The sequence below is a fragment of the Pelodiscus sinensis genome, chromosome 12, assembly GCF_049634645.1.
Source record: "Pelodiscus sinensis isolate JC-2024 chromosome 12, ASM4963464v1, whole genome shotgun sequence".
NCBI classification, from domain to species: domain Eukaryota; kingdom Metazoa; phylum Chordata; order Testudines; family Trionychidae; genus Pelodiscus; species Pelodiscus sinensis.
Window position 1 is genome coordinate 12779937 of NC_134722.1, and position 72089 is coordinate 12852025.

Consider the following 72089-nt stretch of genomic DNA (forward strand, 5'->3'; position numbering starts at 1 on the left):
GTCAAAGGATAAATGGACACAAGTCATATCAGAAATGGAGACACATAATAAACTTGTAGGGAATATTTAAAAGTAACCATTCTTCTACAAAAGAATGTTATCACCCGATTATAGAGAGAGACATATGAACTGGAGTTCGTTTACAAGTTCAACACAATCAACTTAGACTTGAATAAAATCCTTAACTGGTTAATGCACTACGGAGGCAACTTCCCTGCCTTTGATATTCGCATTTCCAAATCACATGCTATGAATGAGACACATCCAGCCTGATTTAATTAGCTTCATCTGGTCCTACAATTGATAGGAAGCTTCTTTTGTTGTTATAGATACCCTGGAATCTACAATTTCCACTCCAACTCATCTGATGAAGTAGGTTTTACTCACAAAAGCTAATACGTTTGTGCCACAGAATTGCTCATTGTTTTTAGAGTTTTAGTTTGTTGGTATACACAGGTGGCAGGAAAAGGCCCAGCCAGACAGGGAAGGCAAGCCCTAGCCCCACCCCTTCTGCCTGAAGCCCTGCCCTGTAGCCAAGTCCCACCCTCCCCCAGCCTGATCCTTCCTGGCCCCATCCCTCTCCTGCAGCCGGGGAGATGGGCTGCCGTGCCACGGACCCCATCTTCCCCTGCGACTGGGAACCGAGCTGCCATACCATGGCCCCAGCCTTCCTCAGTGGTTGGGTATGTAGGCAGTTTTGGGAAGGCTATGCCTTTCCTTGCCTATGTTACCAGCCGCTCACGTGGATATACTGACTCCTTTGGTTCTCTGCTTTGCAAGCTAGAATTATAAATGACTTTTTTCATATTTTGGCACTGTAACATTACACTGGCTGCCTTGATATGTACCAGAAAGATACACCATGCAAGAAAACCTTGAAACAATATGTGGGCAAAGTGTAAGAACTAGTCATATAGTTGTAGGCCAAATGTATGCACTGGTAAACACAACCTTGTCCAGATACAAAATATCTATGACCTCCAGAATATGCTTAGCATGTCAGTCAGAAAGAGCTGTCAAATGATGGTATATAGGCCACATAAGCCCAGAAGTGGGCAAAAGGCATCGCTCATTATTCTCTCAAGGACTCCATGTGCCAGTCTATGCAAACTGATTTGCAATCAATTGCAAGTGATTACACATTGTTTCTCATCGATTGGCACAAGGAATCCTTGAGAGAATAATGAGCTGCAGCTGATGACAATCAGAGACTACTGTCTCGTTGCAAGTTTGATTGCACATCCTTCCACGGATGCAATTGAACACTTACCACCGCAAAGCACAGACAGAAAAAAAAAAAGATAGGGAAAGTGAAATGTTACAGCCCTCCTCAAATCAAATTGACAGGTTGAAAGTTCCTAAATATAACACGGCAAGGACAACCTCTTTGCTTTGGATCAGAAATGAGATCTGCTGGCCCAATTTCAGAAAATAGCTGGGATCACAGGAAAAAGGCTCTGGCCAATTGTCTCCAAAATTTTATACTAATATGATGAGGTCAAAAGATGTCAGGTGGAGGGAAGGCCCCCCTATTGTTTTGGCCTCATTTGTTCATGCAATGATATATACAGGCCCATTGGTGGGTGGGCGGGGGAGGAGGGGGCAAAGACAGCAGTTGCCACAGGCACCAGTGATTCAAAGGGGCCTGCAGAAGCGGCAGCTGGAGCCCTGGACCCTTTAAATCACCACTGGAGCACCACTCTGCATGCTCTGCAAGGCTCCGAAGGCTGGGGGGGCAGTGCAGTGCTCTGGGTAGTGCTCCAAGCTGGCTGTTCTGGCCATGCCCCTTCCGCCCACAGCCCTGCCCCTTCTGGACCATGGAGTTGGGCCCCCACCCATATGTTGCCTGGGGACCTGCAGAAGCTGTCAGCCCTGCTGGATGTATAGCTGATTTTCAAAGAGTGGGTTATGAATTCACATAATAGGTATCATGAAATAGGATCATCCATGGGTCATATCTAGCTTGGGGTAATGCAAGCATGATGAATGAAAATGATAGATTTCTTTCACAGGGATTTTATTATAGTCTTTACACACAAGCCTGGAAAGACAGCCAGGCTCAGCCTGCTCCTCTCCACTCGTTCACGATGGGGAAAAGGTTGGCATGAACTGGTTTGGCATGTGTTTCAGTTTGGAGGTTGAGCAGGAATATGCTTAAGGCAGTAGACTGAGACTAAAGAGAGATGAATTAAATTTTGGAGTTCAACCACAAACTTCCTATGTGACCAAGGACAAACCATTTAATCTCTCTCTTAGTCCCTCATCTAGTAAAACAAGGATAACCACCATCCATTGGATGTTTGTCTGTTTGTCGGTTTAGATTATGCAACAATTTCAGGCATGGATGGTCTCTTCCTGTGTGTTTGTACAATGGATAATATGCTGCTTTTGGCTGGGGACTCTAGGTGCTATGGTTTATGCAAATAAATAAAAACAATGGGGAAGATTCTGAGTAGGTAAAGAAATAATCTTGGGTGGCACATAGATGCTCAGTTTGCCGGCTTTCCCACTCCCAGCTTCCCAACTGACTTTTGAAATGAAATGTGAGTGGTGCCATTTCTGGGCCTGTGTTTTCTAACATATAGAAACCTCCCATTGGGTTCAACAATTCCCTCATTAGTAAACCATAGTGAGGTGACTCCAGAACTGACCATATACATGCCAACCAGGTTAACAAGAACAAAATATAGGCCCACCTCTAGTTCCCTACAAGTTTTTTGTTTAAAGCCCTTCTCTTAACTGCATAGCAGCTTTAAAACAACACATGCTTCTGCAGCTGTGCAGAAGTCATGAGTATTGGTGCAAGGTTTCCTGCAATTCATCATTCCAGAGTCTAGGCTACTACATTGCATTTGTTTTCTTTTCTCCTGTCCCCTCCCTGTACCCAAAAAAAGAGTTTCTAGGGATTGCTCTCCACCTGACTTTAACAGTTCTATGCTTAAACCTAGTGTGACTGGAACCCATGAGTGTTTTGCTATTGGCTACAATGGGCCAGGATTTGGACCTCTAATCACCAGTTCATGATGATGTGTAGGTGGTTCTTGTTGCCTTTGTGATGAATCCAGAGGAGCTGGAAGAGGAGAAGGCTTGGCCATCCTCTGAGGACCAGTTTAGGGTTCATCCCTACAGCATGTTCTCTTATGATTTGTCCAGTCCAGCTTTGGCTCTCTCAGGCAATAGAGCTTTGTCTTCTCCCTTTGGGAGCTCATTCCAAAAAGTACAATACACCAAAAGGTGCAAAATGTTGCCTTTGAAGCAATGTGGTCTAGTGGCTAGCCCACTTAACTGGAGTCTATCAACCAGGTTCTGATCCTAGCTCTGATGCCATGTGACCTTGGTTGCGCACTTCGCCTTGATTCTGGGGTCCTTTACCTCAGGAAGTAGAGACTCATTGTTTTGGCTCCACAGGTCCTGCGTTCAATTCCTGTTGCCAGCAAGCCACCCAGGGTATATGTACACAGCAGTGTTATTTCAGAATTCCGAAATGCATAGTCTGTGTCTATACTACAAGCAGTTATTTTGACATAATGTCAAAATAATATCCAGCTGGAGGACTTCTTTCTCTGACTCCTATAACCCTAATTTTATAATGAGTAAGGGAAATCTGAGGAAGAGTGCTCTTCCTCAGACTTCCTGCTGTGTAGACAGCACCAAAAGCCAAAATAAGCTATTTCAACTTAAGCTATGCAACTGATGTAGCTCAAGTTGCATAGCTTATTTCGGCTTTAGCCCTGTGTAAAAGCAGGCTCTTTGCTGGCCAGGCCTCGTGCGTATAGCCTCCCTAGCTAAAGGTCACACCCCCCCCTTGGTGGAAAAACTCTACGCTATGACACGTAAAAATCAGAACTGATATGTAAATTACACCCTGGCTGTGCCATACTTTGCACTGCAAAAAGAGAAAAACAGGAAAACCGCCTCACGCCTCCCCCCACATTCCATCATGTATTGGATGGGGTTTCCCCGCCTATCACAAAAAAAGAGCACGAAAGCACTCTCTATAAATCAGTTCCCCGACCCATACCAAATTGAAGGTTCCCGAACGAGGATTGGAAGGCAGAATACGAGCCAGGTCCCAGGACTGATCACCTGAAGACCCCCTCCCGCTCACAGAACCAAACGAATTCCCTGTAGAGCGTAACGTATGCCGAACATGATGTTGTTGCTGTCATGCTTTGTGTGTTTGTTAAATGTAAGTACTGTTATTTAAATTTATTTAGAGGTATTGTTAAGTAGTAGAGTTAATGATTAGCCTCATGAGTAACACTTTGATAACCATTGATAGTCCCTGGACCCTTGTTAACAACTATTGGGATTTAGAAAAAGCCCAGGGAATCCTTCTTTACTGTATTGCATTTTGACTATTGTTCATGCTAATAGTTATCTGGCACCCATGTATGTAAGAAATTGATAAAACAACAAGTTACAACTGGAAGCACTTCAATAAAGATTTAAAACGATATCCACTTAAAGCTTGTTTATTTCTACACCTCCCTGAGACCTGCCACATTCTCGAACCGACCAACCTCCATTTCAGACATCACCCTGCTGTGTAGAAGTGCCCCCCTAGGTACTGTTGTCTTGCAATGTCACTACTAATGTTGGAGGTAAGACTGGATCATCTAACGATCTCTTCTGGAACTGTTATCACTCAGTGTTGAGAAAGCTCTAAGATGGCAGCTACAGAGCAGCAGTGGCCTCAGTTCACTGCAAATTTAATTTAACAGGAAACTCTGGCCTGCTCCAAGTGCTCTCCTGAAAAGGGCCACTTACTGTTTCTGCCTTTTCCCATACTTGGCAGTAAGCACAGCTATCAATGAAGAACCATTACACTTTTTAAAAGAGGTGTATTTCAACAAATGACACTAAACATGACTTAGTCCTCTCCTTCACGGAGAAATGGTGAGTAGAATTTTACTGGTTTGTAAGTACAGCATGCAGTGTACTTGGATTCCAAACTGTAAATCAATAGCTGTATCTGAAAGGTGACATTTCAACAACGGTGGCATGCTGGAGCCTGACAGTATCTTTTTCTTTCTTTCGGTAGTATCAGGTTATAAATGTCTTAAATAAATGATGACCACACTTCCTATAACACAAGAGGTGTGCGTGCACGCCTGCGCACATGTACACCAGCAATACATAGGCCTCAATGATTCAGAAGCCAAATTAGAGCACCATAATACCCAAAAGAGCCACAGTAGCATCAACTCATTACTTCAGTGAATAGATCTCATTCTATATATTTCTGTCCCTCTAGAGGTCCATCTGGGGTTCTGTTTGTCCTCTTAAACAGTAAGAGCTAGCTAGTGCTACCAAATTTGGTATGCAGCTTCCTCCTATCATAACTGAAAGTAAGGTTGGGGTTTGGTGGTGCCAGAACAAAGGGGTTTGCCTGGAATTTTACTGTTTTTCATAAAATGCAAAAGGAGGGGTCTGGCAGGAGGGAGTTATACCTCAGAATGACCACAGAGGGGCAGCAAGGAGCCAAAGATGGGGACCAGAACAACTATAACCTCATTGGGCCAGCAGGGGGGCAAGGGTGGAGAAAGGGACAGCTATCTACTATGTATTTCAGAGAGTTTGTCTGTTTGTGTGTCTGTTAGTCTGTGTCTGTCTGTCCCCCAACTGGAGGTCGTGCACCCTGGTGCTTCTCATATGGCTCCAAGCTGCTGCCATGAGAGAGGGCTGGGATTGTCCTCTCTCCTCAGGATCCCCAGTCCCACCCAAGAACAACGATTTAAATGAAGTTTTATTTTTCTTATTTGAGTTAAGGACCTGAATCTTAAGGATAGATAATCGCAACAAAATGACTGACCCAGTCTTATTATTTTATCACCTACAATTGTTCAATGAAATAAAAGCATTATGCCTGGTTAATAACTTTGGTTAATAATGAAATCACACAGTGTTTTAATATCAGGTGCTACAGACAGCCACAAGATACACATTAAAGAGCCACTTGCAATGGTCAAGCATCAGTCTGAGTATCACTGGTGTTTTTACCCCCTAACCCAAATGCATAGCATATATATGTAGATAAGAGCAAAGACACTAAGCACAATGAGCATTGAACCTCTACAAACTTATCAAGCATTGCCCTGAGGTAAATGCAGTGAAGGAGCAGTATGAGGTTTAATTAGGGATTGGTACACCATAGCTTTAAATTATGAGCTTCTAAGATACAGCTTTATGTCAGTTCCACAGTGGCAAAAGGATGGGCAAAGAGATGTTGAAGAATCAAAAGCTCTAGGACAAGAAGGTGACTGACAGGAGAAAGGGTCTTCTGGAAGGAGAAGGTGAAACAAGAGGAGGGGAAAATTGGAAGAGAAGAAGTAGAAGCAGAGAGAAGGGAGCATGAAGGAAACAGGGTTCTAGGTAGAGGGGAAAAGGCTGCAGGAGAGGGTCAGCCCCACACTTCAGCAAAAATAATTAGAAGAGAATGGGTCAGAATCTATGGAGAAAGAGCTCTTCTTGTTTCTCTAACCCCTCGTTCTACTTCCAACTGTGATGCGTACGGAAGGTTTGAGCCCTTAACCCTCGATGACTTCTCAAGGTCCCTTCCAGTTCTATGAGATGGTATATCTCCATATAAATTAATGTTTATTGAGCCAAGCGATACACTCAACTGTCAGGAAACAGCATGCTTAATAAATTACTCATGCAAAGATGTGCAAGCAATGACAAACAGTTACTGTAATTGAATGTGCAAATGAGGCATTCAATTGCATGCACATTTTTGCGTGCACAATTAGACAAGCATTTTCTGATGTCTATTTATATATCGTGGCAAAGTTCTGGCCATGCCCCATTGGTCTCGTGCTCCTGGCAGATAATATTAGCCTCAGAGACTTGCTGTGGTTCAATACACAACCCCTTTTTCTTTACAGGAAGCAGGGTCCTCATCTTAGTGATCCATACTCATTACAGGCTAGTCCATAGTTTTGGGGTGAAACCCCCTGATAGTCCTGGTCTGCTTTCTTGAGACAGGCTCTGTGTTGGCATGGGGGAAGTCTTGGGGGGAACCCAGGCCCACCCACTACTCTGGGTTCCAACCGAATGACCATAAAGTAGCAGCATCAGTCAAGGTTGTTTTTCCTTCTGTCTTGGCAGCTTTTTTCATGGGCCACTTTCCCGAATAACCCTTCCGAAATGTCTCCCTCTGGTACCTATTATCAGCTTTCAGGTCACTCACCCCGGCTGTGTCTACACTGGGCCACTTATTCCGGAAAATCAGCCGCTTTTCCGGAATAAGCTGCGAGCTGTCTACACTGGCCCTTGAATTTCCAGAAAAGCAACGATGCTCTACTGTACAAAATCAGCCGCTATTCTGGAAAAACTATTCTGCTCCCGCTCGGGCATAAGTCCTTATTCCGGAAAAGGGCCAGTGTAAACAGCCCAGTAGTCTTTTCCGCAAAAAAGCCCCGATCGCGAAAATGGCGATCGGGGCTCTTTTCCGGAAAAGCGCGTCTACATTGGCCACAGACGCTTTTCCGGGAAAAGGGCTTTTCTGGAAAAGCAGCCTGCCAATGTAGATGCTCCTTTTCCGGAAAAACTGAAAACGGAATAGTATTCCGTTTTAAGCAGTTCCGGAAATTCATGCCAGTGTAGACATAGCCCCCTTCTTCTTGTTCCTCCCATTTCTCCTTCCGGTCCATCACTCTTTGTCTTCCCCCTCTCCTTACCTAGGGGAGGCCTTTTAAAGCAACTCCACTGGCTGTAATTGGCTGCAGGTGTTGAGTGACTCTGCCTGAGAGAGCAATTGGTTAATTAGTACCAGGTGTTTTTCTGCCTTCATTGTATTGCAGCAGGCTCTAGTAGTTTACTCTGGAAAGAGAAAACCACTTATCCAGTGCCCTGTATACCTGCTTTCCACCAGAGTGTGGCAAGCTGCTGGCTTAGGTCTGTCATGTGTGTGTGTGTGTGTATATGTATGTATGTATAAACACACAGAAAGTTGAAGAAAAAAGAATATTTAGGGGATATAAAGCAATGTGCATTTTTAAAGTTATTTAAAAACATCAGCTGATTAATCTTCAAGGTACATTTGTGTGGTAGCTTAATAAGTGAGTCTGGATTTCATGGCTTGATAACAGAGATTTTGTGTAAATGGATTGAAAATTAAATAAATAAGAAATATATAAAAGAGAAATTAAATGAGTTAGGGAAGAACTCTAATATTTTACATTGCCTACAAACAAGATATTCTGGAAACTAAGGGATTGTGGTTTATTAATCTACAGTAATAGGTTTCGAAAGAAGGAAAGTTGTGTTTATGCAGGACCACTGATGGCCCAGTTCCCCCTGGGCCTGGCAATTTAAAAGGACCCAAGACTCCAGGCTGCCACTGCTGCTCCAATAGCAACAGCTGGAGCCCTGGGTTCTTTAAATCATCACTGAAGCCCCATGTGGAATGATCCAGGTGGCTGTGAGGACTGGCTGGGGGAGGCACAGCTGGGTCCAGGCAGCACTGAGAGCTGGCTGCTCCTAGTCCCGCCCCTTCCGCCCAAGGCCCCACCCCCTCTTGTGGCCTGGAGCTGATCCCAGCCTCACATTGCTGAGGGTCCAGCAAAGTCTGTCACCAGCTCTGTGTTACTGACTTTGGCTTCATAGATGTTGAAGCATCTTTTTAGTTTAGTCATAGCCCAACAATTCACAAGCACCCACAGAGCAGAGATGGGAAACCAAGAACAATGAGTGGGCCGCAAGAACAGTCAGTGGGCCATGCAAGCCTATGGCCCACTGGGGTTCCACCTGTAGCCCTGTGGCCTCTCTGTCTGCTGCTCTCCCCCACATGCCTCTCACACACCAGGGCATGGGAGCCCTGTGCTTACCTGCTTCTTCCCCTCCCTCCCAGCACTTTTGGAGCATGTGAAACTCCTGAGTCACACTCCATCCCTGTTCTTTCCCCTCCCTCCCAGAGCTGGAACACCACAAACAGCTGATTCATGGCATTCTTGCTGGGGAGGAGGGGATTTTCGCAGCTCCTCAAAGTGCTGGGAGGGAGAGGGAGGCATAGGAAGTGCAGGGTTCCAGTGCCCCAGTGCATGAAGTGCGTGAGGGAGGGGAGCAGCCAGGGGCTCCACGGGCTGCAGGTGGAACCCCAGTGGGACATATGGGGCCCAGGGGCTGCAGATTGCCCCCACTGCCATAGAGAGAAGAAGCCATCTTATGAAGAGGAGGCTCATTTTAGTTTTACCAGCATATTTAAAGAATCTCTTTTAGCAGACCATGAGGAAGCTAGAAAAGTGATTTCATGCAATGGAATGGTTGACGTTATCAGCTGGGTAATATTCAATAATTCTGCTTGAAAATAGAACATCATCACCTTACCAATAAGTGTAAAAATCCTGAACAGATAGTTGATGGCCCAATCTTGAGTAATGAAAAGTAATTAACTTGTATCTAATTCCAGATTCTGGCATCTATCACTCTAGTCTTTCTCAGCAGTTCTTGTTGGCAATGCAGAAAGAAGATGCTGCCCAGACTGCCTCTGCTGGGAAAGCTTTGTGCTATACAAGAAGGGCTTATGTTTGGCAAAAGTAAACTTACAGTCTTCAGGGAACATTTAGAACAGGTTTGTGGTGTGCCCCGCATGCCCAGACAAGAGAATAAGAAAGCATCCCTTATGCTCACATGAAGGCATAGGCTACACTCTAGTGAAGCAAATACCCTCAGTGAACTGATATCCTTCTCCTGAGATAGATGGATGGGGATTATTCAAGGCCACAGAGGGTGTGTCTACACAGCAAAATTATTTCAGAATAACGGTCATTATTCCGAAATAACTATGTGAGCGTCTACACAGCAATTCCATTATTTCAAAATAATTTTGAAATAACGGACGGCTTATTCTGACTTTTGTAAACCTCATTCTACAAAGAATAACGCCTGTTCCGAAATAGCTATTTCAAAATAAGGCATGTGCAGATGCTCCCCTTCTGCTATTTCGAAATAGTCCCTCGCCATTCTAAGTTATTCCTCCTGGGGCTCTAAACTGAGATAGCACATCTACATTAGGGAAGCCTGCCTCTGACTAATTTTGAGGCTTCCCTTCAGTGTAGACAAGCTATTTTGAATAAGCTATTTTGGAATAACTATTCCAGAATAGCATAATCTGAAATAACTGTGCAGTGTAGACACAGCCAGAGTGATCAAAGCTTTGATTTTGATCCCTCCCCTAATATTCCATTGGGCACAGCTGGTGCCAGGTAAAGGGTTGATACAAATTGTTCCTCCCATCCAGGTGCCATTCTGAATCATATTTCTGTCCCTGGTCCACTCCAGGGGCAGGGCCACTACACCTACCCTCAGTCTAGACCTCAAATTTGAAAAAGAAAGGCGAGGGAAGAATTAGGAAATCCGTATAGGACCAGAACTCAAGGATTTTAGAATCCTAAAGTACTCAGATCTAGAATCCACACAGCTCAGAATGCAACAGCTTGACTTCATAGGCAGGATTCTTTAGTTTTCAGATAAAATCAATATTACTAAATATACCTTGGCAAGAAGTTCCATGTTATAGTTGACTGTATTGATTTTCATATTCTTTTTTTTTAAATCTTTTTACAGCTTTTAAAGAAAAGCGTGGGACAGGCAGGCACATTGAGGTAATGAGAAATAGTATGAGTGGGTCCTTTAACCTCTCAGTTACTGGTTTAAATCAAAGTGAACTGACTCAGTGTGATCAAAACTATTTTGTTAGACATGTGTTGAATTCCACTTTGTTTAAATGCAGCAGGCACAAGGAGCAGCTATAAGCATCCGGGAAGGCATACAGATTTCAGCTACATATGTTGATTTTCTTTTGTTGTTTGGAAACACAATCACCTCTTCCCCGCTAGTGGCTGAGTAAGGCATAGAGGTGGAAAAGAACCCACCCATAGCCTACATAAAGACTTCCTTTGTGCCTGAGTCACCAAAAGCCACCAGGCAACCATCTTGAATCAGTTATTTGTAATTATTTGTGAGTTATTTAGCATCATAGCAGTCCATCATGCCTTATAGGGAGATTAAATGACATGCTTCTTTGCCCCCGACAGGGTGCGTCTACACAGCACCTTAAACTCGAAATAAGATACGTAATTTGTGCTATGCAAATTGCATATCTTATTTTGAATCTATTTTGAAATAGTTTATTTTGCAGTTTGGTGCATCTACCCATCACTAAATTGCAAAATAGTGTACTATTTTGAGCCATACCTTAACCCTCGTGCAATGAGGTTTATCAGGATGGCAAAATATTCTAAAAATATTTTGAAATACCAGGCGGCTTGTGTAGACACGGGGTAGCTATTTCGGGATACCCATTCAGTGTAGATGTACCCAAAGAGCTTACAGTCTAGGTAAAGCAAGACAGACCCAGTGTAACAAAGGAAAAGATGGCGTTAGAGAAGTACATGTCTCAACAAACAGGTCAAGAATACAAGGACCATGGTACATGACCTAAAGGTTGTCTCTCCCTTCAGGGTGATGTTGATGAAACACTAAGAAATGCCACAGTATCACTGCATGTGCTATAAATCTGCATGAACATAAGGAATAAGCACAGTATAAAAAGCAATCAGGATGATACAATTTAAAAGGCCTAAAATTGCACTCACAAATTGTTGTTGCTGTTGTAAATGTCCCTGCACTGCATTTTCTCTTGGATGGGTGTATATATACATATCAAAGAAATTAAGAAAGTACCTTTTCCATATTCGGCTTTGATGGTGTCACTATAGAATGACACATTTTAGTTAAAATCATTAGCGAATAAATATTGTTGCAGGCATCACATAGCAAGCTGATGTATAATCTTTGCATAGTAAAAGAATTCATAACTGATACACACTGTAGCACATGGGTTCCATATAAATAAGTAGGTCAGTGTTAAACTAAAGGGAAAGAGGCCAGAAAAAGAAAAGATTCAGCCACCAGAGAGAGCATGGGATGTGTCATGATCTTATATTAAATTTTGAGCTGTTCAGATTGCAACTTCTATACAGAAGTGATCTGTGATAAGTTACAAGGATGTGATCTGGCACTCAGAGATAGGTCAGAGCAATTAGTCTACACAAAGACAGGTATATGGACAACCTCTTATCTATAGATGGGGGGGATTATATAAATGCTATTGACAGTATAAGTGTATTTAGTTTCAGAGCAGAGTGATCATTAGAATTCTTGCATATTCATCAGAGTCTCCTGGGAAGGGTGACACTTAGAATCTTAGTTGCAATTATTTGTTTTGGAAATTAAGTTATGTGTTAAAGAACACAGGCACCCCGGGACTTCTGGCTCATACAGCTAATTAGGCTTCACTAAACCAAGGGAATAAGTGATTCAAGTGAAACTGAGATGGGAGATTCTGATTCACAACCCTTCTCTACTGACTGCAATAAACAAGGTCTTGAAAGATCTTCTATATTATCAACAGGGTATCAAGGTGCACTGATATTCCTAGTCTATGTATAGTGATTAGGGCTGGTTGGAAAACAACAATTAGGTTTTGAAATGTGTTTTTATTGTGATGTGGAACAAAACAGAAACCCATTAAATTTTTTGTGGCAAAAAAAAAGTGAGAGAGCTGCCTTTCAAAACAGGGACTTGAGTCTGGTCTCTCCCTGCATCTACACTGCACTGTAACTCAAAATAAGATACGCAATTTGAGCTCGCAAATTGCATATCTTATTTCAATGCTATTTCAAAAGAGCTTATTTCATCATTTGGCGCAGTCTACACAGCACCAAATTTTGAAATGAAGCGCTATTCCAAAATGTTCTTTACTCCTCATAGAATGAGGTTTATATGGATGTTGGAATAGTGAGCCTGAAATAACTGTGAAGATGTGGGATAGCTATTTCGGGTATCCTGAAATAATGTTGCAATGTAGATGTAGCTTCAGAGTTCCTTATTTCTCTGACTATTCTATATGGCTCACTCTTCTTCCTTGTCCTAACCTTCACAAAATTCCTGTCTATACTTCAGAAACCTTCCTGTAGAAACCAAGATGTGTTTGGCAAAAACATTTTGGTTCCAACAAAAGAGATTTTTTTCTTTTGCTGTAAAATAATTTAGTCAATAATTATTTTACCACTTTATCAGTGGTATTGACCTTGTGGCTTCAGAAGACCAATGACCAAAACAGAAATAACCAAAAGTCAGAGAAATTCTAGTGTTTTTATGGCTCTAGTTACTATGGTGAAGTGTATTATGCTAACCTGGCTAAGCTCCATATCGGCAATATAAAGATGCCTACTGACTGGAACAGGAGAGTCCCTCCAACCAGACGCTTCAGAGAGCACCTTTACTGTGTGTGAGATACATAATTCTGAGTACCTCATGACAGGGAGCAGGTCTGTCTTTACCTTCCTGATGTCTTGATTGAATCAATGGGCACAGCAGTTGATCCTCTGAAGAACTTGGCAATGGAAGCTTTCAGGGTACATCTGCACAGCAGGGCTTAACTCTAAATAAGCAACACAAATTGAGCTATGTCAATTGAGTAGCTTATTTCAAAATAGCTTATTTCAAAATTGGGAGCATCTACACAGCACTTATTTTGAAATAGAGAACTCTTCCTCCAACTTCCCTTATTCCCTGTTCAATGAGGGTTACAGGAATCAGAGTAAGAAGTCCTCCGGCTGGACATTATTTCAACATTATGTTGAAATAACTGCTTGTGTATAGACACACACTTTGTTATTTCAATGTAACGTCAGTTATTCCAAAATAATGGTGCTATGTAGACATACCCTCAGTCTTTGACTGTAGGAAAGTGGGTAATGGAAGTTGTGGAAATCATGAAATTTGTGTTGCCATCCTTCATAGTGAAATTTGTACTCTGCATGTTTAGAGAACTTAGGTCTTTCCCTTATTTTTGCACCTGTGCACCTCATGAGAATTATGTTGTAAACACACTGAATTTTTATTCCACACATTAAAGATGTAGCTCACACATCCATTAACAAGCTTGCATATGCCACATGACTTGCATTATACAGCCATGAAATAGAATTTGTGTTGTCGCTTACATCTCATGCACATTGTAGAACTTGTGCTTTTGGGCATGTTCTCTCCATCTAGCTATCTGTCTAATGTATTTACTTTTTACCTATCACTGTGGTATCTATGTACCACTGAAGGTGTCCTGAGTGTCCTGGCACTAGTATATGCCATGGAATTCTTACTCTCGTAGTACAATTTGTTGGAGAAGAGAATAAGGGAAGGAAATGATTTGTGTGTGTGATGGAGTTGGTGTGGTGTAGATTGTTCAGAAATTTCATTTTCTGTTGTCCAGATTTGCATGTTTTCCATTTCTCAGTCATCACACTTTACTGAAGCAGTATCTAGGTCACTAAGAAGGGTCTTCATTATTTCTTCATTTCCTCTTAACTTCAGCAGGTGACATGTGAGGAATGTTTTTGTTTGTTTTGCACAGCCACAGGTCTGGGAGTCAGGGGGATCTAGATTTTTTGCCAGAAATGTCCGGCACGATAGGACTCAGTTGGCCTGGCTGTGTTAGTTGCCATACCCATAAAATTCAGCAGGAGATATTGAAACTTCCCATCCTTGGTTAAGCACTTCCAGGCCACCAGGAGACAAGCTCAATGTGAGTGCCTGGTTTTGGTTTTTAACCATGTTGGCATTTTTCTAGAAGTAGCACATTCAATTTGTAAATCAAGGGCCAGGCTCCAGATCATAACTAGCGAGAGCTGAAGTAAAACTTTTGGACAGCTGTTCCAAATCACTCATCTGAAACATGCGGACATTCTCACCCTACCATGTGTTTTCTGGAGCTCACAGATAATGCCTGTGATTCAGTGGAATAATGTTCAACATGATACCACACTAAGCCTAGCCTTCCTGGGGTTAAAATAAGTTATTTGTCAGCTCAGAAAATGTAAATAATACATTTTGTTTCAGTGTAACATTTTTACATGTGTGTTTCCTAAGAAGACAGTGAATTCCTTTTACACAGAGAGAATGCAAGTTCTAGTAAACATTTTCTATAGTGAGTAGCTAAGTTTTTCCTGCAGAAAACCTCCTCAAGAATATGAGATTATACACTGGTCTTATTACATGCGGCACTTACTTTCCATTGTACATCGTCAACCCACATTATTATAAACCCTGAAACCAGTGTTTTCCCTCTTGAAGGGGGTGTTTGCAGAAGATTATGATTATAACCATGTTTTAATATGTAACCTTTTATTGTAAACAATTCGCTCACAATACATCTATCTTTTGTTTGCCACAAAGTTATACATTATATCTGAATTAATGATTGACTTGGCTGCATGGTAATTTATTGCTTTCAGTTTATGTAGGTACAACACGATCATTCAGTTTTCTATAGATTTTTTTCAATGTAACCTAATTATAAAAACCCTCCGCCCTCTAAAAATGTTATTTGCTTCTGGCTTTCCTATACATGTTTGGATGAAAGACATGAGCAAAATTGAATAATGACTAGCACTTGGCCTTCTTAACCGCACATTATGCTGCTCTGCAATTTGTATTTTTCCTTACATATTCATTGTTTTCATACTACATTCTGAAACCTTTCCTTCCCTGTTGTGTGCAGTATTTTCTGATCTCAGTGTGCAGAGATTTATGTGCATAATCCCCAGGAACTTGAATGTGAATCCAGCCTCACAGAGACACATATCTGGCTAGACCATGGCTTAAAGATGGGGTGAAGAATACTGCATTGGTTACTAAGGCCTTTTCTCCACTCACAGGAGGATCAGCGCTCCAGAAATCGATCTTCTGGGGTTTGATTTAGCAGAGCTAGTAAAGACCTGCTAAATTGAATGCTGAGGGCACCCCCATCAATCATGGTACTCCTTGTTGTCGCAAGGAGTAAAGGAAGTCGACCTCCCGCTGTGGAGCCGAAATCAGTGCTAGGTATGTCGACTTCACTATGCAATTCATGTAGCTAAAGTTGAGTATTTTGCATGGATTTTTTTCTGCCAGTATCGACCTGGCCCCAGGGCTCTGGTGCACAGGAATAAGAAGATGCACTGTGCCCATATGCTTTGCCTGAAGCAAGTGGGTGGGGGGAGAGGGTGGAGTCAAGGTAGTGCATCAGCCAGCACAGCTGAGCTGACACAGGGATGGGATATTTACTACTGCTTGGAAGAAGGGTGGGAATAGTGACTGCCCTTTCCTGGGATAGGCATGCTACCAGCCACTCTTTGCATCATGTTGTGTCCTTGTCGCACAATCCAGCCCACTGAGAAAAAAAAACCAGAGTTCCCTCTGTATGCAACAAATTTTCTGCTTCTACATATTGAAAAGCCTATTGGAATAATGAAGAGCACAAGTATTATGCAAATTTATTCTGTTGTAATATAGTGAAAAACCCCAGAAAGGGAATGGTGACAATAGTGATTTTTCCATCAGAATTAAGACTGGCCCAGCCATATAAGAGAACTAGGTTTTAAGGGGCGCCAAATTTGATGGAAGTAATTTTTTTCTCTATTTGAAAAAATATGAATATGTTATCTCTTATAAATGAGATTATCCAATATTGTACTTGTACAACAGTGCATCATGTCCAACGTTGAGTTATATTATTAATTTCACATTGTGGAGCACAGCTGTGTATATAAAACCAGTTCAAATGGGTCTCAGCATAGCTTTGAAAGAGCACCACCCGCGTTTGCTGCCTGGGAGCGGGGTCTGGCAACTGAGTCATTCTCAAGAGCCCAGTGTTAACCAATCACACAGTTGAGTCAGTGTTGCTTGCCACTTAGTGAAGGGTGGTCAGCAACTCGCAACAGCTGTTCTGCCGTATTACGAGCTATGATCCCCAAAACGCTGTGCCCACGAAGAATTTGTATTGTGTTGGTTTTGCAAAAATTGGTAAGAGATCTTAACAAGATTGAAAAAAGGAGAATCAGAAGTTCTGAGAGACTTGTGAGACTGGCCACCATCTTGATAGAACATGAAATCGCTTCAGAACTGTGTGTCAAACAACTTATTGCCCAATTTGCAAAATCAAAATCATGAAAAGCAAAGTTCTAAATGTTTACACAAATTGATACCCTAGTGCACAAAGGTTACAACCCAAAACCAGCTTCATTCAGTATCAAGGAATAAAGGTTTTCATAGCTTCCCATAGGACTTTAGAAGGAAGACAGATGCGACTAGAAATGTAACTGTTTATAGTGCTGACCAGAAACACTGTGTACAACTCAAAATGGTTAAAACTTTAAAGTATCAGCTATTGGGCGGTTTACCCTGTCCAATATAACTGTGTTAGGATTATTGAAAAGAAGAAACAATCAATAAAAATACTTATTTTTATTTTTCCATTGTTCATTTTGAACACCAAGCAAATAAAGATAAAATTTCATTCGAGACTTCTCACTTGTTTCTATCTTGAATGGGGGGCGGTAGGGATGATAAGTCATAGTTCGCCTAGAGTACCAAAAGCCTTTGGGCTGGCCCTGATCAGAATGAGAAATTGTTCTGAATAAGAAATGGAAAGTGATAGCAAATAATGACATCGGCACATTTTTCTATCTTCTGTATATATTCATGTCCCTGAGAAGCATTGCATATAGTAGTTTGTGGAAAACTAGAACTGCTGGTTGCAGAATTATGCAGCTGAGAGGCAAAGAAAGCTACAGAGATGTGCTTTTCACTCCTGTTGACAGAGGCCAGTCATAACACTCAGCAGCTATCACAGCTCTGAATTTGTGCCTCGAGTTGTCAATCGAAGCAGTAGCAGCAAAATGATAATAAATTGACTTAGTGCCCGAGCGTACTTACCCTCTGTAACAGTGAAGTCACTGCACCTTCAAAGCCTCTAGACTAGCCTTGCATTTAGAGCCCTGGAAACCAAGCAGCTAGATGTGCATCTTAATCATGCCAAATCAGGAAGAAAAGAAATGCTGGGTGAAATCCTGTCTCCACTGGAATAAATGGCAAAATTCCCATTGACATTAATATGCTCAGACTTTCAACCCCTCACCACATCTCTCCTCCGAATTTAGTCCCCCTTCTTTACACATGCTCTAAAAGTAAGGCAGTAAAAGTTTAAGAAATCGGTGCTGTTTCATTGTGTTATCTGGGCAAACATAAAGTGAACATAAAGTGAACCTGTACTGTGGCAGGAATCCTTCATACAAATATTTGGTCAGTTATAGAGGTGAACATACAGCTGTCACCACCAGGCATTAGAGCAGGCCAATTTTTCAAAAGTTTCCTGTATCATTTTTCATGTGGAGATTTGCACAAGCATGAATCTGTATTTGCACACTCAGTCCCATACACGAGTATTACTGTGGTCCCTATTTGTACATATGCAAAACAACAGATTCTTTTTACCACTGTATCCTTTCAAAAGTTTCTCCTATTCTAGTGTATTATAATGGACTTTAAAATGCCCCCACTTTCCTTGCCAAATAAAGTATGTCGCTTTTGCTAACCAAAGCCAGATTACTCAGTGGTGTATGAAGAAGGAGTAACATCATGGAGTTACAATTGAGAGAGAGAAGTTAGAGCGAGGTGCCAAATAACAGCAATCTATCCAGGAGTGGCATTGATGTGCTCATGGAAATATGTGACATTTCCATATCCAGGAATTTTACACTAAAACAAGAACTTCTAAGACATCTCACATCAGAGAGGAGACCTTCAACACAGTAACAAGAACTGAGAGAGCAGGATTGCTGTGTTTTAGCTGCTTTGGTCTCTATGTGAGCAGCCTGTCCAGGGATATCCTTAGGATTTATGGGACCATACATAATACGATTAAATTGGTGTCCAACAGCAGCCTAGGGGAGAATGACGATTTTTTTAGGGATATGATTTTATAAGCTTCAGCAACACAGTAATGAAATATTTTAAAGCAACTTTTTAACGACGGTCCTGTAGACTAAGACAGCAAATTCAGTAACTGGCAGTATATGTCTGGGGTTTGCAAATGCCTATAAAATGTCTTTTTCGCAGGTTGGATGCTCTGCTAACAGGTCTGGCAGGCTTTTTCACTTTTAAGTTAACTAGACCCTCCCATAGGAAACAGAGCCATACAACAGGGACAGGAAGAGGTAGGTGAGTGGACATTAAAAGCCCCTGTTTTTTGGGTGTCCTAAGCAGCTGTATATTCTGCATATGGGCAAGGATGGCTCTGATGATGTCTCAAGAGATTGCTGGTACTTTGAGCTCAAGACACCATTAGGACTACCTTCCTTCCAGTATTTCAACATTTCCAATGCCAGTGGCACCAGTAAGTGCAGGCTTCATAATAGTGAGAAGTTAAGACTAAATATGGGGCAGAGAATTTTTGCAAGAATTTTTGCAATTCCAAAAAAATTTCCATCCCAAATAAGGATGAAGATTCAAAACCTTAATCTTTGTGAACTGAAAAAAAAAAGGTTTGATCCGTTGAAACATTTTGATTTTTCCCCCTCTTTTTAAATCATAGTTGATGGTAAAATAAACTTACAATTAGAAATGAAAAAAAAAATTATTTCAAAAATGTCAAAACAAGACACCTGGATGATTTCTAAACGTTTTTTAAAAATCAAAATGAGAAAGTTTGTCAAATCCACTAATCATTTTCCCTGAACAGTTTCAACAAAGTAGTATATTCCGATGGGAAAAAAATATTTTTGTTGAAAATATTCCTGGCCAATTCTAGTCAAAATGCTCCATACAATTTTTGTTTGAGTTTTTAGTGGGCAGTTCAGCTTTTCATTTTATAAATCTAAGTCAGTTCCCATCTTGGATGTATTATGTCTTTTATATGGATAAACAGCTTTCTGAGTAGCTGGTAAGTTTTCTGTTAGATGGCCAATCTAGATAAAAACTTGCATAAAAACTCAGAGCAACCTGAAATTGGAAATTTGTATCTTGTGGAGGAAGGGGGGAAGTGTACAGTACATTCTATAAGCAAGTTGTGTCCCTTGCTTCTTTAGTTCTATTTATCATTTCAGCACCTGCAGTGATATCAGTAAAATGGCATCAGTTATATCAAGCATTAAATAATGTTATTTCCATATCAAAGAGTGTTGAACACGGGGAGACAATCACCCTTTCAGTTAGTTTCTAATAGAAATTCTGAAATAAATACTCTCTAAATACAGTCATTAACCACTGAGCAATGTTTAGATGTTTAGTGCCTGGAAAACTAATGATGTATCTGATCATTTTGATGCATGGGAAGGGGTGCAATTGGAAGACTGAAGCAGTAAACTGAGGCCTTAGGCCAACAATCAGAGCTACACAAGTGCAAAGTCCACCTATACAGCAGCAATTATAGTATAGAGGCCTATGATTGTAACCTCCTTGGGGGCAGGAACCATATCTTCATGTGTGTTTTTAGAACAGCTTACAAAAGGGGGCCCTCGCCCTGCCTGGGGCCTCAGGCACTACAATAGGGTGACGTAATGTTATCAGAAGAGTCACAACTAGATTTAAAGGTGGATAGATCCAGATCCTACTAGCTGGTGTTTCAGGCAAGTTGCTGAATACTATTAGTTCCCAATGAATCAAAAAACAGGACTATGTAGCACTTTAAAGACTAACAAGATGGTTTATTAGGTGATGAGCTTTCCTAATAAACAATCTTGTTAGTCTTTAAAGTGCTACATAGTCCTGGTTTTTGTTTCAGCTAGAATAGACTAACACGGCTTCATCTCTATTACTATTCCCAATGAATGTTATGGAAGTTGAGAGCACTTAGCCTCTCACAGAAGGACCTGAGCTCATTGCAGGATGAGAGCCTCACACAAGATTTTCAAAACCAGATGCCCAAAGCTAGACTACTAACTATGTAGTTGCCTGATCTTCCAAAGTGTTGAGTTCACAATGCCTCCAGTGGGAGCTGCTGGGTGTCTGACACTTCTGAAAATGTCATCAGTTGAAAATATTATAATAGAGTGAAATAACAATGCATTGCATTCTAAGAGATATGGCCATAACTTTGTGATAGGGTTTCATATTCAACTTTCTTTTTCTTTTTCTTTTAAAGAACCTAAATACAGACTTAGGAGTTTAACTCATGCTCACATTTTTTTAAATCTTGGCCTGAATTGCTACATACGTTTCTTTCTATGTGTGGAGATACAGACACACAATTTCCCAAAAGGCTTGATTCTGTAAGGTGCTAATAATCAGCTTCAACTCTTATTCATCCCTTTGCTCTAATATTTGGAAGAGAGCTGAAATCAGTGGGAGTGGAGGAGAGTCAGCTTTTTATCTGATCGATCATGGCATAAATCCCATAAATGGGACATTTGGAGATGTAAGGTCTATTTCATATACCACATGCTGGATAGTAACATGAAAGGAATCCACGCTTATAAAACTAAACTGGCTTTGTATTGAGACATGCTGCAACTGCAGAGACCATTCTAGCCAAGTGCCGAGACGGACTTCCTGGCACTTCCTCAAAATGTATCCCTCCTGCAAGCTTTGTACCTCCTGCCAAGTTCCATACAGGTTGCTACACTATCTATTCTACTGCTCCAATGAAAAGAATTCCAGTTTAATATGGATGCAAAGGCCCTTTGTCTTCAGCTGCAGAGATATTTGCCGTGAAAAGGGCTAACATTATGATTCCGATTCTCCATTGCATCCCTCCAGTTTTACGCTTGCATCGCTCTGTTGAAATCAGTTATGTTAGTGTAAAGCTGGAGGTGGAGTTAAAGCAAGGAATCAAGCCCTCAATGTGTGAGTTTCTTTAGCCCCAATACACCTAACGGGATCATTTTAACGTCATCACTTCAAAGAAGAGCATGTGTTCACAGCTAATTGTTATCATTTTTAATAGAAAAATTGCTCCATCTTTTAAAACATCAGCTGGGTTTGAGGCCCTGTCATAAACCTCTCTTAAAATGTAAGACTTACTCATATTCGTTTCCTGAAGGGTCCAGCTTTGCTAGTCATAATGAGATTAAACCCATTCTAACGTCATCCACCCGGAAAAGGCTTCTTAGAAATCACACTCTTCCCATACCCTGTGAACATTTCATGATGGTGGCTTTGAGTCATTTTTGTGGATCTTTGTATGGCACCTGTAGACTTTCTTACTGTGTTTTGAGCCTGATCTAGCTCTATTTAAACCAATGAGAGTTTATTCACTGACTTCAAAGAAAGGAAGATAGGGCCCTTAATAAGGAGCATTCATTTTGGGAAAAATATATTCTCTTTGCAAGCGTGTACATGTTTCTAGTCTTACAGCTTTGCTGAAGGGGATTACAGGCTATACACTGTGTCTATGAGTCAGACCGATGAATCAGAGTTTTTCCTAGTTTTCAAACTGTGGTTTTCTTTGTAATAAAGGATACATTGTCCTTTCACAGCCAAAACTACACAGTCACATCACTTTCACAGACTGACTAAAAGAAGAGGATATCCATGGACTTTTTATCTCATGAAAATCAAAAAGGCAATGCTGGAACCACATTTTTTGCCTGAATTGGCTACTTTAAAACAGACAGGGTGATTAACGTGACAGGTTTAATTTTCATTCAATGGATGCAAAATCCAAAACCAAACATGCAGCTAGGTAGATGTACAGAAAATTGATTTCTCGGTCACTCCGTCCACCTTTGAGCTCTGAAAACCATTATATTAAAAAAAGCAAAATAAACATGTGTCCACTCTGATTCATGGGTTAGTGGTGTATGTCATCATTTGAAAAGATTATAATGGAGTGGAATAACAATGTAATGCCTTCTAAGAGACATGGCCATAACTTTGCAGTATGGCTGAGGTTTCATTTCCAACTTTCTTTTTTAAAAAAATAACTCTTTAGGCCTTTTTAAAATGAAAATGGTCTTGAAAACATAAAGTGATGGATATACAGGCAGTCCCCGGGTTACGTACAAGATAGGGACTGTAGGTTTGTTCTTAAGTTGAATTTGTATGTAAGTCAGAACTGGCGTTCAGATTCAGCCGCTGCTGAAACTGATCAGTTTCAACAGCGGCTGAATCTGGACACCAGTTCTGACTTACATACAGATTCAACTTAAGAACCCCAGGCTCCGCGGCTTTGCTCTGCTTTGCTCCCCATCCCCCTGGTCTGCAGACCAGGGGGACGGGGAGCAAAGCAGAGCAAAGCTGCGGAGCACGCGGGCAGCGGACAGCCCAGACGTGTCTGGGCTGTCCGCTGCCCCCGTGTTCCACCGCTTTGCTCCCCGTCCCCCTGGTCTGTAGACCAGGGGGACGGGGAGCAAAGCAGAGCAAAGCCGCGGAGCACGCGGGCAGCGGACAGCCCAGACGTGTCTGGGCTGTCCGCTGCCCCCGTGTTCCACCGCTTTGCTTCCTCTCCCTGGTCTGCTGGAGACCAGGGAGAGGGAGGGACCCGTTCGTAACTGCGGATCCGACGTAAGTCGGATCCGCGTAACTCGGGGACTGCCTGTATAAGGTTTTTGGGTCAAGTCCTTTCCTGGTGTAAATCAATCAAGCACCCCTGAAGTTAATACAACAATGCTGATTAACATCTAATCCGTTATCCAACCATGCCCATTAGTGAAATAGTCTCCCAGGAGAAGGGATGGAAGCCCCATTTCATGGGGCACATTGAAAATGAATCTGGATGCAATACTGTCAAATGCACAAAAGCCATCAGCAGGGAGATGGGCTTGAGGAATGTAAAGGCCCTTACCATTGCTGGATGCTGTGATATGTTGAGAGGAGTTGTTTGCAACACAAAATTAGTTTAGCACCAGCTAAGAAAAAAAATGCCAATTGCCATGATTATTAGTGAGAAAAAAAGACCAGAAATAGAAGAGAGAAATCTCTGAAAAGATTGTAGAACAACAGTTTTTTGGGTGTTTGATTTACTATTCAAGTGTGCACAGCTGCTGCTAGCAGGGAAAAATCCCGGCAATGTGCCAAGTAGGAGCGACAAGGGTAGAACAGCAATAAGAGAGAGAAAGATTGTTTGCAGACTTGGCTATTAAACTGACTTAGAAATAGTTCCCTTCATTCTTCCCTGCATAAAATAGTTGTCTATTTTGGATGGAGTGCCACAAACGTACAGAGATGGCACTGAAATGTTGATTCTATCGCATAGTAATTGCAGGCTTGGGATCCACCCCTTGTTGTTCCGCAGCTCCAGTCCAGTTTTCCTCTTAAGCAATATTAGCCGCATTAGCAGCATCCCTATTTGCAGTTTATTTCTCTCTCTCTCATCTTTCAAACAATAAGCCTGAGTGGGAGATATTTAATTATTCATTTTATTGGGACTGTAGCTGTCAACACTGGCTGTCCAGAGCGGCTTAGGCTTTTTCAGTGATGCGACTGAAGCAGAAAATAGGTAGATGCGGAAAATGCCACCTGCTGGGAATGGTTCCAATACAAAACAGGGATGCTTGACAAAATTGGTCACAGCAGACCCTTCCCCACTTCTTTTCAACAGACTGAAGGATGTTTCCCTTTGGACCCAGGGATTTTTTTCATCATTCATGCAGATACTGATTGGCTTGGTCACGATAGCATTGATCAGCTTTCTTAGGATGGCAGTCCTGTAATATGTCCGTTTATTCTGCTGCTCCTGCAACTGGACAGCAAACAGTGCTGCTACTTACTCTATTCTGTCTCCCTAGCAACTTTTATTTTTGCATGGGTTTAAGCTTTCAGCAGAACTAGATTCATCTGCAGAGCAACAAGAGCCTGGATCAGACACTCAGCCGATGGAGCGGGGCCAATTTTCATCAGTTCAGAATCAGGCCTGCTATCCCCAAATTGTGTACTGATTAATGCTCAGCCAGAGAGAAGGACTGGATCTGGATTACAGGTTTGGATTACTTTGTTTATGAGGTGCTCTTGTTTTGGTGATTAATGTCTCAGCATTAAACAAGCGTGGCTTCAAATCTGGCTTTGAAACATGGCTCTAGAAATGCTGCCAGCTAATGTTCCTTCTCAGTCCAGTGACTCCCTTTTTATGGGAAGTCTGAATGCTATAACTTTTACAAGAGCCCCTACTTGTCCCTATTTGCAAACAAAATTTCTATTTGTTCCAGGTTCCAGAGAGGTGAATGCGCCAGCTCAAATACTAAACAATTTTCATCAAGAAAGAATCATGATCAACATGGTCTTTTCAAGTGAGTAAATGAATTCCATGGAGACACTCTGAGTGCAACTTTTTGCTCTTCCACAACTCCGTTGGAAACTGGATTCCAATTAGATGGAACTACTTTAGCCTAAATGTGTTAGTGTCCATTTTTATTTTCTGATACAGTTCAATCAAGTTTCTTTTTTACCTTTATATCAGTAATTAAGTTGGCTATGTGTATAACTAATATTACTATCACAGTTTCAAATTTTTGAGTGAGAACAGTCATACAGAGGGGCTGTGTCTACACTGGCACCCTTTTCCATAAAAGGGATGCTAATGAGACACTTTGGAATTGCAAATGCTGTGGAGGATTTAAATATCCCCCGCGGCATTTGCATGAACATGGTTGCTGCTTTTTTCCGGCTCGGGGTTTTGCCGGAGAAAAGCGCCAGTCTAGAATTTTCGGAAGAATTTTCGGAAGTGCCTCAGGCTCACATCAATGTGATCAATGATTTCAATGGGAGTTACCGGCCTACATAACCTTGAGGGCATAAGTGACTCAGAAACATGAATCTCATTGACTTCTGAAAATTTTACGAAGCCTCTTTCTATTGTATGGCCATAATCACCTAACGTAAAAAATTTAAGACTTGGGTATAATTTTCAATATCACCAATTGGACTTATGAAAATTGGACAGGCTTCTAAGACACTTATGCACCTCTGAAAAATGTACCCTAAACCTCTAGGTTTGCAGCACTCTATTTTGATTTCAGGCTTGTATTTTATCATCCTTACAACTGTACTGCTGCATGATTAAAAAATAACAAAATGTTGATTTGAGGGCTGTACTGAGATGGTCATATTGGCTCCAGAAATGAGTGAAGGGACCTAAAGATTTATCTCTAGGAGATTTGGGTTTATTCCAGCCCAACGATCAAAAATATTGACTGTTCAGAGCTCAAATGAGTTAGTGGATCTCAATCCAATTCCTCATGGACAAATGTCCGCAACATAAAATATCTGACAAGTTGGGCACCGCTGTTAGAACTCTGAGCAGATACGCAACAAGAAATGAATGAGCATGAAAAGTGAAATATCTTTCCAACCCTCCAGGTGGGCTTTCCTCAACATGGTTGATGCACATTGATTGGATCCGTGTGGGGATGTCTACACTGCTGCTTCCTATGCTGTTATTGTTCAGTGGATAAACAGAGGATTTTAGGCTTGTGGTCGCTGGAGCACCTCTCACAAGTGCTCAAATTGTCCACTTCTCTGTGAACCCAATTCTTTTGGGCTCTGTCCAAGTCGGACATGATTCTTGGGAAAGAGGAACTGCCTAAGACCTTGTGCACTGTCCAGTCATCGATGATTTGAAAGCTTTGCTAACCAAAAACTGCAGCATTCTTCTGCAACTGTGATTGCAGTGTTCTTATTCCAAGCCTTTACTATACTTTGCACCATTAATTTAAATAAAGTCAAATTTCTCTGGCAACTAAGCCATAACTGAATGCTTTTACATAGTCCTTGCCAACCTTCTGATGGCAAAAGCTTATATCTCATGCCTTGTCTGGACCATTACACTATATCATGGGTAGCTGAAGTTGATATGGCTTAACATTTGTAGTGCCCTGAGTGAACTCCATTTCTTGTCTCCATGACCAGATCGACTGTATTATGCTTTTCTGAACTTAATTATGTTCCCTACTAGTGGAGCAGCCTATTGTACCCTTTAAGATCTAAAGTATCCAAAAGGGTGTTATAAGGAGAAGGGTGAAAATTGTTCTCCTTGGTCTCTGAGGATAGGACAAGAAGCAATGGGCTTACATTGCAGCAAGGTAAGTTTAGGTTGGACATCAGGAAAAAACTTTCTGCCTGTCAAGGTAGTTAAACACTGGAATAAATTGCTTAGGAAGGTTGTAGGAGTAGGCTAGACAGACACCTCTCAGGGATGATTTAGACCAGGGGAGGCCAGCTTTTAAAGGGGAAGTATCTTTTTTTTTTTTTTGCTCAACAACTCTGGCTGGTGGGGAGCTCTTCTTTTTTTTTTTCCTCTCTCAACAATTTCTGCTGCTGTTTCGGTTCTCTTCGTTTAATGTGTTAGCCACCCCTGATCTAGACAGTGCTGGGTCCTGCTGTGAGGGCAGGAAACTGGACTCAATGACCTCTTGAGTTCCCTTCCTGTTCTAGTGTTCTATGATTCCATGAAGATAACTTATAGTGAGAATGTTTGTGAGCCTGGCTTGCCAGCTCCCCAGAACTGAGGATGTCAGAGACCTATTAGCTCCTTTAATCACTTCTTCTACCAATATGGCATTGTTCAACACAACATGTTGTAGAATGCTTGGTCTGTCCAGTTTTAAATGACCCATGTAATGACATTTCTGTCACTTCCCTCTGGAGAATATTTCACAAAGTATTATTGTTTACTATTAGGAAATTTTCCTGATGGTCCTCCAAACTATCCCTTAGATTAATTTTATCCTAATATTGTTAATTACTATATGCCTCTTTCTCTTTTGTGTAAATTTTCATGCAGTTATAACCTTAACCTTTCTTCATCATTTGGACAATTTACACATATGAATGCATACCCAGGGTATGTACCCATTTAGACATTTACCATCTTTTTTTTTAGTTCCCTCAAATTTATTTCTGGTTTTGAGCAGCACAGAACCATACCAAGTATATTAGATCCAACAACTAGCAGATATATAACACCTGTCCCGTGATAAAATGTCTCCAAAGCTCAAAACCACATTACTGTAATAAGGTACATATTCACAGACACCATTCCTTCTTCCAGAAGCATAATTTTCTACAAAATGTTTAATAAGTGAATGCAAGCTATAAGACTTATTGCAGGTCAAGTTTACTAAAAGGGACATTATTGGCAACCCAAAGTAGTTCAAACATTCATGATGCAAACAAAGACTTTCCATATCACATTAGCTTTGCTAGCCACCCAAAGATTTTTAGGGATCTCAAGCTTGCATGCTTATTTGGAGGTTTACAATTTCTGTTGACTTTATTTGGAGCGTTATTATCTTAATTAATTAACTACATAGCAATTCTATTGGGTTTGATCGACTTTCTGATACAAGATGACCCACGGGAAGATAAAAGCAAGTGATTTTGATTTTATATTTGTGATAAAACAAAAAATCCTAATGTAGACTTAGGCTTTGGGCACATTTTCCTTCTGGTTTCATCCTGTAATTGTTTTCTATTTGTGTGGATGGCCCACAAAGTTCTATCCAGAGTTCTTGTCCATGTCAATTCAAAGATGCTAACAGCTGAGGTGACTAGCCAATTTGAATGAGCATTTCTGACATTGGAGAATGTATTGAATAGAAGCTCTGCATCAGATTAAATGCAATCCCAGTTCACAGATACACTTTTTGTTTGTCTTCCTTTATGATTTACTCCACCTAAAAGTGATGCTTGTTCTAGTCTGGAATAGTCTGCAAAAGGAAATGAGATATACAGACAATTGCCATGTTGCTGATATACAAAGAGAAATGATATGCTGTTCACATATGTAATTTTCTAATGTCGGAAGTCACTTTCTCAAAAGTTATACGCCTACCTCATTTACATGTTTGTAGATGGTTACAGACACTAATGAACTTTGGTGTAATTCTGCTGGGGTCTGGAAAATGAATTGACCTTATTTCATGTATAGTCATGAAATACGTGACTTCATCAGAACATGGTAACACTGACAAGCAAAGTATCTGTTGAGGCGTGATTCAATAATATTGTGTATTTCATTCTTTTCCTACTTTATATACCCTTTGTATAATTACTTTTACATTCACATCTCTGAAAATTTCTTTAAAATAATAATAGATGAATTTTTTGTATTAAGATATTACCTAGCTTCATTGGGACTCTCTGGTCCAGCAACAATTGTGGTCTTACTGGACCACAGATGTTACAGGGCCAGAGTGTGTCAGTTCAGAGAGGTTCAACTTGTACTAATGTTATTGGGGGGGAAACATTGTTTTATCTCTCAACATTTTTTGTGTTGCTTTTTCTTGCATTTACATTAATAAAATACCCCAAATGCCTGCATACAAATGCAACAAGTGTAATAAGTCCAGTTTAGTGCTATTGTATCATTTTATTAAACCTCACTAAACAACTCACTCAACTGATTTCACGTCTTGGGATACTCAGCTTCTTCAGTTCAGTCAACCACTCTCAAATATTCCAGAAAGCTCTTTAGGGTTTCCCTCTGAAATCTGTCCAGTATTGCACAACCCCTCTGCTCCATTTCCCCTCAGGGACACAAACCACATGGAACACCACAAGTTTTCTGAGCTGCTTCTTTCTCGAACCCTCATGCCCCAGATCCCCATTCTAGAATCCCAAGAATCCTTCTCCATACAAAATGCAGGACAATGTAGCACTTTAAAGACTAACAAGATGGTTTATTAGATGATGAGCTTTCGTGGGCCAGACCCACTTCCTCAGATCAAATAGTGGAAGAAAATAGTCACAACCATATATACCAAAGGATACAATTAAAAAAAATGAACAAATATGAAAAGGACAAATCACATTATATCATCAATTCACAGACACTTACCTTCCTTCCTTCCCTCCCCCCCCCCCGCATCCCCCTCCTGTTCTGCAATGTGATTTGTCCTTTTCATATTTGTTCATTTTTTTTAATTGTATCCTTTGGTATATATGGTTGTGACTACTTTCTTCCACTATTTGATCTGAGGAAGTGGGTCTGGCCCACGAAAGCTCATCATCTAATAAACCATCTTGTTAGTCTTTAAAGTGCTACATTGTCCTGCATTTTGCTTCAGCTACCCCAGACTAACACGGCTACATTTCTATCACTCTTCTCCATACATACACCCTTATATATTTCCCTTCTCCCATTGAACTTTGCACCTCCAAGCCCGCATTAGCTCTGAAACCTCTTCCCTCCCCACCTTAAATATCTCCCCTCTCCCACTGAGCCTCAACAGCACTCAATCGTCCAGGGTCCACTCTTCTTTCCCTCCTTAGGGTATGTTTACACTAGCCACCCTAGTTCGAACTAGGGTGGCTAATGTAGTCATTCGAACTTGCAAATGAAGCCCGGGATTAAAATATCCCTGGCTTTATTTGCATGTTCTCGGGTGCCGCCATTTTTAAATGCCCGGTAGTTCAAACTCCGTGCCCGCAGCTACACGCGGCATGGGCTAGGTAGTTCGAACTAAAGCCCCTAATTCAGACTACCATTACTCCTCATTGCAAGTTCAAATGACTACATTAGCCACCCTATTTCGAACTAGAGTGGCTAGTGTAAACATACCCTTACATATTCTTCCTCTCTGTCTGGGGCTGCTCATGAGAAGGATTGGGTAGTGCCTTTAGGAGGTGGGAGGCCGTTGGGGAGGGGTTGCAGAGCTATTTGTGTTGCAACATGATCCCTGGAGTCAGTGCTACTCAGGTTCAATCTAGTCACCCTGATGGCAGGAAGAGGGCCACGTTTGAGTGAGCGGGGCTGTGACCCACGAGCAAGGTCACAATGACCAAAGAGGACAGCAGGGCCCAGTCCAGAAAGACAGGAACTATCGATGCAGGGCGAGTTGTTCATTTGGTGTTGTTTTTATGTTTCCATTTTATGCTGTAGCCAAAATACATGGGGGTCTACACCTAGCAAGATCTAGATTAAATGGGGTTGCTGGTTCATCAGATGTAGAAATGGGGGCCCAGTCTCCCATCTAATCACAGGAAAGTAAATCTTCCCTTATAATTTTTGCACACACTGAAAGTTGGAAATAAGGTGACTCCAAACAGCTAGAGCATCACAGAAATTGATAATATATTGGTCAACTGCTGCCCAGATTTACATCTGCAGGAGCTAGGAGCAAATATTTGGTTGTGGAGTTTTCCAGATGCAGCAGAGAGCTCAACTCTTTCCGAATGAAAGCAGCCTCTGCTGTGTTTAGCTGATCTTCCCAAGCACCTGATGTAGGCTCAGCCGATAATTGAGAACACTGATGGGAAACGTGACCTTTTCCAACCCAAAAAATACTGGCTACATCTACACTGGCATGATTTTCCGAAAATGCTTTTAACGGAAAAGTTTTCCGTTAAAAGCATTTTCGGAAAAGCATGTCTAGATTGGCAGGATGCTTTTCCGTGGCCAATCTAGACGCAGTTTTGCGCAAGAGGGCTTTTGCCCGAACGGGAGCAGCACAGTATTTCCACAAGAACGCTGACGATCTTACATGAGATCGTCAGTGTTCTTGCAGAAATTCAAACAGCCAGTGTAGATAGCTGGCAAGTTTTTCCGCAAAATCAAAAACGTGCCAGTCTAGACACAGCCACTGTGAACAACCCTTTGAAAATGCCCATGGCTACCCAGGCAGAGCAATTGTTTGCAATAAGTTTTTCTTTGGATGGGTCAGGCGTTCATAATGTCCACTGGTTATGTATGTAGGTGAAAACTGATCCAAGGATGGTTTCAAGCCCTGTTGTGTTTTGAGGGAAACATTTTGCACAGCACACCCTTGGGGACACCTTTATTCCCCACACGCACTGCTGCGACAGGTTGCTTGTAAATGCCATGGAATTAATGAACTATACTCACCAACACGCAGCCACATCTACTTGGCTGCAACTCAGATGCAGAAACTTCCACATAAAATCGGCAGGATAGTCTGGTTCAAGAAACCCCTCCAATAAACGCCATTAATCTCCTTCTAGCTATATTTTGTAAACACAAAGACATGGCCAATGGTCCCACTGAAAGCACATTTCCCAGTAATGAGGGAAATGGTATTTACAGGAAGGATTTAAACATTTCTTTAGTACCAGAGCCTGTGTTATTGTATGTCCTATATGAACCCCCTAATGCAAGGATGACTAATGTATCCATCTAATTAAATTTTTACAGCATTCCAGTGCTTGAGTGTCAAATGTTTGTTTCCAGTTTGCCTCCTCATAACACTGTCAAATAAACTCCCCCCTATTTTTATTTAGTGTCTGCCCATCACGTTCCAATGCCATGCAAACACAAGGCATTTTAGTTCATGAGGACCCTGCAAGCATATTTTTTACCTTCCCTCATCACGTTAGCTTTTATTTTGCAATACTAGATTTATTTGCCTACTATTTTATAAAATAGCCTTCCTTATTACATGCATCTTGGGAAACAATAATTAGAACTCTCAGTTAGAGGACAGCTGAAAATGAAATGAACAATACACAATTTGCTTCATTTGCACTTTTCCCTCTAGAAAGGTGATAGTTTCCTACAATTCAGATAGGTGGTTGAAGACAATTTGGGGGAAATGTACAACAGGAAAAAATAAGCTTTAAGCTTCTAACAAACAGGACCTTCCTGGAGCCAGGTGAAAAGGTCCAAGAGGCATCTGTAGGTTATGTCACCCTGAATCACAAAGGTTTATAGGCTTGGGGATAGAGCAAGATTCCTCCAAGAAATCATACATCAGTAGGAAAATAAAGACAAGGTATAATTCAGTCCATTTTAATCTACCTTTTACAATGCAGGTAGGTCATCATGAGATCACCAGGAATCCCTTCGTAAGCACTAAGTTGTTGTCTTTAATTAGTCTGCAAGTTACAGTTTAAACGCAGTGCGCCCCTGCCATCTACAAGATAGGATCCTAATAAATGATTTCTCAAGCCTAATATTCTATACTGTGGCCTTCCGGAATAATCACAGAAAAAATCTTTTTACAATGTGGTAGATGCAAACAGGGGTATTCAGAGCGCAATCTATTAGCGGCTGATAGACATTTCTCCTTCCCCCCTCCCCCCCGCTTATTACTAAAAAGATTCTAAGAACCAATCTTTTCTCAATATTTTCAGTAACAGAGTTGTGCCAAGCCCACTAGCAACCTCCTAGCTAGAGGTCTATTAGCATTTGCAAGATAAGACTTTGCTTTCAGGAGTTTATAACTCAACCATAAATGATAGCGTTAGGATAGGAGGTCTTGGCCCACTCACAATTTCCACTAATGAATAGAACAAACTGAAAGATAGAAAGGCCACTTTTTCAGTGGGAACACATGGGTTGTTCTTTCTACTTGAGAAAGTAGTTTGGGTTTGTTAAGGATGTGGGCTTGATCATCACTTTGTATGGTTTACAGCAGGCTTGATGGGGCTTTGTTTTGTTTTTTGAGGGTTGGGAGGATTTGGAATAAACTAGTAAAATGGTGGGTTTTTAATAACCAGCAGGCAGCATGAAGTCAAGTCAATCTGTGTGTATCTTGGGGCAATGCAGAGGAAGAAATGAAAGCAGTGATTGCCAGGTAGCTTATTAAAATAATCAAGGAGATGGTGACAGATCAGTAACTTCATCAAAAAGATCTATACCTAAGTCAAATCAAAGGATTTGTGTCATTGCAATAGGTGGGTGCTGTGCCTCTTGAAGTACCCATCAACAGCTTGCCATACTGGGTTCGTAATAATAATGTTAAAATTGAGTTAACTAGTTAATTCTGCAAACAACCTTTTTTTCCCTTTTTGTTTTTCCCCAATCTCTTTCCCTTGGCACATTTCCTATTTCTCAAGCAGCAGCTGTGCACAGTTGAATAGTAAATCAAACACCCTAAAAACTGTTGTTTTAATACAATGCCTAAGATTTCCCAATTCTTTTTTTTTCCCCTCTCCTTATTTTTCTTGATAACCACTCTGGCTTATCTTTGTCTGAAAGTAAAATAACTAATTCTGGCAACCAAAGCCTGACCCATGTCTTTCTGTGGAAATTAGTGGGTAAGTGAGTGGGTGAGAAGCAAATAATCCACAAGCCGTTTAGAAAAGTCAACATTAAAAGCTTGCTGTATTAACAACCATTAAATACATTTTAAAAAGATTTCAGTGGCAAATGACTTTTCTTATCAAACTCGCATGTGGCAGACGCTCTTTCTTTCCTCCTAATGGTGGTAGTGACAAGTCTTTGAAGAAATCAATTTTAAGCTTCCCCACAGCTTCCATTTCTTGCCCTCCAGCGGCACACCATCTCGAAGTGCCAAATTCCCTTCATGTTTTCCGGTGGTCACTGCTGGTGTGAGGCACATTCTGGAAGAAGGTTCTCCATATTATAGGGACCCTCCCGCGAAGCCTCAGCCACCCAGCTGACAGCCTTCATGTCCCTTTTTAGTCAGTACGCAGCCTTTCCATGCCACAGTTTCAGAGGCAGCAGAGGCAGCTTCACAGAGACAGAAAAGGTGGATGATTCCCTCTTGGCAACACTGGAAGGCTTTGAAGCCGACAATTCACAGTTATCAAGAGCTCGATCTGCCTAAGAAGCTATTGAACTTGCATTATCTCTCTGCAGCTAAGCTTGTATTAGCCTGGGATGCTCCATTGACAGCACTCTCTGATTACCAACAGGACTCCTTTTTTATCTGAGCTGCAGCCTGCAACTGGCCAACAGTGAACTCCTATGGCAGTAAAACACCATCTGCAATGAGTTAGAATGAAATTTGTTTTGATTACACTTACAATGTGCAAATTGCAAGTTCACTGGCAGCAAAGTGAGCAAATGTCTTCACTTCAGGAGAGTCTATCATGGTTCCTGATCCTCTGAAAGAAACTTCATCCCAACATCATCAAAGGGGAAGGAAGAACACAGGGACAGGGGTATATGCAATCACATCACATTGTGTATGCAGCCTTTTCAAATAAGCCACAAAGAGCACTAGCCAAATCTTGACGGCGCTATCCACCCAGCTGAGCTAATAACATTGCTATTGTGACACACATACCGACAAAAACCAGGAAATGCAAAGATAAGACAGACACCACGTCCTTGATGCCAGTCATTGTGAGAAAAAGGTCTGACAATATGAGCGAAAGAGGAAATATCAGCCCTGCCTGTGAGTTTCACAGATTTTGTTGATGCTGTCCGGGTGTCAGGACATGTGCATGCAGACTAAGTGCAATACCATATATGGTCCTGGGTGCTATTTGGTTGCATTCAACAAGGGAAAAAAGGAACACTACAAGAAAAAGATTTCCAAGGATGGCTGTCAGACTCTTGTAAAGCCTTTTCACTCTCCTTTGGGAAAGACATAAATACCTTTGCTTTCTCCTGTAAGGCAGCCTCAGAGAGTTTCCTCCTGAATTGGGTTTGCCCTACTGGAAAATAAGGCAGGGGTCAATCCAGGATCCCTGCAGATCCCCCAGTATCCATAAGCAGCCAGAGCATGGCAATCCTGTATGGAGTTCCTATCATCCTTCTGTGTCTTCACCTCTCCTGTTCCTTGGCTGACCCTGAGACCTCCTCTCCCTTAGCAGGGGGACTTCCTGTTTTGGAGGTAGGGGAGACATGGAAGTGTAATATAGACTTGGACCCGTGCACCACCTTCTATTCCCAGAGAGCTGTCTGGAGAAAACCCTGCATTTCCTCCCCTTTCCATGCATGGAAGGTCATGGGGAGGGAGTCAGCCCAGTCCTCATTTAGGACTACTTAAGGTTATGTCTTCACTAAACGGTAGTGCCAACTGCAGCACCATGATCCATCTTCTGGACTTCAATTTAGCAAGTCTAGTTAAGACTCGCTAAATCAAACTCAGAGAGTGCCCCCATCAGTAGCCAGTACCTGCTTCTGCAAGAAGTAAGAGAAGCTGACTCAAGCATTTGCTCCCATCAGCCTCCCACTGCGGAGACAGAGGGGAAACTTGAAATAAGGTATGTCAACTCCAGCTATGAAATTAACATAGCTGAAGTTGCAAATCTTGATTTGACCTTCCCTTTTAGTGAAGGCCTGTCTTTAGTATGTAAACAGGCTTTTACAAGGCTTATTATTCAAATTATCCAGTATCATTTGGTACGCACATGCTATGTAGTTTGCAATGTAACTTACACCTTTTATCCAAAAAACTGAAATTGCTGCTTTGGAACCATTATGCTCTAACAGGTAAATAAATATTTGGGCATGTGGACTCATTTGAAAACATGAATTAATTTCTGATAGATTGCAATGGTAAATATAAGCCGCAGGCACTTGTCAAAAATGCTTTTTTTGGACCCGGTACACCTTGGCTGGCAGTCAGGTTCCCAGACATGTGCACTAAGCAAACAGACCAGATTCCTTTGCAGAATACAGGGCACAAGCACTGAACATGTGTTGCTTCTTCAAAATCAGCCTCTCTCTTTCCTCTTCTTTTCTTTCACTTCAAACATGCTTTTCTAAGTGAGGAGCTAGAGACCTGCAAATTCTGGGCTTAAAAAATGACTTTTGAGTGAAACACAAAGCGTGTAAAACCCAGAATTCCTGGAAGCTCAGGCTCTGAATTCTTTCTCTAACTGGAATCAATCAGAGTTCAGCCCCTGACTTCAATGGGGCCAGGATTCAGCCCTTAGAACAAATTCATTCGCCCCATCCTCCCCTCAGAATTGGGTGGTAAAAATAATCCTTTCTAGGCTATGATTTTTTGAGCCAACCCTCAGGTGAAAGCAAACTTTCAAGAGGAAGAGAGTCTTGAGGACAGAACAGGGTTGGCTGGGTAGTCCCACTGGTTGTGCAGTTATCTGCTCTGTCGAGAGAGGATTTCAAAGAAAGATAAACCCAAGCGACTGAAGATAGGGCTCCTAATTAGAAATGGCCTGATTTTCAGAGGTACCGAGCACTCTTGGCAGCCATTGGTTTTCCTGACAGGAGGGGATGCTCAGCCGTGCTGAAAATCAAACCTCTTCAATGTTGAATTTTGGAGTCTAACTTTAAGAACCCAGAAGCTTCAGGGAGTAGCTGAGTAGGTCTGTACAGGATAAACTTTAAAAACAACAAATGGTCTGAAGATGGTATCATAAGCTTTCCTGGGCACAGCCCACTTCTTCAGATGACCGGAGTTGTGAGTTTAGGATGTACAGAGCCAAAATAAACAGGGGAGAAGGGAGAGGAGGGAAGTAAAAAAATGGAAGGGGGTAGGAAACAAGGAGCAGAGGGTATGAAAATATCAAGGGGAAAACCAAATAGGCAGAACTGGTAATCTATAAGCACCTAAAGATTGGATAGTTAAAAGAAGCAGATAAGGATCAGAGGATAGCGATTAGAAATTGTCCAAGACACGGATGGCAGCGAGGTAGCTCACACCTAGGCATTTTCCCTTGCCTGTCCTTCATGCCTTTGAAAACCCACCCTTCCCCTTGTTTGAAAATGCTGGCCCCATACGCCAGCGCTGTCAAGCCAATATTTTTCACCAGTGCTAAAATTCACTAGAAAGAATCTACTTACAAATGAATAAACGAAGGGGATTATGCATGGATTTGTATGCATGGATTCATCAGCATTGTCTCGCACAGAACAACTGCAGCATATTGAATCTTAAATTGGAGAATCATTTTGCAATGCCGTACTGTATATTTTAGTCCCATCTCTTTGTATCTTTATCAGAAGCCCTGACATGTCACCACTCATCTCTTCCCTTGAAGGAGTGAAATTTGCTTGATGGAAAGTGTTGAGGCAAACTTTATAAGTGATCCTGCTGGCACGACTCTGGCCCCTCACAGGAAATATATCTGAATGTTTGCCCTCTGAGGAAGGTGAAGGGATGTATTTTGTGTTCAGAATATTTCAACGTGGGCTTAATCTGCTTTCTTCTGCTCTGGTGGGCTGAGTCATTTTGGGGTTTCAGGGAGATGATATGCCACAGTCACTGGATATACAATGATAATCAATATGTTGTTTTTCAGATTTTGAAAGGCGCCAAACACTCATTAACTCTTTTGCAAATCTCCCATGTCCCTACTTTTGTGAAGGGCTCTTTGGAATCTTAAAAACCAAAACCAAAACAAACAAAAACAAAAAAACCCAAAAAACAAAAAAAACCACACTACACCAATCTTTTCTCCCCTGCAGTATTTCTTGTGAGGAGGATGACAGAGCCCTTCTTTCCCGTCATCCCCTTCCCCCCACCCCCACCCTTTGCTATCAGCTGGCTAATCTGCCTGACACACAGCTGCAAGAGATGAAAACTGTACTGTTGATAGATGAAACTTTGGATAAGATTACATGGTTTTGAATATCTTGATGACATATTTGTCTGAAAAGTCTTTTAGAGGACAGCCTAATATAAATGCACGGAAATGTTTCTAATGACAAGCATTTGTCTATGTACTTAGTTTGAAAGATGAACATTAACGTTTTCCTCGGATGTCATTTGCATTTGTATGTGGAGACAAACTTTTCAATAATCACTTCTTCAAGCGGAGAAGAGTTAACTATTCATTCAAATAGACAGGGCCAATTTTTTCTCTGGTGTAATTCTATGAGCTTTGGTTAGGGGTAGCATTAGTGCCAACTTGTATGTAACAGTATCAAAAGGCATATGCTGCCATGTAAGGCCAAGGTTGGCGACAGACTTCGCCAGGCCCTGGGCAACGTGTTGGGTGGGAGCATGGCTCTGAGCCCATTCAGAAGGGGAGAGCCTCTAGCAGAAGGGGAAGTGCTAAGAGTAGCCAGCCCTCAGCATGTTCCGAACTGCTGTGCATGGGGCTCCAGTGGCAATTTAAAGGCCCTGGGGCTCATTTGCAATGAAGATGGGCGCACAGCTAGTTTGTTAATGACTACTGAAAGGGAAAAAAAAAAGGTCTGGGCAAGCCCATCTTTCCTCTATTGTGCTGAAGATTCGTCGGGTACGTCTAGACTGGCATGATTTTCCGCAAATGCTTTTAACGGAAAAGTTTTTCTGTTAAAAGCATTTGCAGAAAAGAGCATCTAGATTGGCACGGATGCTTTTCCGCAAAAGCACTTTTTAGGGAAAAGCGTCCATGCCAATCTAGACGCAGTTTTGCGCAAGAAAGCCCCGATTGCCATTTTCGCCATCGGGGCTTTTTTGCGCAAAACAATACCGCGTTGTCTACACTGGCCCTCTTGCGCAAATGCTTTTGCCTGAACGGGAGCAGCATAGGGTTTCCACAAGAACACTGACAATCTTACATGAGATCGTCAGCGTTCTTGCAGAAATTCAAGCAGCCAGTGTAGACAGCTGGCAAGTTTTTCTGCACTGCTTTTGCGGAAAAACTTGCCAGTCTAGATGCAGCCATTTTGTTTTATACTTTTGCATCACCAAATAGTGTGCAGGACACTTCCCTAGACAAATAGAAAGGCATAGAAAATAATTTTTAAAAACTCCTCACTTAGGAGCCTAAGTCCCCTTTTCAAAGGTGGCTTAGGCATTCAGGGCTAGATTTTAAGAGAATTTAGGTACTTAGGGTACATCAACACTTGCTCCCTAGTTCAAACTAGGGATGCAAATGTAGGCAACCAAAATTGCTAATGAAGTGGGGATTTAAATATCCTGCACTCCATTAGCATGATCTCACCAGCGCATTACTCCGCTCAACAGCTGTTTCGAAAGTCAAAGTGCACGCTGGGATGCATTAGTTTAAACCAAACCCCTTGGTTCGAACTAACATTACTCCTCAAAAAGGGGTTTGGCTATCAAGGGGTTTGGTTCGAACTAACGCGTTCCAGCATGCACTTTCCCTTTCAATACAGCTGTTGATCAGAGTAACGCGCCGGCAAGATCATGCTAATGAAGCATGGATATTTAAATCCCCACTTCATTAGCAATTTCAGTCACCTACGTTTGCATCCCTAGTTCAAAGTGGGGAGCAAGTGTAGACGTACCCGTACAGATGAAGATATGTTCCTAGTGGGAGACAGGTGCATAAATGCCTTTGTGGGTCTGGGCCCTAAGCACTTTTGAAAATCCCACCCTGTGCCCATCTGTGTATTTAGGCTTCTAGGTACCTTTACAAATCTGGCTGTAAATCACTTTTGAAAATGAGTCTTTGGCTCCACATACAGCTTTGGGGTCTTAGACTGTAAACTCTGGTTCAAAGACATTGAGTAAAATTTTCATAAGCACCTAATTCATTTAAGAGTCTGTGGAAGCAGATCCCTGTTCTAGGCACTGGAACTGCAGATGGTGCAGGGGTCCATCCACACAAGCTCATTTCCAGGACCAGGACCTAAATTTAGTTATATTTGAGGAGTAAGGCAACTGAACAGCGTGGAGGGGCTCAAGTGAGGGAGTCATTGTACTAAAATATTGGAGTCTCTCAGTCTGGGCATATGTACCTCTGGAGGGTTCATCCAAAAGAAATTGAGAAAGAGAGGAAAAGACAGGGGGGTAGGTCTATACAGGGGGAAATGCTGAACTAAGATACGCAACTCCACCTATGTAAATAGTATAGATGGAGTTAATATACCTTAGTTCGATTTATCACGGCGACCCCACTATGGGAGGTCAATGGGAGAAACTCTCCTTGACTCCCCTTACTCTTCTCGGTCTGGTGGAGTATCGATTTATTAGGTCTTTACTAGATCCACTAAATTGTCCCCGAGGAGATCAATCTTTGCAGCCGTTGATCTCCCGGTATGTGTAGACAAATCTAGAGAGAGAGAGAGAGAGAGAGAGAGAGAGAGACTCACTCATTTTATTCAAATGATTAAGAGCTCTCTGCATGGAAGCAATGAGACTCAGCTGACCACAAACAACAGGAAAGCTGTGGCACAGTTGACCCAGCACTAAGAGCTCCGTTGGGCACAGATCCTGAAGCACATCTTGGCCGCTCATGGAAGTCCCCACGACTCTGACTTTCCCTCCCACTGCCCTGTGTTCCTCTGTGCTGCAGAAAGACGTTACACATTCTTCTGTGTGGCACTGTAGATTGTACTGATTAGAAACAGGAAACCTTTTAATGTTCTTCACTGGGGGGAAGGGAGCAACATTGCATATATAATAGGACAGCAATAGGTATAGCACTTGGCTGGTAAACGTGTCCATTTACTTAGCTCATATTCATGAATTAAATGTTTTTCCACTGGTGTTTCACAATGATTAGGCATAGCAGAGCTGTTTAAGTCTGACGTTTCCTTATTGCTTGGGTTTATGTCCAAAACACTGCATTATTTTGTTGCTCTTTTTAATTTCTGGGTTATTTTAATCACAGCACTGTATTGCACTTGGTGTTATTTGGCAATGCTTTTGATATCTCTTCTTTTTGCTTCATCTCCACCTCAGAACGCTATCTCTGAAGCCCTGCATCAGCACTTTTCCCCCCTTTCGGAATATTTTGACATCTTGATGTCTTCTCCATAGACTTGCACTGACACAGTGTTAAGAACTTTGTGATGACACTACATCCCATGTAGAATGGCCTTGTCACAAACGATATGATGAAATATCACCACTTCAAGGACTGGCCTGCCCTGTTACATAAAATGTGTGTGTTTGTGTGTGTGTGTGTGTTTATTTTTATGCGTGTATCACATGGCAAAAATGAAACTAGGTCTAAACTACTGCATGGTATTTGATGCTATAACTAAAAATAAATGTAATGGGCCGACGTCCTCCATGGTGTTACTCATTTGAAGTGGAGATGTAAAATCCCACATAATTGGTTAACTGGTTAAATATTAGGTGAACCTAACATTTAAATGGTTAACTGACTAAGTGGGATCCTGGGCAGCCTTGAGCTCATGGGGCTCCCACTCCCAGCGGGGCTGGCTGCCAACTCCCACTCCTAACAGCAGATGCATGGGGCTAGGTGCTGGCCCCGGGCCCCAGCAGTGCAGGATGGGCTGTTGACTGATGATCTCAAGGAACTGGTTACCCATTCACATCCTTGAATTGTCAGTGCAGTGGCACAACAAAGGAATTTGGCCAACCAGATTTATAATCTCTGACCTGGGTTTTATCCAGCTCGATAGCATGTCTACACCAACATTGGAAGTTTACAATTTACTAAACTTAAAACCAGGATTACTAATGAATAAGTCAGTGGAGTATGATAATAATGGCCTCTGCTTGAAGAACTGACACTCACCTTTCTTGCCATAGGCAGGACCATTCATAAGCAAATGCTTAATAGCAAACATGTGTTCACCCCCATTGTTTTCAATGGGACTGAAGTGTGCCCTTTAAGTTAATCACACATTAGAAGCACTATCCTCAATAGGTATCCTTTTGTAAATGAAGCCTAAAATTGTTTAAGAACAGGACCTTCAATATTGAAATACAACTCAGGTATGCCTTTTAAGAAAATATTTTAATAGTAACCACATTTACTACAAACAGTTCCCTTGAGTACCCATGCTAAATGATGCTTATCAGATTTTAAAATATGAGCATAAAATTGGTATTTCATACAAAATTCTTCACTGATTGAGAATTCCCCAGGAAGTAGGAGGGAACCAATCTATTCCCTTTCTTTCAATGTTGCGTCTGTTCAGTGTGCTAAGTATACTAAAAAGTATCACCCTTTCAAAAATGGCGGCATAAACTATTCCAATGCAACTAATTTCTACTGACAAGTACTCTGATGCTTAGTGGGCTTTTGTCAGAATTTGTTAATGAAGGCCTCGTTGCTAGTGTATAGCAACAATTGGTTTAGTAGCAACAAGTGATTTGTAGTTGCTTTAAATAAAAGAAATCCAAAATAGATGTTATAGATTAATTTGACTTTTTGCCACTTTCTCTTGCTCATGAAAGACTTCAGCTACTACAAAATATAGATCGTGAAAATACAATGGGTCAAATGCTGCTATCAAGGCAAAAGAATGATTTGCCCCATTAATATTTGGCACAGTCATTTTTTTGAATGAGAGGTACAAACCAACAAGTTAATACAGATAATATGATACTACTGATAAGTATGATGACCAAAACCATTTGTCTAAGAACCCAGAACAGATGATTTTGTACCTAATTTTCTGAAAACAAATAGTGGTATAGGCAGACATGCATTTTGAATTTGCACAGACATAAAATTAATGGGCTAAATTAAGCCCGACTTTAACTGCAAGAAAGTCCAATGAGGTTTCAGTTTCTACATGATTCTCCTATACGCCTACCTTGCACACCTTGCCTGGAGTCTAAAAATCTTGTGTTCTTCCTGCCTGTCATAGCATCATGCAATTAAATTTTAATTGGCAACAGTGTTATTCTATAGGCAGAAGAAAACCCACTGTACTCTGGTGGTGAAAATGTGGTGTGTTCAGGAAAGGGAACAGATATGAATCAAAGACCCATGGAACAAGATGATATCATTTTTACCTCGATGCTTTTTTTGACCTCTAACAACATAAACTAACTTTTCATAAGTCATAAGTTACTATTTATTATTTATATTGCAATGGTCCATTGTGGAGCAGGGAACTCACTAGTAGCTGCTGTCAAACACAAAACAAAAAGATTGTCCTTGCTCCAAAGATCTTCAATCCAAGCACCAGTGTTGTTGACGCAGCTATTCCAAATGCACTACTGATGAAGTTACTTGTGCAACTTCAGAATCAGACCTGCAGTAGGAATGAGTTTCCATTTGCATTTATTAATTTTTCAGTTAGGAAACATAAAATGTAGTCAACTTTTCCACCCAAAGAATTTCACATTATATATTTATTGCAAATGACTAACATAAGTTCTGTACATGATAAAATGGGTGAACTTTTACCCTTCCGATTGCAAGTTGTCCATGACATCCTGAGAAATCATTGACTTCTCAGCTATTGACATGCGGAGTGAGTGGGGGGAAAGGGGGACATCATCTTGCAGGAAATGCTGAGTCAGAGATTTCTTAAGAAAATCAACTTTCCGAGTGGAGGAAGAGAGATTCATTATTTGCTCATCTTGGTGAAATCTAATTGTAATATTTATATTCTGTATTAATTTGATTCAGTAAAGATTTCTGACATGGGCAAAGAAGCCAATTGCAATAATTTGTTCTGAAGTTTTTATTATTATTGTGTTTTGAATTCAGGTATTAAAATAATATCAAGCTTGCAGACATTTTTCTCTACTTACATTTAAGGGTAACTGCTAAAAACATAATGGGTAAAACTCTAGCCCCAATGGAAATCAATGACAAAACTATTGACTTCAGGAGGGGGTCAGGATTTCACCCACTAGACATAGGGCAGGTCCTTTGCTGGTGTATATTGCTGGAGATCAGTTGCAATAGCCAATTTCTACCAGCTTTCACCCATAATTTGTACTGTTTAAAGTCACATGACCTGTGTGTGTGTTTGCATAAAGCAACTGCTGTACATTAAAATACAAATTGAACAAGCCTCCTTAAAGAACAGACTGGTAATGCCAGTGGCTCTGTCTTAAGTATTTGAAAATTTAGAGGAAAAATACACTATTAGCAGTCCTTCTTATTTTTATGGCAATAGCACACAATAAACATTTCTTTTTTGATTAAGGGATTGGAAAAGAACTGAATTATAAACAGTATTAAAATGAGAGGGAATTTGTATCCTGTGCTCTAACGGCCTGAGTTTATATGACCTTAAACAAACAGTCTGAAGAAGTCACATCAGCAGCTGTACACATTCCACATTACTGAGGAATTAAAGTAAGCAGCTTTAATATCTGTGAAACGGCACAGGACTGAAAGAGAATCATTCCAATTTATGAACGTTGTATCTGATTTATTGGTGCAAGTCTAGCAATTTCAGAACCACCAATTGCTTTAAGACCACCTCCAAAGTGTTTTTTATTACTTACAGTAAATGTGCTAACATAATGTTTTAATTAAAACATTTAAAGTGCATCAAACAAATTTATAGATGCTGCCAGAAAAAAAAGAAGAAATTCTGCTCTTTGCAAAATCTCCTGATGTACGCTCCATGTTGTGACCCTGTTAAGACTGCTCTTAAACATTTCAGCTGGTGTTAATAAATTAGCAAAGACCTCCTTCCCCCACCCCATATCATATGTAGTGCATAAAGTAAGAGCTTGTGGAAAGCTATTCAGTGATCAAACATTTGTGAATACAGCATTTATTGTTGATCTTTGCACGAGGCTGATATGAAAATGATATAAAAGTCCCAAGAGCACTTAATTATTATATTGAAATGAAAAGTGTATTTCCGTGAGTCAGAGAAGAGTTTCCGTTTAAAAATAAAAGCCAATATTAGCCCTATCAAAACTTGTATAATCAGTGTGCAGTTGTATTTGCAACTGAAGCTGGTTTTCATTAAAAACCCTTTTGCCTTCTGCACTGTGGTCTCAGGACTGACCCTGGCTACGGAATTTCTGCAACCCTCTCTGAAAAAAGAAAAGTTCACCCTGCTACCCAACTGAGTTGACATCTCCTGAAAAGACACACTCAAGTTCTGGGTCTTTCCAGCTTTGTGCTTGCAGAGATGAAGAAGGGGGAGAGATTTGCTCCTGGCAGAGGAAACAAGGGGCCTCCATCATCACCTTTTCCATCTCTGATCATTCACTCACTGCACAGTTTGACCCCAAAGCACCAACGCACAGTGATTCAGCACAGAAGGCAGCTGTGTAGAGTCAGACATGGATTTGTGATTCACAATACAAGAAATGAGACAGAAGGGCTGTGTCTACACTGAGCCATTTATTCCGGAAAAGCAGCCGCTTTTCCGGAATAAGCTGCGAGCTGTCTACACTGGCCCCTTGAATTTCCGGAAAAGCAGTGATGATTTACTGTAAGAAATCAGCTGCTTTTCCAGAAAAACTATGCTGCTTCCGCTTGGGCAAAAGTCCTTTTTCCGGAAAACTGTTCCGGAAAAGGGCCAGTGTAGACAGCACAGTAGTCTTTTCCGGAAAAAAGCCCCGATCGCGAAAATGACAATCGGGGCTTTTTTCCGGAAAAGCGCGTCTACATTGGCCACAGATGCTTTTCCGGAAAAGCATCCTGCCAATGTAGACACTCTTTTTCCGGAAATACTTATAACGGAAAACTGTTCCATTTTAAGCATTTCCGGAAAAGGTGCCAATGTAGACACAGCCAAGGGGTTTGGAGAAACAGTATTTTGACTTTGTGGTACAACATTCATTATAGAGGCTAATAATCCATCCCAGGTTTGTTTATTTTCCTACATATCATATCTTACATATAGGCATGTTTGTGTATGCCCTAAGAGAAAACAGAACCATATGATAGCACCATATAGTGTCAATCCAAATAGCTTTATGGACCTTGGGACTTATACTGGTTTGGGGTCATAACAACTCCCTCTGATATCCATGCTGCCCCTAACAAGGTGATATACAAAATGTGTATGTGAGTGTGTGTCTGTACGTGTGCAAATTCCATAACATAAGAACTAGGGGTCACCAAATGAAATTAATAGGTAGCAGGTTTAAAACAAAGGAAAGGAAGTATTACCTCATGCAACACACAGTCAACCCGTGGAACACCTTGCCAGTTGATATTGTGAAGTCCAAGACTATAATATGATTAAAAAAAGAGCTAGATACCTTCATGGAGGATAAGTTTATCAATGCTATTAGCCAGGATGGGTAGGGATGGTGTTCCTAGCCTTTGTTTGTCAGAGGCTGGGAATGGGTAACAGGGTGGGATCACTTGATGATTGCCTGTTCTGTTCATTCCCTCTGGAGGCATCTAGCACTGACCACTGCAAAAAGACAGGACACTGTGCTAAATGGACCTTTGGTATAACTTAGTATGGCCGTTCTTATGTTCAAATCCATCACTGAAATTGCCCCACCTTTAGTCTGAAGCACAGGTACTGTCAATGGCAAACTTTTAGGAGAGAAAGTATAAAAGAATATTATATCCAATTAAATCTGCAATGGGAATTTAGGCAAGAAGAATGTGAACTGGAAACTGGCAGGAATACAGTAAAACCAGTGTTATCCGGCATGCTCGGGGATTAGGGCATTCCAGTTATTTAAAAATTCCGGTTATCGGAGGGTCCCATCAATCTAGGAAAAACCAGTGGACAATAATAGTAAAACTCAAGTTTTGAATATTGGTAGTTTTGTAGTGTGAGACATTTGGTCTCACATTTCTATTTTGAGTTAAAGATGATTAGTACTTCTTAAATAAAAAAATGTTAAGCCAATCATGGTAAACCAAGCCAGGTCTGTGTGCCTGAAGATGTTAGAGTATTGTGGCTGGGGGCAAAGTTTTCTGGTTAACAGGGTGCTGGATAACAAAGCTTTCACTGTACTTAGGATATCTTTAGTTTTTCAATAAAATAAAATAAAATAAAATAAAATACCATTCTTCCATCACAAGAGATCAGGGCACAGGTTTTACATTTCATCCCAAAACTGGCCACTTTGGCAACTCAGTGGCCCCAGTGCCACATTGGGGCGGCTGGTTTAATATTGATTGAGAGACTTGATCACCACCTTCAAGCATCAGGTCCTAAACCTGTGTGGTCTCCCAGCGACATCCTGATTATCCATTTCAGCCCTCTTTACCATGTTGGCAGGGACAGGGAATCATCTTTGTTTTATGTCTGTACAGCACCTCGCACAATGGAAAGCTATATCAACTAATACAACTAATGAAAATAATTATGGTTGGCGGCAGGTAACACAGTGAGGGGACCAAGGTCTTCAGTATTTTCCAGGGGAAAAAAAGGGGGCGCTACAAAGGAAGTAGCACCACCCACTTCCTTCACAGAAATCCCTGTGGATGATTCACTAATGACCTAATTTCCAAAGCAAATGTACATACATGATAACTTGTACACGTAATCTCCATGCACACTACCATCTGTACATGCAAATAAAGTATTTGCATATGAAACCAGCTCGTGAATAACTGGTCACTGAAATGCACAAATACCTCACGTGCACATCCAATCGTGGCATACAAGCAAAAACACCCCCAAAAAACTGTACACCATTTGCAGAATCACCATTTGAAAATCTGGCCTTCAGTGTTGCAATCTGTTATACCTCGGAGTGTTTTCTCTTCTGAAAAACGCATTCCTAGTCCAAGCCCATAATATCCTGAAGGTTTACAGGCTTCTGGACAGCTAATTCTCTATCTCTGAAGTGAATCACCACAGTCTTGATGCAGCATTCTGTCAAGGATCAGGGCCTGCAGTAAAATCAGTCTCCTGGCAACCCAACAAGCACAGCTGACCTGTAGCAAGCCACCGGACTGCCTGGACCACCTGGCTGTGTCCAGACTCAGGGGTTTTTTCGGGAAAAGTAGCCTTTTCCCAAAAAAACTTCCCCTGCGTCCAGACTCAAGCCGCGTTCTTTCGAAATTATTTCGAAAGAACGCGGCTTTTCTTTCGATGGCGGTAAACTTCAATTTACGAGGAAGAACGCCTTCTTTCGAAAGTTCCTCTTTCGAAAGAAGGCGTTCTTCAATGTAAAGAGGCCGTCTTCGAAAGAGAGCATCCAGACTTGCTGGGTGCTCTCTTTCGAAAAAAGCAGATTTCTCTTTCGAAAGATCCGCCTGCAGTCTAGACGCGATCTTTCGAAAGAGGCTCTTTCGAAAGATGCTTTCGAAAGAGCCTCTTTCGAAAGAAGCCTGCAGTCTAGACATAGCCCCTGACTGGGCAGGAAGGGCAGCTGGCTGACTTTAAAGCCTAACAGCAGTAGTAGCAACTGAGTGTGTATCTTGTTGAAAGCTGTACTTGTCCTCATTCAAGTCCCTGCTCCATCCTGTCCCCCTTTACCTACTGACTGACCTGGCTCTGGCATTTGGCTCCTGCCTATCTGGAATTTTTCCTTGGCCCAGACTCTAGCTGATGACTGATTAACCCTCCAGCTCTGGGAGCTGGCTCCTGTCTCTCTGACAGTGACCTTTGGCTCATTCTTGGTCTCTGCCCACATTAGGCTCAACTCCAACTAGTAGTCTGAACTCTTTCTATAACCACTAGACAAGATTCCCCACGGCCTGGTCTCTGACACTTTCATTGCATGCTGTCCTCTGCTCAGAACTGACAGTGATTCGAATGGCTTTAGTGCAGGGGTCTCAAACGCTCCAGCCCAGGAGTACAGTTGGGCCGGGGGGAGCTGTCCATTACCGTACCCCAAGCCCTGCCCCTTCCCAACAACAGTCTGCCCTCCCCTATATGGCATGCTGTCCCCGAGGACACAGCTTTGGGGATTATCGGTAGGGGGCCTGTCATGGGGGGACAGTAGCTGTTGTCGGGGGGAGGGGGGCCATGCTCCAGGCGGCAGCAGGAGCTGTGGAGAAGTGGAGCAAATATGCCCAAGTGTGTTTAATTTCTCCACTGCCACCAAACGGAGCGTAAGCGAGCCCAACCGTTGTTGACATCTTGCGCCAGGCCCCCTGGTGATCCCTGAAGCCACATCTGCGGAGTACAGGGTGCTATGGGGGGAGAGAAGGTGATGTGATGTCGGAAAGGGGTGAGATTTGGGGACCAGTAACCAGGACTTGTGGGCCAGATTGTGCTATTGCTCCAACCAGAGATGGCCCTCGGGCCTAGCATTTGAGGGTACATCCAGACTGCAGAGGTTTTCTGGGATACCTCCAGTATCGCAGAAAAGCTCTGCCACACCCAAGGAAAACATCTCCTCTTCCAAACATTTTTTCGGAAGAGCAGATGGGTTTATTCAGCGTCCCTGCAAACCTCTTTTTATGAGGAAGAAGGGATGTTCTGAAAAAGGTTATTTTCCTGACATTTGGTCCAGCGTAGACAGGCCAAATGTCGGAAAAGCCTCTTCCATAAGAACAGCCATACTGGGTCAGATCAAAGGTTAATCTAGCCCAGTATCCTGTCTGTTGACAGCGGCCAACACCAGGTGCCCCAGAGAGGGTGGACCAAAGACAATGATCAAGCGATTTGTCTCCTGCCATCCCTCTCCAGCCCCTGACAAACAGAGGCCAAGGACACCATTTTATCCCCTGGCTAATAGCCTTTTATGGACTTAACCTCCATGAAACTATCTAGCTTCTCTTTAAACTCTATTAGGGTCTGTCTACACTGCCACCCTAGTTCGAACTAGGGTGGTTAATGTAGGCAACCGAAGTTGCAAATGAAGCCCGGGATTTGAATTTCCCGGGCTTCATTTGCATCTTGCTGGGCGCCGCCATTTTTAAATGTCCGCTAGTTCGGACTCCGTGCCCGCGGCTACACACGGCACGGACTAGGTAGTTCGGATTAGGCTTCCTATTCTGAACTACCGTTACTCCTTGTGGAACGAGGTGTACCGGTAGTTCGGAATAGGAAGCCTAATCCGAACTACCTAGTTCATGCCGTGTGTAGCCGCGGGCACGGAGTCCGAACTAGCGGACATTTAAAAATGGCGGCGCCCAGCAAGATGCAATGAAGCCTGGGAAATTCAAATCCCGGGCTTCATTTGCAACTTCGGTTGCCTGCATTAGCCACCCTAGTTCGAACTAGGGTGGTAGAGTAGACATACCCTTATAGTCCTAGCCTTCACAGCCTCCTCTGGCAAGGAGTTCCACAGGTTGACTACACGCTGTGTAAAGAAGAACTTTCTTTTATTAGTTTTAAACCTGCTACCCATTAATTTCATTTGGTGTCCTCTAGTTCTTCTATTATGGGAACTAATAAATAACTTTTCTTTATCTGCCCTCTCCACACCACTCATTATACCTCTATCATATCCCCCTCAAAAAAAGAAGCAGAAAAAAATACGCAAATTGAGGTTCGCAATTTGCCTATCTTTTTCCAGAAGAACTGTGTAGTCTAGACATAGCCTGACACCCCTGCTTTTGTGAAGCTGTGTCTAGACTACACAGTTCTTCTGGAAAAAGATATGCAAATTGCAAGCCGCAATTTGCATATCTTTTTCCGCTTCTTTTTTCAGAAGAGGCTTTTCTGATATTAGGCCTATCTATACTGTGCCAAATGTTGGGGAAGAACCCTTCTTCGGAACATCCCTTCTTCCTTGTAAAATGAGGTTTACAGGGATGCCGAAAAAACATGTTTGCTCTTCCAAAAAAAAGTTTTTGGAAGAGCAGATGCATTCCTTGAACGTGGCAGAGTTTTTCCGGGATACCAGAGGTATCCCGGAAAAACTCTGCAGTCTCAGGGTACATCTGGACTTTACTGGAAATGTCATTTGATTACTGAGAGGGGAAACAGTCAGGAAGAACCTCGCAGTAACATTAGGCTGCTCACCTCCTGACGTGACCAGAAATAATTATTTTGCTCTGAAAACTGTCCCTTCTAGTTCTGGATGCAGCAACGGCATAAAGGGAGACTGCAGAAAGGGACGAAGAGTCCTGTGGCACCTTATAGACTAACTGAAGTGTAGGAGCATAAGCTTTCGTGGGCAAAGACCCACTTCGTCAGATGCATGAAAGGGAGCGGATATTCCAAAGGGAGCTAGGCCTGCTTCAGCTCAAGGCTTCTGCTAGCAAACTGGCAGCTACAGTCCCTGGAGGCAGAAAGTCCCAGTGTGACGGGAAAGGAAAGTCTGGAGGAGAAGGAAACACCTACAATTGCCCCGCACTGGGAGGGAAGGTACAGGCACGCAGCAAGGAGATGTGGGAAGAGCTCCTATCTACCTCCACCTGAGACTCCTCCAGCAGGAATCTCACTCAGAGGCTCCCGTAACAGGAGCCCTGATGCTGGGAGGCATGAACAACACTGCCTGCTTGCCCTGAGGGTAAAACTCCTCCCCAACTGAGGCAAAAGGGCACTTACTGGAACAGGGAGCTGATTAGTGAATCTGACCCCGTGTGAATCAGAGAAGACCAGAATGATCTCCAGTGGAGGCAACCTTAACGTAGCTTGTACTTGCTCAGGAGGACCACTGTGGGCAGCTGCCCCAGGTCCCGGTGATTAAGACTGTAGGGATCCTGGCTACTACTGTGGCAGCAGCATTGGCCAGAGCCCTGAGCCCTTTTAAATCATCGGAAGAGCCCCGCACAGCGTGGTTCGGGCGGTGCTGAGGGCTGGGTGGAGGATGCTAATCCCTCAGCCCAGCCACTTTTGTCCGAGCCACTGTCTCTTCCAGGGGAGAGGGGGGACCCAGAGCCAAGTCTCCCCATCATGCCCAGAGTCCAGCCAAATCTGTTGCCAGATCTCTGTGACTTTAGTCCCCAGCACCTGGAAGCTGTCTCCCACCTGAGTGGCTGGGAACTTCAGGGCCCTGACCTCCCAGCTGCAGAGGTCTTGCACAAAAAGGACTTATTCCTTGTAGAAAGAGGAATACCTACACCAGAAAAACCCCCGGTGTTTCATTTTACTTGCGCAAAAATGCGCTTGAAATGTGGACACTGCCAGTTTTTGCAGAAAAACAGCCATTTTTCCACAAAAACTCTGTAGTGAAAAACATAGCCTCATAGTTGTATCTAAAGACAGTCCCCAGTCCAGACCATGGATCAGAACACCCTATGGTCTGGCAAACTTCAGACTTGGAATTTGCCACCTTATTATTCATACCAACAATTCATGCATGCTCTTTTTACACACTCCTTACACATTAGCTGGGACCACCCATGAGACCAAGGAAGAAACGAAATGTATTGGCTGAAGGGCCAAATCCCAGAGTGCATTCTCTGTCCCCACTCAGTCTCAGCTCAGGAAAACTTCTTGGATATCAGCAACAACTAAGTCCCAGTCACCAAACTTTTAGTCTGGGTGATGGTGTGAGGGACTGTTTGGTTTTTAACTCTGAGGGTATGTCTACACTAGCCCCCTAGTTCGAACTAGGGAGGCTAATGAGGGCAACCAAAATTGCAAATGAAGCGCAGGATTTAAATATCCCACGCTTCATTAGCATGTTCCCAGGTGGTCGCCATTTTTGGAAACTGATTAGCACGGAATAACTGCCCGTGTCTACACGCAGCAGTGAAACGGGAGTTCGAAGTAAAGCCCTTAATTTGAATTAGCTGGTAAACCTCATTCCAGGAGTAACAACAGCTAATTTGAGTTAGGGCTTTACTTTGAACTCCCGTTTCACTGCCGCGTATAGACGTGGGCAGTTATTCCGGGCTAGTCAATTTCCAAAATGGCAACTGCCCAGGAACATGCTAATGAAGCATATTTAAATCCCACGCTTCATTTGCAATTTTGGTAGCCCTCATTAGCCTCCCTAGCTCGAACTAGGGGGCTAGTGTAGACATACCCTGAAGCTGGGCTTGCAGGATTATTGCTCAGGAAATGAAATAGTTCTGGTCTCAGATCACTTCTGATTCTTCCATTGAGATGGAAGGAATAAAATGTTACCCTCACCGCCACATTAATTAAACAGAGTCACTTTGCTTTGGACATTAGGAAAAACGTCCTGTCAGGGTTGTTAAACACTGAAATAAATTGCTAGGAAGGTTGTGGAATCTCCAACACTGAAGAAAATTAAGAGCAGGTTAGACATCTATCAGGGATGATCTAGATGGTATTTGGTCCTGCCATGAGGGGATTGGACTTGATGACCACTTGAGGTCCCTTCCAGTTCTAGTATTCTATGATTCTATGGCGTTTTGTGCGCCAAAAATACTGTGGGAGAAAACACACACACTTGCTAAGTTATCTCTTCTTATGTAAGCCACAAAACTTCTCAAATGAGTGGAATCACCTTCTGTTCTGAGAAGCAAAGTAATCAAATGCACCAGCTTTCCTGCCTCACACACATTCTCACAACTCAGAACCTGCTAGGCATCTGCATCATTACACTTATTAAAGCGCTAATGCATCCAATTGGAAGCGCTGCTTCTAATCCTGCTAGCCGCCATCAAATGCCAATGAAGAGAGATGATTTTCTCCAAATCAATCCATTGTTTAAAAGAAGGTGAGAGGGGAGATTGATGGTCATTTTTATTTTATTTTTTTTTGCTTGCAGAAGAATGGTGCTTTAAATGCATACGCTTCGGATCCCATGATCAGATGCCAGATAGTTGTGGGTATAAAGGCTAGTTATCATTCTAAGAGGCCACAAGGAGCATAGACACGACTTTCATTGTCAGGGATGGTCTAGATCAGTGGTTTTCAAACTATGAGTCATGAGCCAGCACTGGGTTGTGGAAGGTCAGGCACTGGGTCGCGTTGCTGCAGGGTGATCAGGTGACCAGTAGGGGTGCACCTACCGACTGTTCTGCACCCCAGAAGTGGCTGGCAACAGGCCCAGATCCTAGATTGGAGGGTGGGGGGGGGGGAGAATTCACAGATGTCTGCACACTGCCCTGAGCACTAGTTCCGCATTCCCATTTGCTGCAAACCTGCTGCTGGATGCTTCTGGGGTGCAACATGGTCTGTGGAGAGGCAGGAAGCTTCCTTCGCACCCCCACTACACTGCTGTCCAGGAGACAGTCAAGGTAAGCCCCTCATCCCATAGCTCTGACACCCCCAAAGCTGGAGCCCCCTCCTACACCGCAAAGCTCTCATCCTCAGCCCCATCCTGGAGCCCACACTCCAGTCAAATGATGTTGGGTTACAGGCATCAATGATTTTCTTCAACTGCGTCATGAGAAAAAAAAGTTTGAAAAACACTCTTCTAGGGGGCACTTGGTCCTGCCACAAGTGCAGGGGACAGGACTTGATGACCTCTCAAGGTCCTTTCCAGTTCTATGATTCTTTTCACATAAAGAAACTGTAGTAGAGTGCAGCAGTTACAAGAGAGTCCTGCAGCGTCTTTACCATAGGAATCGTCCTGACGGATGCTTGGTTTCTTCCCTTGTGTCCAGCGTGCAAATGCTATCAATTCCCTCCCACCAAACCGATCACCACAAAATGGTTCCAAGGCACACAGAGGACTAGAGCCTTAGCCGGTGCAAATTTGCATGGCTCCGTCGGTTTCAGTGTGGCGTGGTGTGAACTGGCTGAGGATATAGCCTGGAATGTTTCCTCACGCACCTTAGCCCTAGAACATTTAAAAAGAGGCTAAAAATTAATCTCATCTTTGCTGGCAGTTACTATAAACTGTCTACATGAACACTAGCAGTGGGACGTATTATCCCATGAACCAAGACTGCTAAGTAGCACTGAAATGATTAAGTGTCAGGGCTAATACCTTAGAGGTTGGCCCATAGGAGCTTATAGCTCAAGGACTGTATATGGCCCTCACTAAAGTATTCCAGCTTTTTGAAACAGCATTGAACAACTTAATTTTGGTACAGTAAGATGTTAGTATATTGATTCTTCATTGTGAGTGTATGCACTGGTCCACAAAGGAGCCCTGCTTTGCTAGCTGTACTTATAGAACAATGTGGCATGGTGTACAGCTTTCCATTAAACACACAACAGGCACACAGATGCTGTAGGAGATGAAGTCGAAATCAGCTGGGACATACACCGTGGATAAGAAACTAGTCTTTTGGTATCAATACTTGATTTCCAAAGTTGTCATTCTGTAGTCACACTAATGGCTACAACAAGCACAAGGCAGTAGAAATATCAGTTGTTCCCTCTCCAGTTCTTCCACTCCTAGCTGATAATATATCTATCTATGGTACCTGATCCTTGTAAGTGATCCCTTGTTTAATGTTCCAAAGGAAAGAGAAGAAAATCGGCTGAGGTCTTTGATTTCCCCCCACCTATAAATATATGCAAGCTTCAAATATTTCCATCAGCTAAACCTGGGCTTATTAATAAGAATGGTCACATGTTAGGCTCATATGCCTATTTTACACAAAGTTACTATTGCTGTCAGAAGGAATTGTTTTATTCTCGAATCCCAGTAAGGAGAATTCTCCCAGGATTTCTGGAGAAATCCGGTCATGTTTTCATCCTCAACTTCCAGAAGTGTCCACGTGTAGGCTACTGCTTAACTAGGGTTTTAATGTATTGATTACTTCTTGGATTTTGTGTGGGTTTTTTAAACTAACTAACTTAGGCTTTGCCTTAAGGCAGGGGTTCTCAAACTTTATGATACCGCGACCACCCTCTAAGTTGCTCGCGACTCCCCTCTAAGTTGCTGCAATCCCCCTCTATGTTGCTCGTGATTCCCTGGGGGGGTTGGGACCCTCAGTTTGAGAAACACAGCCTTAAGGAATGACAGTAGAACACCTGGAGTTTGCCAGAAGAGTAAATAATCCCATGGATGTCCTTATAACCTGAGTGTTTCCTTAGGCAAAGATGATGGGTTTTTGCTTTTCATAAACTATGTTAATATTGAGCTCAGAGAACAAACATGAAATTGGTAGTTTCATTTCAGACACTTATAACAAACCAGGCACATTGATTAGATAAGGATTAAACAAACAAAATAGGATAAAACTTTAATTTTTACCTCAGGGTGGTTCTGCAAAATTAAAGTTCCTACATACTCTATGACCTGCTTGAAGTGCTATCACTGCTCCAAGAACGGAAGCCTATGCCTTCTGAATGCAGTTCAGAGCCACTGTGCAGGCACTTACCTAGTAAACTGTAAAGCTATCTCTAAAGGCTGGGAAATTGCAGAGTGGCAGTACAGCAATTCCCAGCCATGAAGCAGACACGTGATGCATCATATCCCTTGAATTAGGAGAGAAAAGCAAAAAATGCATACAATTTCAAACAGCATTTTAGTTGCATACCTCCTCTCTTATCTAGCCAAAGTGGAAGTCCCCCTCTTTCATGCTCATGCCTCATGCATTCAAGGAACGACTGGGCCTGGTATAATAAAATACGAGTATAATAAAATACTATAGAGCCGTACCAAAAATAACACACACTGGCAGGATTTGGTTTATTGTTCTTAATCATCCACCAACCTTCTGATGTTAGAAAGCTTAAACATAATCAAAACCCACCTACAAATTACCAAGACAATGCTACTGTTCCAGTCTTTTCTCTTTTAACATCAGAGAACAAATCCCCAGTGCAAAAATTCCGTCTTGTGATAAAATGACTAATATATGACTATAGTGCAGGAGTAGCTTGGGATCATTTGTTTTTCATGGCAGAACCCTCAGATGGTAAATTCCTATGTTGGTTGGTAGTATATTAATGACCTGGATTGTTAGTCACCTCCAGGGAACTGAAATAGGATGCCACTCTGGTTGCCACTATTAATTCCAACTGCAGGTGTGAAAATGAATGTAGTGGGTTTTCCTATCATTTCCTTTTTATTAAGAATTAAAGTTATTGCACAGACATGGGTTCCAGATAGAAGCGTATCTAAACTGAATCCTGTCTAGAACTCCCATGACAGCAAGCTAACTCATGGGAGGGTAGGATGGGAAAAAATGATTGTGGGGTTTCCTTTTCATTATAGCTAAAGACATTAAATTATAACAACAAAGGAAATCAGATTACAAAACATGTATGCACATGCTTCTTTGCATCACAACCTTATCAAAGCAGTATAGCAGATTGCAGGTTATTTTAATCTATGTAAACAAAAACAAGTTAAAAGTATCAAACCAAATGAAGTATTAGAAATACCGTTTCCATTTGTTGTGAAGACAGTACAAATGCCAGATTCTCCGACCAGCACATCGTTGTGTGTGCACAGGCAAGAAGACCATTCCAAAAAGGGCACTTCACATAATGAAATCAGGTCTTGCATCATTAACTCTCCACTCCATTCAGTTCAGTAGGACCAGGTGTTGGTCCTAACACAGCCCTATATTCTATTACATAAATGCCCAAAACATGCTCAGAAGATATCCTGGGCAAGCCACATCCAGATGGATAATTAAAGGTTAGGGGTAATATAAAATCCATGTGTACTTTTTGTATCAACTAAACTTTGATATCACATTTTGTTCTCATGTACCCCATCTTCCATCTGGGGGCAGGACTCATAAGATTTTAAGCGAACATTAAACTTCCCAGCACTGTGGATGAATATTACACCCATTTTACAGATGTATAACCAGAAGGGGTGACTGGTTTACTCTAGGTCAATGCCAGGGCATAGAACTCAAGGAGGTCCCTTCCAGTTATAGTATTCTATGAATCTGGGTTCGAATCTTCTGCTTTCATCACTAAATCAAGGTCTGCCATTATTTTAGTGCCATAAAGAGCTTTAGATCTGCCCTCCATTCCCTGCACCTTGTGCACTTATGTATATAACATGACAGTATGAGTACAGACTGGGGTATAAAATAAACACTCCCTCCCCCCTTTGCCGTGGTATAAATGGTTGCATGGGCAATAGCAAACCAGTCCCTTTGTATTTTAATAAGCTTTTCTGACACATAAGTCGAGCTATGCATTTCATAACAGTTATTTGAAATGCACTATGAAACATACATGATTTACTATAAGCAATTATTGTATTTTACCATATATGTTGAATAAGCCAAACAAAGGCTGCTCAGCAGGTCACAAATAATCATGCTGTTCCATTTCTAATTTCAAGATATTAAAACAGAGATTTGTTTCAAATTCGTTCAAGTTCCAGTCTTTTAATAAAAAAGAACAGGTAATCCCTTAACAGTTAAGAAACTTCTCCGCCCCATTATATTTTTGTCCTCCCTTAGTGAATTGCAGAAAGAAAAGTAAAATAAAACTCACTCTTTTCACGTCCATTTTACAACCTTTTGTCAATGCTTCCAAATGTGGGTTAAAACATCTTAATACAGTACCAAGAAGGTAGCAAAGGAATTACTGTTTGATCTAACAGATGTATCAATACAGTGTACATACTTATTAGATTTTTGGGACATTTCAAATATATTTTGCCAGAAACAAGTTCATCTAACACCACCTTTGAACTAATATTATCTTTGAACTAATATTATCTTTGTCTCTGGATTTTTTATTTATCATTTTCAGTTGATTCCAGTGGAAACACCAACCCTATATAGCTTTACAAAAATGGTTCAAGTTATAAATGATAAATTCCATCACATAGTTTGATAAAAATCTTTGTTTCGAGTATTTATTTCTTTTAGACAGATTTTTTTCCATCATAAATTATTGATTTTAAACACACAAAACTATACATAAAATGAACAACTGACATAAAACAAACATTGTATAGACAGTTATCCTTTGCAATCTCTTATAGTTTCCACTGCATGTTTGTCTTTTCCTTCCCTTTTTATGAGAGACATTATTCCCATATCCCAGGAAATCAATGACAAAACTAAACAAGCAAGGAATATTTTTTATACAGAACCAGGCACATTATGAGCATGCTGGTAAAGTACTGTGATTGGTATAACAGCAATCACATAAGCAATTCCAGCTTCTGATACATGGTACATACTTACATAGTCAGGTACAGCATCGGTGCTCCATCTCTGCCTTGAGAGTGTTATGCACTTTTGGGAGAACAAGCTACACGCAGCTGTTAACACCTCACAACTTTCTAGTGCTCAAGAAATAAGACTATCTGGGATGAGAGGAAAGAGGAACAAGGAATAACATTACACAAAACAAACAAAAATGTATTTTTAACCTGACTTTACAAGCTATTGTTATTTAGCAATGCGAACTTTAAAGAAAAATAACCAAAACTTCTGAATTAAGGGCCTATGCAGATTGGTCAAATAAGAAACTTTATGGGAAAAGAAACAAATCTTATTTGTTTTACTCAGCTTTAAATGATCTTCCAAGATACAAGAATGGTGCAGGCAACAGTATGAATACAAAACTGTAATGAGAGAAGAGGCAAGATTCATTAATGGAAAATTCCACATCAAATCTACTAGGAAATGATGGAGAGAACACATGCAAAATGTTCAGCAGTGAAGCCCAAGTGGATGCTCAAAGTGAGTTTAAAAGGAAGATTTTTCTCAGCCTTAAAAGAGCAGTTTCAGACACATGTTGGGGGAAGAGGGGCAAGAAAACTAGTCACAAAAATGGATTGTAGCATGCTGGAGAAAAACAGCACAATTTGCTGTGCCACATTTACAGACTCATTCAAATGCTCCCACGAGACCATGCTTCTGTGTCCAAATAAAACATACATGCACACTAGCGTGCAATGCAATATCAAGCCTGATTATAAAAATCTGAACATGGGAGTGATCCTGCTCTAATTAAGATCAGTAGGAGTTTTGCCTTAGACTTGAGTGGGAACAGACCTTTTTTTTTCCCCCAAAAAGTGGGTCTGCTGATTCAGTTTGTTTTCTGAAACACTGACCCTTTGACATAAACAAACTGCATGCATCAAGGGCCCAATTCTGCTTTCACTGAAATCAATGGAAGCTTTGTCATTGACTTCAATGGGATCAAGAGCTAAATCCTGCAGTCGACAGGTGTGTTTTGATGGAGTAAGGATGAATAAAGACTGCAGAAATAGGCCTAAATTACATTGGTGTATCTGGATTGTACAAGCCCATTTAAAGAAAAATGCAGAAAAGAAGCAGAGAAGATAAAAATGTGAATGTTGAGTGGCTCCCATTCAGTTGTTTGTTTCAGTTAGAGTTGGACTGGGTCCTTTGGAGCTTTGCCCGCATAAAGATCTCAGGATTAAAACACAATCATGTCATACATCTTTATTATACCGATCCATATAAAGGTTAGTGGGGAGGAAAAAAGCAAAAAAGATGGGACAATGAACTCTGTCTGGTGACTTCTTTTCAGCAGCTGCCTCTAAAACAGACCTTCAGTTACTAACTCCTTATTAAAGATATAAAATGGTTGACTGTACAAATTGTCATACCTAAGTATTAACTGATTCTACTCTTTTGCTGTCTTCTCCCTACCTACCTCACCCATTTCCCCAGACCGGGATTATTATGTATTTCTTTAGCAGCACTAGCAAATCAGAATTTATTGTACATATGTTTGTGTTCCACTTAATAAAAAATATACCTATATTTTCAGATAAACTTTGTTAGTAATTCATGAAGTAAATGACTATTTATGCTAATAAGGGAGAAATATATTCTCAAGCATAATGCATTACATAAATTTGAATGCAAAATGTTCAATTATGAAGTAAATACAGGTAATGCAAATAGTAAATTACATCCAATAAAATATATATAAAGAATGTGTCTTCAAAGAGAAGCTTTTGCTTGCATCTGTGAGTTGTTTAAAGAGAAAAGAATTAATAAGTACTGAATTACTATGTTGATTATTTAGCTCATAATTCACCTATCTGTAATGACTCCTGGTAATCAGACTGTTTCATATCCTCAAATATAAGGCAGGACTGTTTCCTCAGCAATTTTATCCCTATCAGATTATCTTGTCTGATTCTATTAATTCTCTCCCATAAATCTGCTAACAGTGATTTGTGATTTACTTACCCTGTTAACTGATCTGAAGACTGTTAAAAGGATTTATCTAGCACTGCACCTAAGAACAGTTTATGGCTTATCATTCTGTTACTCTGAGGAAGTCTTTCTGAAATCAATTTGGTTGGTTTCATAGTGAAATTCAGTGGACACTGTTTAGTTTTGCACCATAAAATAAGATACTAGATAAACAAAAGGAGCAGTGACTGTACTTAATAAGTTGTCCTTGGTATGTGTTTAAGTGTATAACAAATTATCCTTAAAGTCAATATGATTCATAACCAGCATGCTACCTTTTATATAAACCTCTTCTATACATAAAAAAATATACATACACTTTTTTACTTAGCTAGGAAAGCTATTAGTATGCCATTAAAGTTCCTGTACTAATGTAATTCAATTAATGTGTATTTTGATATTTAATGTTTCACAATCCACTTGTATGTCTTTGTTTAAAAAAAAAATCTTACAGAAAATATACATTTGTTTGCACAAACTCATTAATCTGGTCAATAACTAGTAAAAATAGGGTTCTAAATTCTATTAGCAAAGTTTCATAAGAGCAATAGACATCATGAGACTATTAAAAGAACCATATAGTTCTTACTCTGCTTGAATTAGGACAGGAGTGTACCAGTACTAGGAAAAAGGAGCAGTCGAGAGAATTTGGCCTGCAATAATTGTGGAAAAGGGAAGGCTGAATAGCTCTAATTGAAATGAAAGTGTGTTATTGTTATGAAAGAAACACTGTTAATAGAAACACTGTAAATGTTTAGACACCCATTGTGAGTTGCCAAATAATAAAGAAAAATACTACAAAAATGAGAATTATATGGTGTTTGGAGTGGGGTATTGCTTTTGAAGATTATGAAAAAACTAATCTTTTTTTCAGGTGTGCTACACCATAGATGATTCGGTATAGCAGGCATATATAATAGTTAAACAAGGGCAATATTGTAAAATAATTGTATGTGATATTCTAGCAGGTCAGGGCTCTAGATTAATTTACAAACACTTACTTACATTGGTATGAATTCAGAAAAAGTGTCTATCAGCTCATACCATTTCATACTGTCTATAGTTTTTAGAGTTTACTCGGTAAATTTCCTAGTTTGCAAATGCAGCACATTAATCCTCATAGCCAAACTATTTCATATGTCTGACAATGTATTTCCTATCAAATGGGCCAATTAAACGCTACAGTTGTAAATTCTGAAAGGTAATTTCATTAAAAAATATTAACACACGTCTTGTCTTGTAGGTGAGAAGTGATATACTGTGTCACAATCATTTTGCTCAAGAAGAAAACCAAACACAGGGAACCGGATTATCCTTTGCAGATTTATACTAGGAGCTAGTGACTTTCGTTGAGTACAACAATATCAAAAACAGTAAAGCAAGCCTGAGCAGTTACGTTGTATTAACTTTGCCACGAATAACAATCAGTAAGGTATGCCGAACAGATGGCCACAGGAGTTATTGTGCTGGCAAAGTAGTTCCAGAAAATGTTTCTAGAATGGGTTATGTTATGCTATGCTATGCTATGCTAAACTTGTTCTAAGTGTCAGAGGCAATGCAAACGGTATAACTTTCTGATGTGAATACTGGAGCTGATAAATATAATGGCATAATCATGATGTTATCTACTGCAAACCTAGGACCCATGTGGAGATTCTTTGGCTTTTAAAAATGATGATTTCCACAAGTGTTGGAAAAAATATGGTGTAACATTCTGGGACTTGTTAAAAATAGAAAATTATGAGAGGGAGGAGAGGGGAGGCCAGGGAAAGAAGACAGGTTCTGAAGTGCAGTGTTCAATAAGGTGGTTTAATATATGACCAAGTGTCAGAAGTCAGGTTTCTGATTCTTAGTTCTCAGATAAACAATTTTATAGCACTGTACTTAATCTTACTTACTTCAGACAGCCCATTTATCACAGAATTACAAGTAACGTTAATTCTATTGGTATTGCCAGTTGAAAATCAAGGCTGGAAATTTCAAGGATTTTTTTGGTCTTACTTCAGTATATCCGGTGCACAGACATCAGGAGGGTAGTCCCTTGTCTCTTCCTCCTTTATTAAACTTAGAAGCACAGTGAAAGCCAGCTGTTTAGATAGGCAGCCAAGTCATCCTTTCTCAGCAGCCTAGTTCACAGCCTGGTTGTCAGGCACGAGAATCCCATCGCTGTAAGAGTTAATACCGGAGTTAATGCACTTCATAAACTTTTCTGCACTTTGCAAGAGAGCTGGTTGAGCAACAAAACTGGACATGGATCATCATTAAACTGACCTTTGCCGAAAGGTGGCGCTGTCGAGGTTTAAACCAACCACGTCCACCGTGCTTTTCACTCTTCATGCCCATTTTGCTTTTTCAGATGGTACAATAAAAAACAAAAATAAATATAATTAACTTTAAATGTTTTAAATTAATTAAACCGATCACCACTCTACCGGGCGCTGCATACGCTAGCTGCGTTTATACGGACATATTCCCTACCGTCTCCCATCCAAATCTCTGTTCCCAAACTTGCACCTCTCTCTCAAAATCGTAGCGTCCAGGGGGGTGGGTTTGATTTATTTGCACAAGGTCACAGAGCAACCAATTCAAGGCGAGGGGGTCGTTATTTGCATCTGAAGTGGGGCCAGGGGAGAGTGGGGGAAGGGAGCCGCTGGTTTGGTGGCAGAGCAACTTCGCTTCACGTGTAACCCCTGCAGGGTGCATGGAAGGGCTGAATGTCAGGCTCAAGTACAAAAGTTATTCGCTTTAACGCGGCCGCGCCAGGGGCCCGGACCCCTGCTCCGCGGGGACTCACACTAGGCTTTGCGGGCGCAGGAGAGAGGGGGCAGAGGCCGCTTCGTGGCCAAAGTCTGCGGGAGGAATCTCTCGGCTTGGCTCCTCCACCCGGAGCCTTTCCCCGAGTTAACTCTTTCTGCTGCGGCGCCCAGGCGCTCCTGTGACTTTAGCAGCCCTGCGGGAACTGGGGCGGGGACCGCACGGTGCCATTGGCTTCCTCCATAAACAAGCCCTGAAAGTTTCTCTGCGGTGGACCCCCGTGACAGGCTCTTTAATCCGATAAGAAGGTGCCTGTCTTTTCAGACGAGCACATCCCTTAACTTTCCCCATGTCCAGCCTCACTTCTCCCCACCCATCCTCGCCTTTTCATCTAAAGTCCCAGCGTTTCTCTCTAAACTGTGCCTCCTACCCGTTCGAGGTGGGAGCCGTTGTTTTAATTTATTTTGTTAAACGTGCACTACAGGAAACCACTTCCCTAACAAAGCTGTCGCGTACAAATGCTAAGGCACAGCATGCAGAGAAAAAAAAGAAAACCTGCTGGGGTTTTTAAGCGGGCTACGTTTATGCTTACCTATTCAAAACAACGCAAAGGAAGAAAGAGCTCTGCATTCCCAAATATCTTTTAACACAGCTGATAAAACATGAAACCCATGTGAATCCGAAGGGAAAGGATCTGGCCAAGCAAGAGTTAAAAGTTTAGCCCCAGCTGACAGTCAGCTGATTGGTCTCTGATTGACAGCTTCGAAAAGTTTCCTTGTTTCTATACTATTATGCTAATGAGGGCTGAGATTGAAGCAGCCCATTGGGTCCGGGCTTGGAGTCCATTTCCCATTTGAAAGCTGACGTCAGGACTGCTATAAAACTCAGCAATGCTTTTAAACTCTACTGCTGGATGAGACCTTTAAAATATTTTTCATCTTCTTGCTGTAGGGTTGGGGTTCAGTTTTTTTTCTTTTTTACAGATTCTTTTGGGTTACCGCACCGGCTTCATTTCTTTTTTTAAAATTTATCCTTCAGTCTCTTCCCTCCCCCCCCCCTTTCCACCTCCTCCCCGATGAACCTCTTTTCGATGTGCACTTTGCAAGAAAAAGACCAGAGGAAAGACACCATGAAGTGTTAAAAAATAATCATAAAGGCACCTTTTGCAGCGACAAACAGTTGGTGCTGCAGTTTGCAAAAGCTGCACACACACAAAAAAAAAAAAGAGCGAGAGAAACAACCTTTTATGCAAAAGGCGAATAGAAAGAGCCACCCGCTCTGATGCATCATCAATACTATAGGCTCTGCAAAGGATAATAAAGACAGAGAGAGAGAGAAAACAGTCGGTGCAAATTGGAGCGAAGGTTGCACGGGGCCGGTGGCGAGAGAGAGAGCGCGCGAAGGAAAATATATATTGCAAATAATCAAGCTGGCTCACCCGGTTGCAACTCAGAGCAGCCCCCTCGCTCCTGGTGCGCACCCTTTCTGGAGGACTGTCAGCAGCAAAAGGATGGCATCAGAACTGGCAATGAGCAACTCCGACCTGCCCACCAGTCCCCTGGCCATGGAATATGTTAATGACTTCGATCTGATGAAGTTTGAAGTGAAAAAGGAGCCGGTGGAGACCGATCGCATTATCAGCCAGTGCGGCCGCTTGATCGCTGGGGGATCGCTCTCTTCCACCCCGATGAGCACGCCCTGCAGCTCGGTGCCCCCTTCCCCGAGCTTCTCGGCGCCCAGCCCGGGCTCTGGCACGGACCAGAAGACCCACTTGGAAGATTATTACTGGATGACCGGCTACCCGCAGCAGCTCAACCCAGAGGCGTTGGGATTCAGCCCTGAAGACGCGGTGGAAGCCTTGATCAACAGCAGCCACCACCAGCTCCAGAGCAGCTTCGATGGCTATGCTAGAGGGCAGCAGCTGGCCGCCGCGGCGGCCGGCTCGGGGGGCTCCATGCCCGGGGAAGAGATGGGCTCCGCCGCCGCCGTGGTGTCCGCAGTGATCGCGGCGGCCGCGGCTCAGAACGGGGCCCCCCACTACCACCACCACCACCACCCGGCTGGGCACCACCACCACCCGCCGCCGGGCAGCGTGCAGTCCAGCAGCAGTAGCAGCAGCAGCAGCAGCACCGGGGGAGGCGGCGGCGGAGGGGGTTTGCACCACCAGCACCACAGCAGCAGCCTGCATTTCGACGACCGCTTCTCGGATGAGCAGCTGGTGACCATGTCGGTGAGGGAGCTGAACAGGCAGCTCCGGGGGGTGAGCAAGGAAGAGGTGATCCGGCTGAAACAGAAGAGGAGGACCCTCAAAAACAGAGGCTATGCCCAGTCCTGTCGCTTCAAGAGGGTCCAGCAAAGGCATGTCCTGGAGTCCGAGAAGAACCAGCTGCTGCAGCAGGTAGAACACCTAAAGCAAGAGATCTCCAGGCTAGTCCGGGAAAGGGACGCCTACAAGGAAAAATATGAGAAGCTGGTCAGCAATGGCTTCAGAGAAAACGGATCCAGCAGCGACAACCCTTCCTCTCCAGAGTTTTTCATGTGAGTTCCCACAGCCTTGCCACCTTAAGTAAAGTTCTCCATGTGAGTTGTTGTTGGGGGCTTGCTAGAGCAACAACCAAGCTTACCCACCTGGTATTTTTTTTTTAAACTCAAAACAATTAAAAACAAAAAAACAACAAAAAAGTTGTTTTTTTAAAGGTGGGCTGGCTCATTGTTGGCCAACCTAAAGTTCTACATGAGTTTCTTTTCTATTTTTTTTTGTGGGGGCTTGCAATGTTTTTTTTAAACATTATAAGATCCAACTTGCCATCTACTCAGTTCTTCATATGAAGTTTGTTCTTCTTTGAAACCTGCCATCCACATTATATTTTTTTAAATTCATGAGGGTTTTTTTTTCTTTTGACCTTGCTGTGTCCAACAAAAGTCAAAGGTTTTATTTTTGCCATCCTGAATTCTTCATATGAGATTTGAGCTTTGCAAAAAAACAAAAACAAAAAACACAAAAAACAAACAAAAATACAAAAAAATGTGAATTTTTTAGACTCCAGCTTGCTGAGTTCCATCAGTTTTTAGCGTTGTTGTGCTAAACTAGAGATATACCTAGATCAACCTGCCAAAATGAAGCCTGCATCAACCTTCGGTGTGTTCATGTGAGTTTTGGCCTTAATCTGCCAAACGTGAGACTTTTAGTCTGCCATTAGATCCCATACTCATCTCATGCATTATGCTTGCTATTTTGTCTTAGCAACAATGGACTATGAAAAAGAGACATTATATTAATAAAACACCCTGCATGCTGGACATGTATGGTATAATTATTTTTTCTTTTGCTTGGAAATGGACTTTTGGAGACTATTATGGCATGGCATTCATCCTTTTGTTTTATTGCCTCATCACTTTTTTGAGTTGAAAGCAAAAAAGTGCAACCTTTGATCTTCCTCCTCCTCTTCCTCCCCATTAAAGTTTGCATCTGCTCTAAAACTGCTTTGAGTTACTCAAAACTTCAGACTTCCTTTTAAATGCACTGAAGCATTCCCTGTTTTAAAAAATGCCAGAATGGATTCTGATAAACTAATGTGGCAAAAAAAAAAAAAAAAAAAAAGAACTTTGGAAAGATGTTTAAAAAAAATCGCATCCCAATGTGGGGACTTTAAAACCATGCTGTTGCCTAAAGCAGTCTAAAATTTATTTTTACGTGATCTGCCCCAAGTTTATTTCCTTTTTTTCTTTTGCATTTGGTCATTGTCAAATGTGGAATGCGCTGGGTTCCTAGTATATAATTTAATTCTAGTTTTTATCATCTGTAAGCCCAGTTAAAATGTATGCTACAGATAAAGGAATGTTATAGATAAATTTGAAAGCGTTAGGTCTGTTTAGATGTAGATTTAAAAACAAAAAGATTGATGCACTAAATTGTTTACTGTTGTGATGTAAAGGGGGGTAGAATTTGCAATGGGACTGTTTTTTAATAGTAGCTTATGCAGCATGTGCTTGCAACTTAAATATAAGTTGGGTATATGTAGTCCTTGCTATACCACTAACTGTATTTGAAAACCAAAGTATTAAAAGGGGGAGGCACCCCTGTTTATATCTTTAGGGGTATTTTACATTCAAAATGTATTTTTTTTTTCAAAATTGAAGTATTTGGGACTGAATTGCACTAAGATATAACCTGCAAGCATATAAAAAGAAGACAAACCTGTTTAGAACGCTAATACAATTTATGCAGTTATAAAGATGGCATTACTGCACAGTTTTAAGATGATGCAGATTTTTTTACAGTTGTATTGTGGTGCAGAACTGGATTTTCTGTAACTTCAAAAATTCCACAGTTTTAAAGGCAATAACCAGTAAATTTTATTTTCAGGGACTGATATCCTGTCTTTTAAAAAAATGGAAAGTAAATCTTACCACAATAAATATAAAAAAATCTTGTCAGTTACGTTTTCTTTTACATATTTTGCTGTGCAAAATTGTTTTATATCTTGAGTTACTAACTAACCACGTGTGATGTTCTTATGTGCTTTTCTTTCATTTTCAACTATGGTTATATCAAAAGAGAGAATAATCTACAATAATAAACTGCATTTTTTTGATTCTGTACTCAGTTTTTTAGTGTGTAGTTTAAAAAGTTGAACAGCTATGAAAGCAATATCTAAGACACATACATTGCAAGGAAGTGATGCTGATACAAGAGTTGAACCCCACTGATATAAAGAAGAGAAGTTAACAGTCAGTTATATGTAAAGTGGAAAATTGTCACCCACTAGAAATTAATTATCTGACAGGCAGGTGAAAAACGTGATCTTTCAGGTACGGTCTTGTTAGAATGTCTCAGTTTTGTTATGACTTAAGAGGGCCTTAGTTCCTATGAGTCATATCATGCCATCAGGTTCAAGCCATTGATCTCAAAGGGAAGTTCTGCTGAAAAACCTGATCACATGATATGGCCCTATATTTTGATTGTTTTATGATGGAGTAAAGTGAAAGGGAAGACTTCATATCCTCTTAATCTGATCCAAGCAGAACAGTTTGTATGTAGTAAGAGATGACACTGCATCAGGTTTTTCTTGTCACATATTCATTTAATGTTAAGAAAGAGTTTTTGACATTTGGCAGATACCCTATTCTAACCTCCTTCCCTACCTTTTCCACATTATGGTGTCTTGTCCACCATGGGCCTTAACAGGTTCACAGAGAATTTAGAAGGGAAAAATAAATAAAAGAAATTAAAGGACTTTCAAATTATTTGTCCTAAACAAACACTCAGAAAGGTTAACTTACTTAAAAAAAGTTAAGTTCCAGAGGTGTGCTCTTTACTATAGATCTGCATGCCAAAGGATATTTGCAGCTTTGAACATCTCCTAAATCAATTAACCCAGTTATTTTGCCGTTTTTTTCTCTAGCAGTTCTCAGTATAAGTAGGGAGACATTTTCATAGTTTTTTCTACAGTATTTGAATAGGATTAACTTTGTAGTTCACTTGAAAAACTGAGGCCTCTCTGAAGAATGTTACAGCTTCACTAGAACTTAGCTTTATCTCAGGCTCCAGGGTCATAAAACCAGCACTATTTGTAAATTTCTTCTAGATTATACAATAACCAGCTGTATATGGAGAGTATGGAATTAAAACATCACAGCAAACTGCACCAAGAGTTCTGATTTGTGACGTGAACACAACTGTTTCTCAGAAACTGCACAGGATTCGGTCCTGCACTGGCAGGCAGAATTCTCACTGATTTCAGGTCAGAACTGCAGGGCCAGACCCTAAGTCATGCTGTGCTCAGAAAGGCAGAGTTTCCCTTAAAAAACAACAGGTTGTGTCAACTGTTCCATCGAGGGAGTTGTTCACGCATTGATTTCTGACTGAATCAGCTCCCATTAAAGTCAATGGCAAATAAATAAATCTCTGACTTCGGTGGTAGCAGAATGAGTCCCTTCAATGGGTGACTTTTATGGGGCTTTGGAACTGGTCCCTTGGTGTTAACCAATTCTGTTCTATATTCACCCCTCCTCCTGAACAAAAAGTCAATGGAGTGCCCTTTGGCATGTGACCTTCTGTTACACCACAATTTGAGTAATGGTTCAAGCTCCATATTCTGGTTAATTGGAGCTTCATATTCTAGTTAATATGTAATCCAAGGGTAAACTGGCTGCTATTGGCTGATTAGAAAATTATCTGCTCTCATAAAGATAGCAACTTTTTCTCCTGCCTGAAATGTTTAAACCTTCCTTAGTGCCCACATTTTCATGGCGCTCACTTAGGGACTCAATCACTCCAAGGAGTTCGCAACAAGTATTGATATTTTCAGTAAACTGATAAGCACCTTACATTTGAAATTACCTTCTAAACAAATACACTGCAGCTAGTTTCTCAAGCACAGATGCAGAGCCCCTCTTATGTGCAATCAATTTGTAGTACAATATTAACCCTGTTTGTACAAGAAATCTTATAGTTTAGTAAAGTGCGAAGGTGTAAGCAGTTACTAGGCAATAGTATTGTGAGTCCAAGAACAGGTGATAGAGCACATGAAACATTGCTCTTTCTGGTTTTGTTTGGTTGGTATTAGTACACCCAGGATAGGTAACGTTTTTATGAACTAAGAAAAAAGCAGTACAAGAAATAGATTGACACAGGGAAAAATGCTCTGAACACACTAACAGAGAAAAGGCTGGTCTCTTCCCTAGCCCATGAGCATAGGCTTTACTTCTGACTTAAAATGACCATCTTTCTTAGGCTGTATTTGAATCTCTGTGTGAAACTCTAATATTGCAACTAAAGAAAAAAATCCAAGCAAGTTTTAAAAACCACTAAAGCAAACCATCAATTGGGGTTCTGAATGAACCATTTAAGAGGAGATTCCACCTTTCCAGCAGAACTGCTTGCTGAGAACTAATTGGAACAGATCTGCTCTGAATAACCTATATTCATTAATCACCCTTGCTTGGAGAATTTTCCTGTTCAGCCTCTCACTGAACTAAGTGGCAAAATTCCCATTGATTTGAATGGGGAGCAGGAGTCAGTACCCTTTACTCACTTCTCACTCATGTAAATCTCTGAAGTCAATGGAAGTACTGCCCGAGTAAGGAGATATGGCCCCGTATGTCAAAAGGGATACTTAGTTCTTACTCTCCACCTGGTTAATAGTGTCCCATTTCTCTCATAGTCCTCTCGTTCTCATTATTAACTACCGTATATTGCAAAGAACATTCATGAAGATGTGTGCACCAAAGAGGCAACCCTTTGTTCAGTCTGAAATATGGTTCAGTGCCATACAACCTTTCCAACCCTTAAGTGTTTTTCTAAAACATAGAATAACCCTCCTTCCCAACATCAAGGGCTTGAGTATTTTCCCTGCCTCCCCACACTGGATCAGGTATGAAATGGGAAAAAAATATTTCTAGGCACCGGATTGTATTTTTCTTTAATAACTTTCTGCAATTGCAACCATGCTGTTGGCTTATTTTTGTTTAGCAACAATACAAATATGTGGCTTTGCTTATTAGAAAGCATACTTCCCTTTTTTTTTAAATTTACCCACAAAAAAAGCTCTTATTTAAAAATGAATCCTCACTAGTAACAGTGGCAGTAAAATTTTAAGTTTACAAATGAATGTGCCCACTTTTGTTCTTTTGGACTTACTTTAGCACAGCTGCTTCATTTCCCTCTATTCCATCCTCCCTTCCGCAATATGTAAGAAGTTCTTGAGTGAGAATCATTCATAATTTTTTAATACCAATTTCTCTGACATAATATCAGACACCGAGTACTGCTGCTTCCTGGATTTAGGGAGGAAATGATGCATATATCAGAATTATCTGCTCAGATGCCAGAACCACATTGGTGTCATTTCTGCATGTGCAGCTTTGAAAGGAAATCCTTTGTATTTATTACTAAAATTGTCTGAACGAAATGTACTCCCTGTTTCTGACACCTGTTCAGATGATTGGATTTAAAAATTCTGCGTACAAAATGTACTTTTTTCCACTAGTGAAGGTTTTTAATAAACATTTTCTCCTTTAAAATCACTGATGTCAAGTTGTCAGTAAATACCAGAAAACATGGAGATTCCCGCTGTTGCTGTGGCAAATGTAGTATATTTTGCACTTTTAAACACATCTTCACAAACACACAGGTTTTATCTAAATAGTATCTATTTTACCTGCACATCTTGTTGTAAGTAGCACAAGTAAAATAGAACACAAAAATGTGGGAGATTGTTTTTCAGTGAAACAGTTAAGCATTCATACACTTTGCAGTTTTAGCATTTTCTAATGAATTTAGCAGGCTCAGTGGATGCAAATCAATAGATTTTAATGCAGTACACGCCACATCATCTGTTACCATAGGACAGTTAGTACAGACTGGAATTGGTGGAGGAAGAAAAAAAAAAGCTTACCATTCTTCGGGGGGGTGAGTGCACTCAGATTGTGAGCTCAAGGCCAGGGCAATGGAAAATACTCGAAGATGAAAGAGATCAATGCAAGAGCTGAGTAACACACCCGGGGAAATGTGTGTTGATACG

General features: G+C 41.5%; 1 protein-coding gene and 1 long non-coding RNA gene across 2 annotated transcripts in view; both read left to right on the forward strand.

Annotated features, from left to right (window-relative positions):
- Positions 1-10504: 10504 nt before the first annotated feature.
- On the forward strand, positions 10505-26572 carry LOC142831141 (uncharacterized). The gene is made up of 4 exons (XR_012906797.1): positions 10505-10607; positions 15726-15891; positions 24969-25049; positions 26119-26572. It is a non-coding gene; the product is annotated as an uncharacterized LOC142831141 (long non-coding RNA).
- A 37819-nt stretch (positions 26573-64391) lies between these two features.
- Positions 64392-72089, forward strand: part of MAF (MAF bZIP transcription factor) — a 12420-nt gene continuing 4722 nt past the window's right edge. The window contains exon 1 of the mRNA XM_075940023.1: positions 64392-66102. Within this exon, the coding sequence (XP_075796138.1) occupies positions 65075-66102 (1028 nt within the window). The 5' untranslated portion in view covers positions 64392-65074. The remainder of the gene's footprint in view (positions 66103-72089) is intronic.